We start from the raw sequence: 70,544 nt of genomic DNA, 5'->3' as shown, positions 1-70,544 counted from the left end.
CTACACCTTGTCAGAGTTTCTGTGAAACAAATTGTCAAGAAGTATTCAAGACATTTGATACTCCTTCTGGTGCACTCCAAACTGTGACTGTCTTGGTTTGTAATGGCAGTTACCAATGTAGGAACCTGTGTTTAACCATTATGTAATAATTTGTATTGTTTTATTACATAGTTTTAATTGTTAGAAGTGAAAGTGAGATTAACATTCATAAAATATTACTGACAATAACTCATGCACCATCTAAGTAATAAATAATAAATAAATAAATAATTAATTATTAATTAAGTAATATCTAAGTAGTAAGACATGAAAGGTAGCATGACTCCTGTTTTGTAAAACTGAATTTCAGCCTCACTACCTTCTCTAAATATTTGCAGTGCTGTCATTGGTGTAATAGATCATGTAATAATATTACACAAGTTGACAACGTTGAAAGAAGTTGAGTTTGGAACCCAGTGTTAGGGACAGAGTGATGATCCCAAGAAAGATCAGGATTGACTCCTTCACTTCTGGAATCAATTTTCTGCACCTTCTGACATTCATTTCCTATACTTTAAGGCTTTGGGAATTTGCATGGTGTCAACTTGGAAAAAAATCGCCCAGTATTTAATATTTTTCTTTCTACACATTGCTGCCCTGTTTTACAATGTGAAGAAAGAGTAAGGAGGAATTATTTTATGGTCACTCTTGGGAGTGAAAGTGCTAAACATTGTTGAATTGTTTTGTTGCAGGTGGGTGTGACAATGGCACAGACAGTCACAGATCCATTGCTCCTTGAGTCATGCGTTCGGGATGAACTGAATGTTACTGCTCCCAGGTAGTCATAGCAACTGTTGCAATGCTCCTTTAATTTAGTCAGTGCTCATGTATGTTAAATTTATGACAACCATGGAAATTCACAGGTAGTGGTGACACATTTTGCTGTGAATGGAGATTATTGAGTTAAAATCTTCACAGCCAACCATCATAATAAAATTGTGTGTAGCTTCTCCACTAGACTTTGTCACTCCACTTTCATTTGTTTTTTTGTTGTTGTTGTTTTTTTTTTTCAGGTTTTGAACCATGGAAGATAACCCATGCTACAGACAATTTGGAGAACTGTATGATTTTGCTGTAGAGCTCATCAAAAGGTAAACATTCATCACATTGATGTGCATCTATAGCAACAAATCTGCTAGTCACAGTAATGACAAATTCCTTTTTTTTTTTTTTTTTTTTTCATCAACTTTGTGATGATTTAGGGGACAAGCATATGTCTGTCACCAGCAGTATGAAGAAATCAAGGGCCACAATCTCCCACCCAGCCCCTGGCAGGACAGACCAATAGAGGAATCACTGAGGCTGTTTGAGGTTTGTTGAATGTTGTTTTTCTTAAATAGTTTATGTAGGGGTGGCAATGGTAAAATCCTAGACTCCCAAGATGCGAAGACTCCTGTTTAGAAACCTAAGACCCATACCAAACAGTCTCATACAAGTCCCTGTTACATGCGGTTGCTTTACCCAGATTGTTGCGAGTACTGGCAATGGGGAGAAAGTTATAATACCCTCATCTGTGTTGGTTTTTGTCATATATTGACGAGCACCAGGTTAACCATTTAACTCCCAGAAGTGATCAACATGAAAGTCCTCCTGGTTATATCCTTACATTATCCCGCAAACAGGTAATGAGAATATTTAAACTTATCAGGTAAAAGTTGTTGTCTTGATCTAACAGCAAATTCTCATAACTAATTTACAAGGAAATGTGTTGCAGCTAGAGGGGAGAATTACCAATCAGATCTTGGGAGTTAAAGGGTTTGACCAACAAGCAACCCTTTAGTTACTTTTACAGCAGAAATGGCCTTCGGTTCTTTTTTTTAAATCTTATTACAAACAAAACACATTTGTCTAATTTCAGCCGGACGCGAATGAATTACTTTAATAACTGTCAGTAGTTTTTAAAACCGTCAATTCTAACAATCGTAAAATAAATACTGTCTAGGCTAAAACTGTCACAATTGATAACAGGTATTGCTGTATATTAGTCTGAGCTGAATCTCTTGTTGTGTGATAAGCGCGCCCTGAACAACCGATCTACCCATGACAAACATGTGTAGACATTTATGACTAGTACTAAGCCAGACAGAATGCAGTCCAATTCGGTCCGTAATTCATCAAGTGATTGACAAAATTATAACATCACGTATATAACGCGTGTTGTCACACAGGCATGTTGCTTTAAATGGCCAGTTACAAGCACAACGTGAACTTTACACTGTCCCATTGGTGCACTAATCAATACTGTAGTAAAGTTCTCGAACGTGATTAATTATCACCAGCCCGATTTGAGCACTAATAGGACAGTGTACACTTACTTTTCAAGCCGACCCTCAAAAAAATGTTGCATTCTGGGTGATATAGAACAGTTTTAAGCCTTTCATGAGGAGAAAAAGAAACATCCCTACCTATGTAACCTTTTTTTCGCCTTGAGTCTGAAGTGCTTAGGTATTCCGTTCTTAACGTTAAGATCAGTTTTCAAGTACCGTGTTTTAAGGCATCTATTTGTCGCCGGATCTCCGACAGGTCCTGTATATCGTAGATTTGGCATCGGGGCAGGACGCTCTGAAGCTTTGTAATAATGATTTTAAATGACTTTTCGTTGCCATTCCAAAACAATAGTGAAGGAAAAAAAGACATTTTGTCTCCCTTTTTATTCAAAGCGCGAAAGAAATTTCTTCCTTTTGGTCTATTTTATCTACTGCTATGATTCCTTTGTTGTCATGAACTAACTTTTTGAAGGGTAATTAACTTGAAATACTCGACGAAGTCCTTCCAAATCTCGTCCAAACATCTCAAACGCAGCTTATCATAAGTATTGCTGTTCCTCTCTCTTTGTCTTTCAGGTTTAAGTTGGGAGCCCCGTCAACCGCGCATGTCTCAAAAGGCTGTCAACCGCTGTTTCCTGGCCGTGACTCCCCAACGCAACCCATCTCTTGTCCAGTTCCGCCACCAAGGCCGCCATTTCACGGCGTCTGTTGTGACTCGTGGAAGCGTCAACTTTAATATTAATAATAATTAATAATTTATTACTTATATAGCGCAAAATACATGTGGATATGATCTAATGCGCTATACAGTAAGACTAAGAAAAATAAAATATGAAAACGAACTATAAAAGGCTAAGAATATACAATTTGACTAACTAAAAAAAAAAAGTATGAAAACGAACTATAAAAGCAATCACGAACATGCCTGTCTAAAGAGATGTGTTTTAAGAAGTGTTTCAAAACAATTAAGATCCTTTACTGCTCTTATATTTGATGGCAATCTGTTCCAAAGTTTAGGAGCAGATGCCATAAATGATCTATCACCTAAAGTTTTCTTAGTTATGGTCCTGGGTGGCAATGATTATAGTTCTGACTGAGATCGTAACATCATACGTCCGAATTGTTGCTTAACGTTAATTAGATCCGTAATGTACTGAGGTGCCAGCCCGTTGATAGCCTTGAACGCTAAAATAAGTAATTTAAATTCAATTCTGAAACAGACAGGTAATCAATGCAAGGAAAACAAAGTAGGAGTTATATGACAAAAACGAGAAAGGGAACAAACAAGACGGGCAGCATTGTTCTGAATACGTTGCAACTTGTTGAGATGTGCGGCTGGTAGACCATACAGCAAACCATTGCAATAATCAATACGTGCGGTGATGAATGCATGCACGAGTGTTTTTGTGGAGTCTTTAGATAAATAATTTCTGATGCGTCTGGTGTTATACAGGTGAAATGACAAGGTCTTACACATCTTGTTTATATGACAGCCCATGTTCATGTTTTCATCAAACCACGATCCAAGGTTTTTAACGGCAGTCACAGGACTGATAGTAGCGTCACCAACGACCAACCCCTTGATGTCAACTTTAGCGAGCTGTTGTCTCGATCCGATCAGTATAAATTCTGTCTTACTATCATTTACTTTAAGCTTGTCTTTAATCATCCAACATCTGATGGCGCTGATACAGCGTTCCATAGCGTCCACTGCGTTGCTTTGAGAAGATGTAGTGTCGGGCTTAATTGATAAATACAATTGAGTGTCATCTGCATAGGCGTGTGTCCGAGGAAGATGACCTTACAAATTAAAGAAGCTCTTAATCTGAATTTAATGCTAAATACAGTGAAGGTTATTAAAATTTTCAGCTAGTATCAAAGATAAGCGTTTATGCTCCATGTCGAGAGTGGTAATTAAAAAGGATTCGTATCGATCGTTTAGGGTTCCGCCATCACCCCACTCATGGTGGTCTGCAGCATTCAGTTACTCAAATAACTACGAAATGGAAGAATAGACCAAGTTTATTCCTTTACGACTTGCACATAGCCAAGTGAACAAGTCGTTCATGATTTGCGATTTACGCCAGCCTTGTTTTTCTGTCTGGTTGATATTCTAGGTGCCGAGTTCCCAAGCACGTAGGTATCGACCATGTTGTCCGGCTTCTTGATGCCTGTTACGGGCCAAACATGTTGCCTTGACTTGTCATTAGTGTTGTTGTGATTTATTCATATTAAAGAAGAAAAAGCATCGGCGTTCTAACTCCTTATTTTAACATGATTAGAGAAATGGTTAAGTTTGTCTCTCTTTTATTGGTACATCTAGTCTTGGCGACTATTCATCCAGTTGAAGAGATGCAGGTCGACGTAAAAGACTTGAACATTTCAGGATAAGCACGTGGAGAAACAATGGATGAGACAGGTTTGTACATGATCTCTGAGATAACCAGTTGCTTATTCAGTGATAATCATTTGAACCAAAGTCAAATTTTCGCCGGAACTGAGTTGGTTTGTTATTTCTCTTTTCTTGTATGTCGATATCCAGATAGTTAATCCAGAAGGTCTTCATAATAAGTATTATATGAGCCCGCTGTGTTTCTCCATCACTATTCAATAACAATTAACTGATTGGCAAGGTCAACGTTACTAAACCATATCTGGAAGCTCAGTAATTTATACCACAAAGAATTCATTGCTCATTCTATAGAGGTTCCCTTTTGTTATCTGATCTCAAAACTAATTAAGCGTGATGCATAGCTGGCGAGATGGGCTTTAACGTGACGAAAGTTGTAGAGTTACATCCATAATCGAATCCAACCCAAGCTGTTCTGAAGGACTGTTGGAATGTAATCATAGAGGACTTTATGGTCAAAGTAGACCAAATTGGATCAAAGCCGGATGCACAAGAAGAAATTGAAAAATGGAAGAGTGAAAATTGCTAATGTGTAAGGTGCAACAATTAGTAACTGGATCGATATATTTATTAACACTTTTCAAATCGTACTTAGTTGCTTTCCTCTTGGCTTGCATCGTTTTAGATTAGTATTATAATGAAGAAATGTAAAATGGTTTCCGTGTTTACATAGCCTGACGTAAACACGCGGGAGGTTGGGAGAACACGAGATAAGCGTAAGAAACAAGCGGAAACCTGCTTTCCTCATACGTTCTTGTAATTGTCCTCTATTTCAAATCTGTAAGTTAAAGTTTTGGCTGATGTGATCATATCAAATAGAAGTTTAAATGATAAATAATAATATTTGGAAGTTATTTTTTAATGTGATAAAATGTTATCTCCTAAAAACTCGGAAATTCATGGAAACATTGCGGCTCCTTAGCTTCTGCAGTTTTTATTATGCCGTTTGTATTATTTTCTCTTGACTAATACATGCAGTCGAGAGACTGCAGTTTATATTCTCTTTATGCAGTTCTGCTTCACTTCAGCCTCATTTACCTCAGGTATTTTAAGTAGTTCTATGTAGATGCTTATCTTAGAAATGCATGTCGTTTTATTTTGTGGAAAGAGCTTATCAAGGTTCCTACGCATTTAATCACACACAAGAACTAGGCCGTGAGGACAATGTAGTGTCTAAAGTGTTGACTCTGTTCTAACAGGCGACATCTCTCTGTAGTTAAAAGGCAGAGCTGATTTTTAAGGATTATTCAGTGACCGTGAGAACATCTCGTGGACTTGTGCAACTCGCTCGATGCCGCCTCATTCTAGACACGGAGAAATGTAAAATTAAGTTCAAGTCGGCCGCTCTTGCCCTGGTGATACCTGGTGCCGTGACCGTGAACACCGCCCTTAGTTGTCTTCCTCTTCAGACCAAGTCGTCAATTGTCAAAGCGCTCGATGCCAACTTCAAAGTGCTCACAGCCGGGAGCTCCATAGATGACGTTACAACTCAGGATGACGTCAGCAACGACGAAATGTTCGAAGATGACGTCATCGATCCGGAAAAAGCTCCGAGCGAGGCAGCCTTCACTGCACCTTGTAGGCTGTTTTCTACGATCTTAAAGAAGATGTTAAGAAAATATGCCCGAGAAATGTGGTCGTGGAGTTCAAGAAAAGAGAGATCTTGGCTTCCTTAAGGAGACAGAGAGTGGTTCTGGATGCGAATCAAAGGCTGCAGATCATCAAAGAACCCCGCGTAATTTTTAGAGGGAAACAAGTCCAGACAGCAATGACAGCTCTAGTGTTGTGGGTTTCGTCTTGTTTGCAATTTAACACTTGGCAAAACACTTTTGAAGTTGTGCAATGATTGCAGAAAGCCCGCCCTTAAACGCACTGAACGATCAAATGATAAAAGAGGCTTTTTACAAGCATAATGATAAAAAATTTTGTGATTCCTAGCTGCTTACCCATGTTAAACTACGGAACTAAATTATTGTTTTTTTTCTTTTCCGTTGTTGTGTGTTATTTCGTTCAGTGACCCCTCACCAGAAAACATTTCTAATAAAAGCCGCGAGAATTCTATTTATGCTTTTTGGGCGATGCAGCGATGAAATCCCTGTAAATTTTGTAGTATAGCATATTCTCCAAGCAGGATTGGTTTGGTTTGTCTTACTGGAAAAGGACGAGAGAGAGAATGTGATGTCTGTCAAGTTGTCGTGCGTAGAGAATGTGTCTTCTTACGTAACACTAGTGCACTACTCCGCATATGTCACGCAGACTTAATTTTTTTGGCTGATGCCTCTCATCGAATTTGGACCCAACATATTAACTAGCTCCCAGTTGACTTGTCAGCTCAGTTGTTAGAGCACTGTACCGGTATCGCAGAGGTCATGGGTTCAAATCCCGTACGGGCCTGAATTTTTTCGGGTCCTATTTTCAACTACTAGTTCAGTAGTGTTCTTAGCTGCGAGGATCTCTTAAATTAAAATTTTTGGCATTTCGCCCACTGATAGCTTTCCGACTGCTTCACAACCAAGCTGCGCAGACTTAGTAGGGTCGAAATGGACGGAATAGAGCTCACGTCACGACCCGCTGACTATCCTAAATTTCTGCCCATGCAGTTAGTTACGCGATGTCCGTTCATGGTGAATATACATCTTGGGGAAAGTTCATTGTGCTTTTAATGCCGTCTTTGCTTTAACGTATCGAGAAAAAAGGATTTAGTTGTTTGTTTTCTGTGGAAATAACATATTTCTTTTTTTTTTTGCTGAAAAGCAGAGCTGCTCCAGGGATAGGACGCCTACGTAACATTTACCCACGGATCTTAAACGCCACACGTAAGAACTGCCGATATTTCAAGGCAACTACGCTCCATTACTTCGTTAAGTTCGTAACCCTGTCCAACACTCTCACGTAACCTGTCATAACTAAAATTTGCCACCTAATAATCGACGAGAACCATATCATAAGTCAGGTGCTCTATCACTAAGTTGAAGGAAAATTTTGATAGGACAATTTACTTACTGTTTTCCGCATACTGCTAAGCTCATATGTGATTTGGCTTTTTCCTGGCTCATCAGAACAATAGTGAATGATACAAAGAGCAAGTGAAATATCAAAGTAAAAAATAATGACCAGGGGCTTTCATCGCCCATCTGTTCAATTGAATTTGTATTTCTATTTTATAAATGATTACATTGCTTAAAAATCAAATCGGATGTGAAACTGAGTTTGCTTTTGTTTGTTTATCAGCGCCAGTCATTGTTTTCGGTGATCCACGTATAATTTTGTTGCTCGTCAGAAGACCAAAATGCACTGCAGTTGCGACAGTTTGAGGAATTTCACAGTCTGATGCACTCACACATGATGGTCCATTTGACCTTTTTTATTGTTCTTATCACATCACTGCCTCTGTTCAAAATCACTAATTCGACATTAGTAGTTTTCTCGCTATAACCTCTTTGTTATTTAATGTCCCCTAAATATTTCGAGTACAAAGACAGCTGCAGTTATTTCGATAGGTTAAAAACTTTCCCTTTCCCTCCGTTGTGTTTATGTAATATTTTCATGAAATCTTTTGCAAGGTTATTGGCTACAACTTGCATGAAGTTATATTTTCAGTCCTTGTCAAATCCGATGGACACAGTGCTGAAGGACTGCAGGAACGTACCTTTATGGAGCTCAGGGATAAACTCCAAATTGAAATTGGCCAAATGGAAGCGTCGTTGAAATTACAGTTTGCACCAATATAAACACAGATCAAGTTCTAACTTCAGTATCAGAAATATAACTTACCCGAGTTTTTAATCATAAGAAAATGCAGCTTCAAAATAAGTTTCATCTTATCAATGATGTCTTAAGATTCCTGTAAATCTGTGCTCAAGTTTAATTTCTTTTTATTTTCACTCAGTTTTGAGTGTTTTCTGATTGTGGAGACATCTTTGATTTCATGCCTTTAGTCCTTTAGTTTGTTTGGCACACTGTCTTGTGTGCCTAATCTGTCTCGGATAGAGCACAAGTGTGGTGTTAACTTTCAAGCTTAGAATATAGAAACAAGCGAGCATTTAAGCATGTAACTTTTTGGTTATTGAATAAGAAACTTTTGTAAAAATTGTAGCAGGATAGTAGTGGTATATTAAAGAAAGAGCTCTGTGAGATTCAAGACCCTTGGTGTCTTTGGCTTAGTCTGACAGGTTACTCCGGTTTTTCCCCCTGACATTCAAAAATAATTTTAATTCTTTTTTTTTTTGGGGTAAGATCTTCCCCCTAGTTTCCCCGTTTTACATCAGTGATCATGGTTTAAACCATCCTCGGAGACCCAGGAGCTGTGAGTCGATTTCAAGACTGGACTGTACTTGGGATTACTCTCGCCCTGACTTGAAATCGACTCAGCCCCTGGGTCTCCGAGGATAGGTTTAAACGTTTCCGTTTTCGAATACTCCCAAGTCCAGTCTAGCCAGTATTTCCATATCCTACTTGCAGGAAAAACGTCCACGGTCCCTTTTCTCTGATCCATTAACCTACACATACTGCGGGCTACGAATAAGAATTGGAGAAGATGAATTACGAGGATGGTCCGATGGATTCCCATCGGGTTCGATGGACATGAATAGAATTCAGTGTTTTCCATTAGTGAAACCGATTATCTGATGGTAGGCAGACATAGAAAAAAAATTTAGTTTGAAAGAGAGGTTTCGAAAGTGTTTAACATCGGAGTTACAAAGCGGACGATGGGCTTTCAATTGCTCGTAATAGGAGGTTCGACCACCCCAGTCCTGGAAACACGCCAACGTTGCCCTTATTTCTAAGCAGACTCCTTTTTGCGACGTAAACAAGCACTTGACACAAATTTCACTTATACCTATCCTTTCCAAGTTGGCTGAGGACTTTGTGGTCGATCGTTATGTCAAACCTGGCGGTTATGGGGCTACTGTGAGGGTGATTCTTTTCGACTTCAAAAAAGCTTTTGACCTCATCAACCATCAGATATGGATCAGCACATATGACATTCCTAAGGATGTCATCTTTTGGATCACCGACTTCCTCACCTCGCGCAAACAACGAGCTAAGCGCAGCCACAACTACTTTTCGGAATGAGGCGCAGTCCTGGGGGGATGTTCCCCATGGCATTATTATCATTGTGATCAAAGAGATGTTCCTGGCACCGATATCTGGAAGTATGTTGACGATACTTCTTTTTCGGAGACGATAAACAAGAATCAAGACAGTCATATCCAAGCCATTTTTGACACCTTAGCAAACTGTGCGTCGTGGATAAGATTTGATTTAACGAGACGAAATACAAGGAACTGCGTATAAACTTTAACACTAACAACACTTTATTTGATCCAGTTGTGGTCAATGGTATTCCTATCGATCTAGTTGCCCGTGCCAAAATACTAGGCTTTAGGACTTGAAAATTGCTGGACAAGTAAGTGGAGAAACAACGGACGAGACAGGATTGTTCGTGATCTCTGAGGTAACCAGTTGTTTATTCATTGATGATCATTTGAACCTAAGTCAAATTTTCGCCAGAGCAATCGCCAGAAGGTCTTCTAACCAGTATTTTATGAGCCCGCTATGTTTCTCCCTCACTTTTCAATAACAATTAAATTGACAAGGTCAACGTTACTCCACCATGACTGACAAATCAGTAATTTACATCAAAAGGAAATCATTGCTCATTCTGTAAAGGTGTCCTTTCGTTATCTGATCTCAAAACTATGTTCACTGTTTTGCAAAGCCAACAAGGTCATGGGCAGTTTAACATTCAGAGTGCGGAGACAGCTGATAGTTAAGCTTGATCCATTGCGCCATTTGTGATCTCGCTGCCGAGATGGGCTTCAAAGTGACGAAAGTTTTAAAGTTACATTGTTATTAAATCCAACCCAATCTGTTCTGAAGGGCTGTTGGAATGTAATCTTAGATGACCCTATGGTTAAAGTAGACGAAATTGGACCAAAGCCGGATGCGAAAGAAGAAATTGAAAGGTGGATGAGAGAAAATTATCAATGTACAAGGTGCAAAAATTAGTTACTGAATTAATTTATTTACTAACTCCTTTTCAAATCGTTCTTAGTTGCTTTTCTCTTAGCTTGCATCGTGTTAGATATTTGAGTATTATAACACCTACTCGTTGCCCTCTTTATTTAATATTGTACCACTTCTTTCGTCTTCAGTTTGTTCATATCCGGAACGAGAAAATCAAAGCCCCCTGCAGTCGAGGATATAACGTTTCTGTTCAGTTGGACCATATCTCTGATATCTGTGGATATGTTCTTAATCAATGTTCAAAGAAGGCCTTCTAGTGAACGCTGGATACACTTTATGTCTCAACAAGGGCCAATATTCAATCAAAGATAAACCTGCTTTCCACATACGTTCTTTTAATTGTTTTCTATTTCAAATCTGTAAGTTAAAGTTTTGCACAGGACGAAATTGCAAGAATCCGTAAACGGAAACGTGGCGGAAACATGCAACTCCATGTTTCCGTTATGTTTACGTAAAAGTGGTCCGGTTCCGTTGTATACGCAGCAACGGAAACGCGAGAAAACGTCACGAAACCGGTAACGGAAACACAGGTTATCCGTCGTGTTTCCGGAACGGTTTAACATGTTTCTGCCACGTTTTCGTTTACGGATTCTTGCAATTTCGTCCTGTGTTGGCCAATGTGATCCTACCAAATAGAAATTTAAATGATAAATATAATATTTAGAAATTGTTTTGACATGATAATATGCTGTCATTGGGTTGGGATGTTATTTTAGTGCATTCAGAACTCTGATACTAATTTCTAACACCACTGGCTTTATCGTCCCTTTAAAGTTGCGCGGGCGAAAAGGGCCCCGCCGCAAATATCATTGTATAGGGGCCATTCCCTCTTCTTAGACCCCGCCGGATACGAAAAAAAAATAAGTGGCATTAGGAACAAGTATGTACTCGGCTTCCTATCTCTCCCAGCTATTCTTTCATTTCCTCTTCAGAACCCTGAGCATTCTTTTCCACTTCGCAGTTTATCGGCGAGAAGTTGAAAAAACCAATATCGACAGAGAACTATTTTGAGAAAAAAAAATTTTTTTCATGGCCAATCAAGTGCAAACATATTCACAATACATGGGATTTTTACCGGAAACTCTCGATGTGTTAACAATATATAAAGGTCTTCCTTTTCCTTATCTTTTAGACCTTGCGGTCACGCTTTCGTTGTTAAAAAGTGTGTAGCAATGAATATTTGAAGGTTAAAGTTGCGATGTTATTCTAGGTTTTGTTAACGGCTGGAGCGGCAGTAATTTCATGTTATTGTCCGCAGTGATACGATTTACGTGGGTAGTAACTCCACAATCGCATTGTGCTGAAATTGTCCAGCTGAAGTTTCCAGTTTCGCTCTGACGAAGGGCTAACGCTCGAAACGGCAGCTTTATTACGTCTCTGAGGTGGCCAATTCACATCATCAATTCGGTTGAGAAAACCCAGTTTTTTGAGTTTAGAGCTGGGCTAGTTGTAGCTCTGTTAACATTGTACGCTAAGTTTTCCGAACCACATATCGGTCGAGAGTTTTATTTGAAGTACTACAAAGAAACGTAAATATATAATTAGCTACAGCGCAAAAGCAGCAGTCGGCGTGTCTGAAAAGTTAGGAGTTGCAAACCAACTAACCTTTCCAAAGTCATTTATTAGAGGCTTACTGTACAAATGCACAAATAAACTAATGGTATTTTTAACACGACTTTTGATTAGGTGTCAGGCAAAAGGTCCATCACTGAAACCAAGGAAACTTCACCCCTTTCCTGTGCCCCACAAGATAACTCAAGTGACAACTGATGAGGTTTCTCTCTTTCCTTTATTTCTTTCCTTTTTGAATCTTTCTGGCAGCTTTGGATACCAGATTAAGATATTTTGGGAGTTGCAAACCAACTAACCTTTCCAAAGTCTTTTATGAGAGGCTTACTGTAGCACTGAGATGTGTTTTTCTCAATGTACCACTGTCACCTTAAATATCTGACTGCTTGGAATGTTATCAATCAAAACCGCAAAGATTAAAATCTGTAATCTAATTCATTAGTCTGGTCAGAGTTTCTGTACATGTAATAAAGAAACATGGTTATGAATAAACCAGATATCTTTGCTTTGTGTTATTTTCCTCCATTTTTTCTTTAACTTGACTGTGCAACAATACCATGTCAGTAAAGTTTAACTGACCAACTGGTAAAAAGTTTCCTTTGATTTAGCCAGTCACATTGTGTGCTAACTTTTACACATGTTCAGGGGCTCCCAAAACAAATTGCAGCACCATTGGTTTGTTGTTTGATCTTTCCAGGCTTTTAATACTAATAAACTTTATGCTGCAAGAATATTCATTTCAGCATTATCAACATTAATTTCATTAACAGGATGACGTATGAGCTGCCGCAAGCTCACCATGCACAAAGAGCAATCGAAAGGCAAGTTACAGGCAAATTATGATTAGTTTGATTAAAGCAGCTCAGTTTTTAAACCTCTATTTTAGGCTACTGGAAAGGAGAGTAAGAACAAAATTGCAGTAAAGTTTGATAAAAGCAGCCAAGTTCTTTTCACAGCTTTAATTTAGTATAAATATTTACCGCATTGCTCCTTGCCCTAATACTGCAGCGTGCTACCTCAAGCTCACTATCAATGGCCTCATAGGGGGCAAAAGCCAAGCAAAGAGGACAAGGCAACAAGAACCTGAGACAGTAAGTTTCTGTGGGAACTTCATCACTCATGACTAAAATACTCCAAGTATTTTTAAAGAAGTTAACAAGAGGCCAAATTGTTAGTTTAAACAATTTGGAAGATTGGACAACGGAAAATCTTCTAATTTGATGAGGGGATACATAAGGCAAAACAATTATACAGTGTAATGTAGTTACAATGTGTCCTTGCATTCAGCGCTTTTTTAGTATGTTCAGCTGAATTGTTCACTTATACACCCAAATCCAACAGCTCTAGCTCTTCTAATATACTTCATTTATTGCAGGGATATGCAACACCATCCCTACGGTCAAAATCTGTTGTCATAGCAGATAGTGCTACTGGAGATATTCTCTCCATAGCACAAATGAGACTTGTTGTCCTAGTAAGTGTAAAGGACTGTAGAAGGAAGAATGAGCAAATAACTAGCCGTGCTCGCAATGAGATGATCAAGTCATCTTTAGTAATAGTAAAAGCAACTATTGGGAGGAATGCACCCTCCCAAAGTTTGAACTGTGAAAATCGTGTCATTGGCGCCTGAGATGAAGGATCCTATTCCTTCAATTCTTCAAGACACTTTCAAGCAATGGGTAAGCATATTTTTAGAAGGTACAATGTGCGCATGTCATGTTATCTATACTACCGCATTAAATTCAAGGTGTAGAAAAATCTACAACAAAAATATTTATTATCCTAAAGGGTTGTTTCTTCATATACTACCTGTGATACATTTTAGTAAGGAAATCATTTTCATTTAAATATCATCCAGAGTACGACCCTAATGCAGCTAAAGAGGGCTTACTACTGTAGAAGATGACAGTCTGCAATTATTCATTATCATAGATAATGAAGTCTTCCTCGAGACAATTAGTTTCTTAAATGGGGTTTTTTGTATAGTTGGAGCTCAACTTGTTTTTAATTTGGAGTATGGACACAAACTAAAGCTGTGTTTTAAAGTCTTGGAGGAGTTTATCTTTGGCTTACCTTAGAAAAATAGGATAAAGCAGTACCAAAATGGTATAGCCAAGCGTCTTTCTTAGACAGTTAGCTGACTTTATTGAAGACTTGGGGCAAATGTTAGATTTTCAGTTGCATGTATTAGCATCATAGCATACCTTGAAATAATTAAGGAAAAATATCTCCAATCCATCTTGAGATTTCTAGCTATATATGTTCATTGATAATTTGATTTTTACATTATGAATATATAAATTAATTTAATTCTATATATAGTGATCATATGTTAAAAAATAAAACCAAACAAAATGGAATATGATTTGGGAATCACATGTTACTAAGATACAAAGAATGAGATAATTAAACATAAGTGAAAATTGTTGGTGCAGTGAATCGTGATGTAATTGTTACATTCATGATAATTTGATGAATATACATCATATATGCATGAATATGTAAATTAATCATAAATTATATTGATCAGTTGTTGAAAAATATAATGAAACCAAATAAAAATGAGGTTCTTTTCATGTTATTTCTGTGTTAAATGAAGAACAATCCTTTTGATGATTCAACAAAGCTTATTTAAAGAATGAAATTCTGCTTATTAGCATATTAATCAGTCTTCAGAAGAGCAAGAATCCTTTAAAATATGAGTCTTCACAAAAGCAAAGTCAGTCTCTGGAGAAGAACAAGAGTCTTAATGATCAATTTATAAAAGAAATATTCATTCTTGGATGAAAGACAAAAATTCCACCGAGAAGACTCAGAAAACTGAGGTTCTTCTTCTCCAACAATAGGCTCTTCAGGGAAGAACAATAATTCTTCTGATAAGCATGCTTAAAATATGGGATATCTTAGGAGGAGAGTAGTGTTTCTTCTCAGAAGAATACATTATTGACTGGTTCTTTTCAAAAGAATTACACTTCTTTTGGTTATTCTTCTAACAAGAATCAGACAAATCAGTTTCTTGTCAAAATAATTTAATTTTCTTTTAATATTCTTCTAACAAGAATCAGGCAAAATCAGATTCTTCACATAAGAATTTTTAACCTTAGGAGAAGACCCATAGTTCTTTCCACAAGAACCAGATGTCTTCTCCTTAAAACCATAATTCTCCTCTGGGGACGAGGAATCTGAACTTATCAATTCTTATCTGAATAGACATGAATCTTGCAAAAAGAATTAAATTTCTGTTCAAAAGAATTGAACTTTAGATTGACTTAGAGTGATAATTTTGTGACGACTAACCACTATTTTAAAGGTGTCCTCTTATAATAAAATAAGGTGGGATTTCGTGATGAAGCTTCCTGTCGAAGGTATGTAGAGGGGATTGTTGACTGTCTTCGTTAAATGATTTGTATGTAAAATGTAAAATGGTTTCCGTGTTTACATAGCCTGATGTAAACACGCTTCCGCTTCGCGTCGTGGTTTCCTACGCTTATCTCGTGTTCTCCCAACCTCCCGCGTGTTTACATCAGGCTATGTAAACACGGAAACCATTTTACATTTCTTTCATAAAATAACTAATGAAAGAGGAACGAAAACCGTGTTTACATACGCTTATGTAAAATGGTTTTATGGCCAATCAGAGCGCGCGTACTATTTGAATTATTTTATTAAATATGTTGGGATCACTCATGTGGCATCTCACTACTGTGCATTGCTGGAAAGCTGTTTGCCCGAGTAGCATTATACCGCCTTCAAAAGATTGCTGAAAGGGTGTACCCTGAATTGGTTGGATTATCACAAATCAAGATATGCTCGCCACTGGCCTGCCAACAGATAACTGGGAGCTACATGCTGCAGATCGGAGAGATTGGAGGTCTGTGTGCAGTCTGGCTCTCCAGGCGGGAGAGGAAAGGCTGAAAGCTGAAGCCGTTGAAAGAAGAGCTAAGAGAAGAGCAGAAATGAACAAAGCAACGTGTGTTCCAGTGGCATGTGTCTTTGTGTGCAGTGGATGCGGCCGTGTCTGCCGTTCTAGAATTTGGCTTTTTAGTCACGAGAGAAAGTGTTTGTCGCAATTGCGCTAGTCATGGCCATGGTCCGACGACTACCTAGAACATCTTCTATATGAGATGTCTTCGTCGCATCCTACTCAAGGTTTCTGGTAAACCAGATCAAAAGCTCTCGATATTAAACGACCACGATACCTCGTTTTGCCGCTCTACAACATACGAGGCTTGATTTTTCAATATCGACAGACAGCTATTTTGACAGGACACTTGACATGGCCAGACAAGTGTTGACATAAATAACAGCAGTGAACGATACATGGGATTTTTCCGGAAACTCTTAATTTGTTAACAATACAAGGGGTTTTTCCCTTTTCCTTATCTTTTAGATCTAGCCTCAGGTGCGGTCACGCTTTTGTTGTTAAAAATTGTGTAGCAATGAGTATTCGATGGTTAAAGTTGCGATTTTATTCTAGGTTTTGTTTACGGCTGGAGCATCAATAATTTCATGTCATTGTCCGCAGTGATACGATTTACGCGGGTTTCTTTCTCCGTTTGGTGACTCCACAATTGCATTCTGCCAAAAATGTACACCTGAAGTTTCTAGCTTCGCTCTGACAAAGGGCTAACGCTAGAAACGGCAGCTTTATAATCTCACTAAAGTGGCCAATTCACATCAATTCAGTTGAAAAACCCAATTTGTTGAGTTAAGAGTTGAGCTAATTGTAGTTGTGTCAAAATTGTAAGCTAAGTTTTCCAAACTTCATATCGGTCGAGAGTTTTATTTGTAGTACCACAAAGACACGTATATAAACTGTTACAGCACATAAGCAGTAAACAGCGTAAACCATTCGCTCGAAGTCTGAAAAGTTGCTTGGTAATTTTGTGACGTAGAACAACATTTTAAGAGGTGTTCTCTAAGCAAAATAAGGTGGGGTTTCCTGCCTTCCCATTTCCGAAGATTAACCACCCAACGGGCTTCGAACATGATTTACGATACAGCGAAGCCAAACAAATTTGTTCGCATGGGTATTAATTTGATGTCAGGGCACATACCGACTGAATTTATCCACTTTTTTCTGGAGGGTGTAATTTGTGATAAGCTTTAGCTGTTGCTTCTGATTAGAAATCGAAAGTCACGCGGGAAAATAACGACAACACCAAAAAAAATTTAAATTTTCTCTGCGAGATTTTCATGATGTTTGGCTTCGAATTTTTACTACATAAGTTAAATCGCGCTCAATACCTCGGTGATCTAATTTAGGAGACTGATCTAAAGAGTAGGAGACTACCAAATGTTTCATATCAAGCGGAAGCATCTGGTACATCTTCTGGAGGAGTCTAAATTTCTGTGGTGCCTTCGTACAGCGAGCGGCAGTTCGGTAGTATGTTTTACGGCAAATACAAAATTTTAACGCGCAACCAACAGCACATGAATGATACACGGTTAACTCTCGGTAGAAATCCTGTTTGTTCGTCATGAGTGGAAACCCTTCAGGCGACCCAAACTACAATGATTGCATCGCGAGATAGATACCTGACTACAAAGGCATTGAGCTCACAAAATAATAAAAAGACAAAACTATTTGGTACAGCCTTAATTAAGTATGCGGAGGTAAGAAAGAGAGTTTTGATGAGCTGATGTACTCACAGAAAAAAGTCTAAAATTTTCTAGCACAAAGCGAAAGAGACATAAAAATATAAATTCCAGCATTTTATTGTATGAAAAAATGAAGGAAATGCTTGCTACTACAAAGGTGGCCCAAGCTCACGTCTGGAGAAAAAGCCAAGATCAATTCATAAAACGTCACGCGTTTGTGTGATTCTGTGTAAAAAGTTACGTGAGGAACCGTTTAGGAACGAAATATGGTCAATTTACAACGATAAATATTTCGAAATATTAACATTTTACTCGTGAAATCAGTAAAACTTACTTACGTCCTGTGTGTCCGTCGTAGTTTCTGGCGATTTCTGTCGTTTAAGCTTGCTAAATAACAAACTGATTTTGGGGACACGTGTTTTTCTTTCTAAAGTGACATCCCACATGACGCCCTCGTGGTTCTTGTACTTCTCGGAAAATCACATCACGTGCTCTAAAGTGGGCTCGACCTTGAATGGTATTGACATTTGCTATGATTGGCCATTGCAGTGGTGTGGTTTACTTTCTTTCTCTTTCACTAAGGCACGTGTTCTAGCATTGGCAAATCACTGTTTGCCACGTCAAAGAGAGCTGATGACCTTTGGGTTTTATTAAGGTAATATTCACGATCCTTAAATCACTTTTGTGAAGATGGTGGAAGGTGAGGTTGTCTTATGCTAGTGAATTTCTCATGAAAAAGACAGACTGTGGACTTTTATTACCATAGCGTAACGTTCTTTAACCGTTTTCCCACAATGGCGGCCCAAGTACGAAACGAGTGTGGAAGGAAAGGTACGAAGATAGCCTATTGAAGTACTCTGCTTTAGTTTTTGTTTCATGATTGCGTTCCTCAATGATTGACATAGATTCCGCCGCTATGTCACGGAAAGTTTCGTTACATAATATGACAATTAATTATATGCAAAGCACATCATTAACTGGAGAGTTTTGGCGGGAAATCGTAGCGGTGACTCTAGTTCTCGGAAAATTACATCAAGCGTTCTAAATTTGGTTTGACCTCGAGTGGTGGCGTAGTTTTCTTTGATGTAAGGAGCATACTCAACGTCGGCAAATCACTTTTCGCCAAGTCAAAAATTATGTGACGACCTCTGGGCTATATAAAGCAATGCTCACAATGCACAAATCATTTTTGCGGAGATGGTGGTTAGTTTCTCTTTTGCAAAGTGCTCTTTTAGTGAGATGCCGACTGTAGACTTCCGTTTTCAAGGCTTAACGTTCTTTAACGGGCTTATATCGTTTCTTCAAAATGGAGGCGTACGAAATAATAGGTATGTATTTTAGTGAGATGGACATGTCACCTTCTGAACTCGAATAGCGACGCGAAACGAAAATGTTATTGAGAGGAATGCGTGACAAACCAAATATCACCAAAATAGCTTTGCAAAGTTAGAATATCGCAAGGATCCTTAGGAGGTCACGCGTCTCAAATAGCGCTCAAGATTTGGCCTTGCAGTGTGGAGCACTCAAGTCGATCGGTTGGCAAAATATGGCTTTCAATGCGCCTCACGCGCTGGCAACGGAAGAAGCTCGAGGACCCCAAGTTGTGGATCGTGCCCCTTTTTTTACTATGAGCGGAAGGGCGGCGAGTATTTCATGCAGGTTTAAGTTTTGATCGAATTTTTTGGGGGGTTTGCTATTATTTTTTGTACGGTTTTGCGGTTTCTAATAGACCCCAATGCGCCCCCACCCCCTCCCCTCAAGTATGCATTGACAGAATGACTGGCTTCTTCGCCCTGCTTCTCCATTTTAACTGTTTCCAAATCTCACCCACTCATTCATATCCTTCTTGTTCAGCCACAGGCGTCCCAGGCTCACGTCTCGAGAAAAAGTAAAAGATTAATTCGTGAACGCGTCACGCGCTGCGTGACGAGGTGTAAAGTTACGCGAGGAGCCTTTGGGAATTTGAACGCGATATAAGAAATAGTAGACCATACTGTAGGGAAAGAAATATGGTCGATTTACGACGCTAAATGTTCAAAAACATGAATGTTTTATACTAAAGATTGATGAAACTTTCTCATTCTTTGAGTGTCCGTTGTGATTTCTGGTGTTCTCTGCCCGCGTTTTAGACTTGCTTTGCTATCACTGTTATTCCTGTTATAAGACAGAATTAAGGCTACACACTACGATTTTCGACCGTAGTCCAAGCGGAGGCGGTTACCACCCACGTCGCTTACCTTGCATCATTACATCACTACATATACGATCGAGAGAAAATTTACCTAGGACCCAAGCTTCTTCCGCGGCCGTGTCCGATCTTGACATCAAAACAGAGGTAGAAGGAAGCGAACTTGGAAACGCTGGTGGAAAACGCTCGTTTTCAGTGTAATGCGCAAGGAGTTTTGGAATAGAGGCATTTTCCAGGTTGGGATGATCTTAAATCGTGAACTTTGGATGAAAAATTGCCAATCGGAATGACAACGGTCGAAATTCTCAACGGTTCCTCGCGTAACTTAGCACCGCGTCATACAAAATGTGATGCTGTTACGAATTAATCTTTTCCTTTTCCTCGAGACGTGAACTTGGTACGCTTGCGATTTGGCGTAAGAGGCTGACTACGCTTCTTTTATTCCTCCTGATACCACTGAGACAATCAATTGACAAGGTCATAGTCATTCAGGGCTTAGGGGCCGACTATGTTCCTCCCTCACTGCTTGCTAACCCCAAGTAGTCAATTGACAAAACGAGTGGTCTATACGTCAGAGTGCTCCGTGAGTGCAGCTACCTATAAACTTCGCGAGTAGAAGTGGCAATGACATGACTTTGGAACAGTTGAGAAATTCATTGTCTCTTCAGCCGACTTTTATCAGACTTGTCCCTAAATGAGGTCTGACTATCGACGTTCTTCACTCGTTCTATGCTCCTTTGTCATTGCTCACCTATGTCCATCTCATTGAAATTTACGGTGAGGCCCTTCTTCTGAAAGAAAAGTGAATGCCCTCCTTATGGCGGTGTTCCGAGTTTCAATTACATATCTCTCTTACTGCCTGTTACTGGCCAAATTTAATTTCCTTGACCTGCTATAACTACCTTAATTTAATTTCAGTCACTCAAGCCTTAGGGAACCACCTACATTCTCTCTCTCAATATTTTAAAATTATCTAAAGAAATGACTGAGTGTATCGCTGTACACCCTCTACTCTAAGGCGTCCCTTTTTTATTTATACTTCCAGTCACACAGATTGTGCATCTTGCTGAAGAGGTTGTCCACCTTCTTGAAGATGGTTTGTTGTCAGAGGTTCAATACGAACTCGCACTCCCTGGACAAGCGAATGGAGAGGCCTTGGAAGAAAAAGGTTTGCTCATGATCTGTGAGATTATCATAACTTATAATGTAGAGGGCAAAATAACGAAATTCTGATTGACTGGGACAGTGGGCATTTATCGTTAACTTTGATGATTACCCCGGGTATAATTACTCGAAGTTGATTGATTCTTAGGTCTTTTGGCAACAGCGAAAAAATTATATTGTTTCTGGTTGTTTTAGAAACGAAAGTGTCTCCTTTAGAAGCAGTGAATGATGCATTTATTGAAGAAACGAGACAAACCACCGAAAATGAACAGAATACTGAAAACCGTTTTCGTGAAGTAGGCAAATCAAGGAGAGCAGGAAAAAAATCTAGAGGTGTGCAACCGCGAAACTCTTGACAAAACACTGTTGAAATTTTATGCCGAGTTCAGAAAATGAAAAAGAGGTCATCGCCTGAGATCGTTTTCAGAAAAGATGATCAATATAGCGCTAGGAAAACTGTGGTGACGAAGCTGAAAAGTTCCGAAGTGCAAAATGAATAATATTACAGGCACACATCAACCTAAGATTTTGACTCAGGAGACGAGCGAGAACAACAAATAATGTTAGGAGTCGTTCACAAGCCAAGAGCTGCAATGAGTCAGCTATTACCACAAAATTGTCCAACATTTGCTGCCTCATGTACCTCAAGCCAACCTGTGTACGATTTCAGTCGCTGTAACGACACATAAATTATTTTTCATGAAGATACTTCAGCCTCCTGTTGACTCTGAGTAGCGTTTGAACCTTTCAATGCAACTTTTAAACGTTTAAAAAAACCATAACAACGGCTTAACTTGTTGTACAACGATAAAATTTCAATCAGCTGATTCGTGCGTTTTACAGTTCATCGACGCTAACTGAACATGGCTTCCTACGAAATTGCACAACAGTGTGCCATGTTGACCATCTGAATAAGAAGTGATTTTGCCCTTTATTTCATAAACAAGTAATCGCATGTTTCCCGGTATAGTTAAGGATTAATATCACTTGCATTTACAGAAGTTGCAGAAATAGACCTTATTCGCCGCCGCGTACGTCACGATGTCTGTTCAGATCGTTTTCACGTGATGCCACAGAATTAATCTCCGCCATGTTGGTGCAGATTTGAGTCACATGTTTCGGCTATTATTTATATGCAAACATGGTCCAAATTTACAACTCTATTCATTTTACGATTTTAAAAAAAATCTATGGCGTGCACCGAAAAAATTGCTATTCCTTCGTCTCAATCAATCAATCAATCCTTTATTTAAACACGTGACACCTAGGAGTACAGAAGTTCTCGTTAAAACGTGTACGTGTATGTACAATTAGAAATAAAGCATAATTTCTGTAAGAATACAAATAATAAGTAAATCTATTAAAAGACTAAAAACAGGATCGAAAATCATGGACAAGAGCTATCAATTAGAAGTTACAATATTAACAATATTAACAATAACGATATTTACAATCACTACCATTAAGCCATGTGGGCTTTAAGAGAATGCTTAAATGAAGCAATATCTTGAGATTCTCTGAGTCTAGGGGGTAGCGCATTCCAAAGTTTACTAGCTAAAAATGAAAAAGACCGATGTAAAAACTCAAGATTAAAAGGAGGTAAATCTAGCCTTGTACTGAGCCCGCGTAAACTATACGGTACATTTCTAAAATGAAAAAAATCACTTATATAAGGAGCCCCCTTATCATACAAGCACTTATATAACATAACCAACGATTGGAATTGTCTACGATTCTCCAAAGACTTAATGTCGGCCAACTTGAGGAGGAAGTCGTATGACACAGACTTCGAGAAGCCTAATATAGTTCTTAATATAAAGTAATTAGTTGTCTCTATTTTTGTAGTCTCCGCGTTACCTACTCCCAGTAAAAGGGGACTGCAGTACTCAAGATGAGGGAGGACATAGGCCTTATATAAACGAACTAACACGTCCTTTGAAATAAACTTACGCATTCTCCGCAAAGCCGAAGCCTTTGCGCATCCCTTATTCAGCTGTTGCTTTATGTGCGCTTTAAATGTTAATTTGCTATCTAGGACCACCCCAAGGATTTTGAGTGTGTCCTTTGTATGGACATTAGAATCATTAAGATGGAAATCATACTGGTATGAAGACGGGCCAATAGCGATAGCTTGCGTTTTGGCGGCATTAATCTGTGAAAAATTCATTGAGAACCATCTCGATAGAACGCTCAGATCAGAGTTAATTATATACTGCAATACTGTTGGTGAGACATCAGAGGCGTAATGAGTAGTGTCGTCAGCATATAGCCTCAAGGACGTACTAGTAATAAAGTAATTAAGATCATTAACATACAAATTAAATAGGAGAGGGCCCAACAGGGACCCCTGTGGTACACCAGTTTTAACGGTTCTCCACGAAGAATGTACACCGTCAAGTTTGACTCTCTGTCTTCGTCCAGTAAGGTAAGCGGTCATAGTTTCCAGCGCATCATGCGTAAAACCATATGCCTTTAATTTAGCTAGGAGAAGCGGGTGACAAACAGAGTCAAAAGCTTTACTTAGGTCGATAGCCACCGCTGCAACAGCTTCTCTTCTGTCAAGACAGGCTCTCCAATCTTCAGTCAATTTCAATAAGGCCGTGCAACACGAGTGACCCTTGAGAAAGCCAGACAGGTTCGGTGAGAGTCGCCAATGAAAGGCTTCATAGATTTGATCGAACAATACCTTCTCATATAATTTCGATAAGGAAGTCAGAACAGAGACTGGACGATAGCAGGTCTTATCCGTCATACTTTCCTTCTTGAAAACAGGAACAACGTCGCTGCTTTTCCAAACTATTGGCCATTGACGGTTGGTGATAAAATAATTGATTAAACGGGTAACCGGCTCGGCAATAACAGGTGAGGATAAACGAAGTAGCCTCTGAGATATCTTATCGCACCCAACAGCCTTGCGAGGGTCAAGAGAATCCAAAATTTTCCTTATGTAGCCAACATCAACTGGGACGAGGTCAAAAACATCATCACAAGTTTTCTCAGCAATGACTTTAACGCTAGGATGATCAACAAACTCAACCATTTCCTTACTGTCACCATCACTCCTGGACACCTCGCAAAAGTAGTTGTTAAACATTTCAGCCACCATTAATGAATCGGTAATTACACGCTCATTCTCAATCAGAATTATCTTTGATTGCTTCTTTTCTTTGCTTGGCAACAAAGGTCTTAACTTATTCCAAAACTCACCATGATGTTTAGTGTTTGACGATGCCTCCATGCAGAACGCCTTCAACCCTTTTCGTTTCAGGGATGTGACCTTGTTTCTCTGTTTCTTGAATTCCTCCCAAGAGGTTGTTGTTGGGCTCTTTGCATGTTTCTTAAACAGTCGATTACGACGCGAGATTTCGCGTTGAATTAATGGAGTTATCCATGGCAACTGATCACCTCTGACCCGTTTTTTCTTTATTGGTGCGTGTTTGTCCAACACTTCAGTGTACAATTGATCCCAATGGTGCCATAGATCATCAACGTCGTCATAAATGTAAGCGGAACTCCAGGGAATAGTTTTTAGGTCATTTAAAAATTTTTCTAAGTCAAATTGTCGCATACTTCTGTATTCAATTTCACGTGCCTTAGCCCTAGGTAATTTATTCTTTCGCACCGCATAGATAAGATCGTGATCACTGAGACCCATATGCAAATTACCACAAGTTGCATATCGTTCCGGATGGCTAGCGAGAATGACATCGAGTAAAGACTTTGTTTTTTCAGTCACCCTTGTCGGTTCACTAATTTGGTTTCGCAAACAGAACCTATCACAAAGGTCCATGAGTGAGTTATCCTCAGCAACAACACCGTGCTCCCCAACAAGCAAGTCGATATTAAAATCACCAATCAATAATATTTCCTGACGGCTTGTATACATAAGTTCAATAGCTGATGTAAGCGACGACAAGAAATCAGTAATTTTACAGAATTTAGGTGATCTGTAGCACGCACACACAATAAAGCGAGCCTTTTTAGAATCCATGACATCAAGACATAATGATTCGACTGATTCGGGCTCCAGATTACGTCGTCGACAGACAGGAATATCTTCCCGTACAAAAGCTATCAAGCCACCAGCTCCTTTCTTGCGATCACGTCGAATAGTGTGATATCCCGGTTGTTGGAGAAAACTATCTGAGGTTGTACCATCGAGTTTTGTCTCCGAAATAAAGAAAATGTCAAATAGGCACTTGTTAAGAATATTCTTGACCTCGTCAAGCTTATTTTGTAAAGAGTTGATGTTCAAATGACCTATTTTCAGATTGGATTTGTAGTAACCATTGACGTTCCTAAAAAACCAGTCAACAGTGTCTCCTGAATGTTCCTCCGCAATCTCAAAGACCTCGCCAGTGGAGCTTGAATCACATACCGCCGAAGGTGAGAGATCATCAAAGAAGCTGTCAGAAAACTGAGGCATCGTACAAGAAAAGCAATACCAGATCCCTTCTCTCCGATAGCAGGACAGCTCGTTCTTGCTCATTTTCGTACATTTGATGTGGAATACTGCCGGGCAAGACGAGCAGCGGACGCCATTTTGGTTCCTTCTCATGGTTTTAGCACAATTACTACAAAGTGTTTTAGAAGAATTATTAAAACTTCTTTGAGGCCCTTGAGGGCCGGGATTAGACTCCACGTTTCCAGATAGCTTCAAAAGTAATAGCTGAGTCGTAGCAGTACTGTTACTATAGTACAAAGCACGCCGTCCGAGGTATGCCTTCTTGCTTCTTCGCATGTAATTTTGACGATGCAGACATGAGCTCAAAGAACCAAAGAACTGAAGCTGGGTAGAAACATTACCCATGTCCTTAGGTCCAGCACATATATATTTGGTGGGAGATAAGTATGCGAGACCAGAACCGAATACTCCAAGAGTGAAGAGAGCGAAAAGTAGCAGCGCATACCAACGCGTGTAAGTCGCCATCTTTGATTGCTTGACTGATCCAATTTATTGATCCAATGTCTGATCCAAACCATGTCGTCCAAATTCCATTGTCTCTAAAAGTCACAGAGGGCTATCTAAAGAAGACCTCCACTATTGGAATCGATGCTGTTTTGATAGATAGGAAACCATTGGAGCCTGGTTGCTTACCTCAGGTGGAATCCATAGATTTGCTTTGCTATTTGGTTATTGAGACAAGCTTTTACACGCAGAAACAATTTAAAGCCTTCCGCAGTCTCGAGGCCAACAATCAAATGGTGTCGGGCTTTATTTACAACGCTGAAGGACATATCATCGCAAACAAGTTCGTGGTGTTGGCAAAAGTGCGGCACTCGCAGCGCACGAGCGATATCTTGGTTCACATTTGGATTATTATTGCTAAGGAAGGGATAATAAACTGCCCTCATTGTTTGGATGGGATGCAAGGCAGGCCTTGCCGAATCAGGCCCACACTTAGCCAGTGTGCTATTTTACCTTAAGGCTTTAACAAAGGTAAGTGGAAGGTGCAAAAACCTCTTTGGATAATCTCCTCTCTCTCCTAGTAGACATGTAGTCGTGAATGTTTCTCTACAATGATGAATTTAAGGGCTTCTTAGCTTTTTCATTCATGATTATGCCAAAAAGACCAAAGCCTACATGATCAAAATAATCTTTTATTAAATTTGGAAAATGTTATCCTTCCAATGTGTCTGATTAAAGGGCTGATCACCTCAACATTTTAATTATGAGAACCTGAGAGATAGACAACAGTCACACCATTGATGCTCAGTGACAGCCCTCAATAAATATTCAGAGGAAGGGTTTTTTTCTTTTTGTAACTTTCTCAAAATTGGATGCAGTGAGTCTCAAATAAAAGTTTTATTGAAACACAACATAGTGGGAAAATTTTGACAAAACATCTTCAGTCAACCAACGTCTGCTACTCGCAGCCATGCGACCTTATATCTAGCTTTGACTGCAGCTATATAGAAAGCGGTTGTCGTCTATTTGGACTTTGAGCATATCATTATTGACTCTTAATAAGGCGAAATCTTTTTGCTCCATACTAAATCCTTTTAATTTAATAAATCTTTTTTTTTTCGCTTTTATGGACCTCGACTTTGTCTCGGTAAAAACGTGGAAAAAGAGATCAGCCAATATCCAGCCATGTTGACTTCAAACTTTATCAATAACACATATATACTTGTTGAGATTGTTCACCTAATACAGACCACGTGACCTGAGCGCAAATAAGGTCTATTGAGCCCTCGCGATCGTCCTTTCATGACTTGGGCAATTTAAGCACTTATGATATTAATTCCTAATTCTACTTGGCCCGATGCGATTGCATTTATTAATTGTCTCTTCATCCAAATGTCTGTATTGGTTGATAAACTCTCTTTCTCTACATGTAGATATCAGCGGAATTAATCCAGAGGGTCTTGATCACAGATATAGTAGGGGTGAACTATCTTCGACCTTCGCTCATAAATAGCTTTAAAAAATTCCTTAGGTCAGGATATCAGGGCGTAAATTTTTTTTTTTCTGACAGCCACTTGGCTTCTAAATTTTTCAAAGTGGTAGCCAATTCAAAAAACGTTGGTCGCCATTTTTAGAGACAAAAAAACCCTTTTTTACGCTATGAGAGTTCTAGATAAACCCTCCAAAATTAAGTTCAACAAAGTTCTACAAAGTGGACACTATGTTGGATGATATACAACAATAAACTCACCTAAATCCAAGATGGCGTCTAGTTTTCGATCTAGACGCATGTGCTGCGTTTTGGAAACGAACTTAACGAGAAAGTTTGCCGCGGATTTGTCTTTGCAAATCTTTTTCATTCACTATATCTCTAGGTATGGTTATGATGAAGCATTCTGGTCGCCAATTTGGTTACTACATTTCAGGATTTGGTCGCCAAAGTGAAAAATTTAGTCGCATTGGCGCCTGTGTTAGGCGCAATTTTACGCCCTGGATATCCTCCGCAATTCTCTCCCACTTGTCATTTCCGAATAGGCAGCTGTCCACTTAAATGTCATTTTATCGTCACTAGCAGCTTCGCTGTAGAGTAAAAGAGTTTATGATTTATATCTCAAAGAAATCATTGCTCATTCTGTAAAGATGTGTTTTCTTTATCTGATCTACAAACTAGCTTCACAGCTTTGCAAAGCCAAAAACGTCATCGCCATGTTACCATTCAGCGTGTGGAGAGAACTGATGATTAAGCTAGATCCATTGCGTCCGTTGACAGGTGATTTTCGTGACCTCGCCGACAAGATGGGCTTTGATGTGAAGAGAATTTTCAAGTTTCAGGCGATGCCTAGTCCAACGCAAGCAGTTCTGAAAGGCTGCATGAATTCAACCATAGATGACCTAATGGTTAAACTAGAAGAAATTGGTAGAGACGATGCGAAACGAGACGTTGAAAGGTGGATAAGGGCAAATTGCCAATGTGCAAGGTGCCACAATTAACTGGGTCGATTTGTTTACTAAACTCTTTCTAGTATATTGTACTCAGTTTCATTACTCTTGCCTCATATTATGGAACATATTTCTGTATGACCAAACCTCATCTTTGCCCCTTTTTTCAAAATACAGTTTCACTTCTTTCGTCTTCAGTTTCCTCATGGAACAGGGATATCAAAAACAAAAATCTCTGCAATCGAGGAAGTAACGATCTTCATTAGTTCGACTGTAACTCTGACTGTCATTCATTGACGCCGTGGATATGTTCTTAATGTTCGAAGAAGGCCTTCTAGTGAAGCTGGTTACACTAATGTCTACAAAAGGCCAAATGAGAATAAAAAGGTTTTCACTTGATGGGATGATTTTCATCAAGATGAATCTTTTGGCGTAAAGACGAGGAGGATATTGACTTCCTACATAAAATGTCTTGTGTTTTCCTTTCCCCGAACATAACCCACCCTCCCCTCTCACCCACCCCCTCATCATAGTTGACTTCGACTTTTCGACAAACGATAGATAGTGTTAGATACGATGGTGATCTGTTTTAAGAAGCTGATTCAAAGAGTATGAGATTACGAAATATAGGGTAACCTATGAAGGTATTGAAGTATTGCCTATTAGAATTTGAATTTCTATTTCCCTTTCGCCCTGTGATCGGCAGGATCGCAAGTATGTTTTGAAAGTATTAGAAAATCACTTGCAACCCGCTCGGTTAAATTACATATGACTCAAAGGCCGACTACGTTCTTCTCTCACTGTGACAGAATGACTGGTTATCCACCCTGCGTCTCCACGTTTACGGCTTCCAAAACCCACCCACTCAATAATGTCCTTTCTTTTTGGCTAATAGGCCGACCATGCTTCTTTTGTGGCTTCCTGTTACCACCGAGGTAGTCAATTGACATGGTCATAGTCATCCATGGCTTAGGGGCCGACTATGTTCCTCCCTCACTGCTTGCCAACCCCAAGTAGTCAATTGACTAAACGACTGGTCTGTGCGTCAGGCTGCTCCGTTTGTGTACAACTTCAAAAACAAGTCCTGACACTTCGCGGGGAGAAGTTGCGACGACAATTCGCCGCGTGCGACATGATAAAATTTGTGTCATTCCCTGTCTTTGAGACACAAGTTTACCATTCTGATCAGTCGCGTGAATTACAACTAGTTTGATTTGGGTTCATGCAACTGATTTCAGCGACGAGATTGTGTCGTAAAAGAAGGTAATCATACAAAATGTGACCAAAGTCTAAAGATGCAAATTGTCGTGATGGCTTTGATCCTGTTTTGGAGGTGATGCGGACTGAGCAACTTTTCGCAGAGACCAGTTCCTTCAACTTGTCTCCCTCAATGAGCCCTGGCTCTAGCTGACCAAGTTCTTCATTCGTACTCTATTCATATGCTGTAGATGTTCTTTACCCACCCATGTCCTTCTCATCATAATCAGCAAATTAAAGAAGCTCTTAATCTGAATTTAATACTAAATAGAGTGAGAGTTATAAAAACTTTCAGCTAGTTATGCTCCTTATCGAGAGTGGTAATTAAAAAGGATTCCTACCGATCGTTTAGGGTTCCACCATCACCCCACTCATGTCAGTCTGCAGCATTCAGTTACTCAAATAACTCCAAGATGGAAGAATAAACCAAGTTTATTCCTTTACGACTGGCACATAGCCAAGTGAACAAGTCGTCCATAATTTGCGATTTACGCCAACCTTGTTTTTCGGCCCGGTTCATATTTTAGGTGCCGAGTTCCCATGCACATAGGTATCGACCATGTATTCTTCTTTATGCCTGGTACGGACCAAACGTGTTGCCTTGACTTATTATTAGAGTTCTTGTGATTTAGTCACGTAAAACTAAAGGAAGCATCGGTAGCCTGACTCCTTATTTTATCATAATTAGAGAAATGGTTAAGTTTGTCTCTCTTTTATTGGTGCATCTAGTTTTGGAAACTATTCATCCAGTTGAAGAGAGTCAGGTCAACGTAAAAGATTTGAACATTTCTGGACAAGCATGTGGAGAAACAACAGACGAGACAGGTTTGCTCATGATCTCTGAGATAACCAGTTGCTTATCTAGTGATAATCATTTGAACCAAAGTCAAATTTTCGCTGGAAATGAATTAGTTTGTTATTTTCATTTTCCTGCATGTCGGTATCTTGATAGTTAATCCAGAAGGTCTTCGTAACCAGTATTATATGAGCCCGCTGTGTTTCTCCCTCACTATTCAATAACAATTAACTGAATGGCAAGGTCAACGTTACTATACCATATCTGGAAGCTCAGTAATTTATATCACAAAGAATTCATTGCTCATTCTATAAAGGTTTATCTTTAGGTTCTTTATCTGATCTCAAAACTAGGTTCACAGTTTTTCAAAGCCAACAACGTCATTGGCAGTTTATCATTCAGAGTGTGGAGACAGCTGATAGTTAAGCGTGATCCATTACGCCATTCGTGATCTCGCTGGCGAGATCGGCTTCAACGTAACGAAAGTTGGAAAGCTACATTCATAATCGAATCCAACCCAAGCTGTTCTGAACGACTGTTGGAATGTAATACATAGAGGACTTTATGGTCGAAGTGGACCAAATTGGATCAACGCCAGATGCAAAAGAGGAAATTGAAAAATGGAAGAGTGAAAATTGCCAATGTGCAAGGTGCAACAATCAGCAACGATATATTTACTAACTCTTTTCAAATCGTACTTAGTTGCTTTCCTCTTGTCTTGCATCGTTTAGATATTTTAGTATTATAAAACCTTTTAGTAGCCCTCTTGTTTTAATGTTGTATCACTTCTTTCGTCTTCAGTTTGCATATATCCGGAACGAGGAAAACAAAGCCCTCTGCAGTTGAGGAAATAACGATATTGATCAGTTGGACCATATCTCTGACTGTCATTCATTGACGCCGTAGATGTGTTCTTAATGTTCAAAGAAAGTCTTCCAGTGAGCGCCGGATACACTAATCTCTTAACATGGGCCAATATTCAAGCAAAGTTAAACTTGCTTTCCTCATACGTTCTTGAAATTGTCTTCTATTTCAAAGCTGTAAGTTAAAGTTTTGGCTGATGTGATTGTGTCAAATAGAAGTTTAAATGATAACTAATAATATTTGGAAGTTATTTTTCAGCGTGATAAAATGTTGTCATAAAGTTGTGGAGAACTCTGATTTTTAATTACTAACGCTACTGGCTTTATTGTTCCTTAAAAGTTGCGCGGGTGAAAAGGGTCGCGCCGCAAATATAAATGTACACGATTCATTCCCTCTTCTTAGACCCGCCGTATACGAAAAGACGAGCGGCACTGGGAACAACTATGCACTCGGCTTCTTATCTCTCTCAGCTATTCTTTCATTTCCTCTAAAGAAACCTTAGCATCCGTCTTAGCTTCGCAGTTTATCGGCGAGAAGTTGTGAAAGCAATATCGACAGAAAGCTATTTTGAGAACACACTTTTTTTCATGGCCAATCAAGTGTAGACATGTTCACAATCCATGGGATTTTTTCCAGGAAACTCTCGATGTGTTAAAGTTTTCCCCTTTTCCTTTTCGTTTCGATTTTGTTATAGGTGCGGTCACGCTTTGGATGTTAAAAAGTGTGTAGCAATGAATATTTGATGGTTAAATTTGCGATTTTATTCTAGGTTTTATTTACGGCTGGAGCATCAATAATTTCTTTTGGTCTATTTTATCTATTGCTATGATTCCTTTGCTGTCATGAACTAACTTTTTGAAGGGTAATTAACTTGAAATACTCGACGAAGTCCCTCCAGGTCTCGTCCAAACATCTCAAACGCAGCTTACATCGCCGTTCTTCTCTCTTTGTCTTTCAGCTTTAAGTTGGGAGCCCTGTTAGGCGCGCATGTCTCAGAAGGCTGTCAACCGCTGGTTCCTGGCCGTGACTCTCCTTCGCAACCCATCTCTTGTCAAGTTCCGCCGCCAAGGCCGCCATTTCACGGCGTCTGTTGTGACTCTTGGAAGCGTCAACTTTAATTTGACGTTCCAATGTAAAACTTTGAGACTAACTCAGCAGGAAGAATACTGTTAGCTCGATGTGGTTCTCTTTGCCGGAGATCTGCTATGGTTTGGGATGAAGATCACAAAATGTAGGGGGGGTTCCCTCATTAGTTACTACAGTATGATGCAGTCTGTATCTGGGTGTTGTTGTTGTTGTTGCTTTTTTTGTTGTTTTGTTTTTGTTGTTTCAGTTTGTTTGTTTGTTCGTTTTAGTCAAAATGTTACTCCTCTAATGGAAACTGCTCTAAATTCTGGGCTACGTTTTATTAAGCACGTAGATTGTGGTAGAGGAGTGAGCAAGGAAGCGCACTAAGTACTTATCGAAAAAACAAAAAAAAATGTGGATTTCTATTGCTGGCTTCGGAATGGGAATTATGTTATCTGGAGAGGCAAATGATAGCATTAATGCAACTGAAGATTATTTTTTTGTAAATCTATTTCTCTGTAAACGACAATGGATTCTATATATTAATTAATTTTCTTTGGTACATTTGACTTTGATGGTTTTTTTTAAAGATAATATATCAAGTATTAGAAAGTAATCTATACAAAAAAAATAGGAAGCAGTTTACGTTTGGCCAAAAGCCAAGTATATACCTAGAAAGAAAAAAAGAAAAGAGAAAAAATAATAAATATTGCGGTTTGCCCAGGTGTTTTAAGCGAGTTTTAATCATTATTATTATTATCATGATTATTATAATTATTATCGTCATTATCATGATTATGATTATTATTATCATGATTATTATTATTATTATCATTATTATTACCATTATTATTTTTGTTATTATCATTATTATTATTGTTATTATCATTATTATTATTGTCATTATTATCATCATCATTATTATCTTTACTATTATAATTATAATCATTATTATTATTATTGTTATCATTATAATTATTGTTATTATTATTATTCCCTGCTATTACAGAGCATTTAAAAAAGTTATGAAGTAAAAAAAAGTAAAACGTTGTTGCACGAGACAAAAAATGTTGTCAATCAATGAGGTCCGTGACCAGGCGAAAGATTTGGGAAGGGAGGTGTGAGTTAGGAATTGAGGAACACAGAACCAGCGGCAAGAGAGAATACGTAGTTGGCAGACAGTTGCGAGCATTTACCACACAGGTGTTTCGGCGAAGGCAAATATCAGAACGATTTCTTTCACACGTGCTAATTATTCATATTTCGATACAAGTCTTGATTAAGACATGGACTAAAAAAATATACTAGGAACAAAGAAAATGAATTCTTGTCTTGCAGGCTACTTCGAAAGACTTTGCGCGAAGGCTTGACATACCGTAATTAACCAGACAAGAAGAGCTCAGAGCGGGCTTGCACGCTTTGATGTGCTTTTAAGGAAATATCGACAGCATTGTAATTACTCCTGCAAAGTCTTGTTTGCTGAACTATATATGCCATTTTCGAATCAATCAAAGAAAACTGAGTGTGTTTCAATTTCAGTCTCCCTTGTCTGACGGCTTGGTACAGTTAGCGAACTCCAACATCGTGAAGATGGACTATCGAATCACGACTTCGCCGCTTTCAGATTTATCTTTCGTAGTATGAGAGCAGTTCAAATCTTGCGCGCACTACGCAAGTCAGACAATGATTTCTGTGTTTGATAAGTAATGGTAATAGGATTGAGTCAAGTCCAGTTCGGTCTGTAATCATACGAGTGATAACAAAATCGGACGACCGCGAAGCTGGAGTCCCATATGTTTATCACGAGTATGATAACAGACTGTCCGATAAAAGAATTTGCAATTTGACTAAAAAAAGTGCGCAGAGAGAGGTTAAAAATATATCAAAAACGTTGAAAGTACGCGAATTTTTTGAAAATCGCAAAAATTTTAATTTTTGAAAGTCCCGCGAAAATAAGAAACCATTAGGTACGAGCAGTCATTCGTGCGACAAGAACACTGGAGAGCGGGACTGTGCCGACCACCATCAGTTTTTTACTTTTTCGCTCGACGGACTATTGAATTAAGAATCCGCAGCTCTCAGGTTATTTATCTACCAAAGAAAGGAAGCATTCAAATGACGCACGTACTAAAATTCTTCGTGTGCGTAAAAAGGTAAATGGTGTTATTTCTGCGGTATCCGGAACTAATGTGGAGCGCATTTTAATTCAGTAGAGCCGTCTATCCAATTTACCCTTGAGCGTGAAAAGGATATACATTTGCCCTTTCTTGATTTAAATGTGTCGAGAGGGGTTCGTGAGAATTTAGAGACAAAAGTCTATCGTAAACTCACCCACACCGACAAATACCTCGCTTTCGATTCTCACCACCCTATTTGCCATAAAAAGTCTGTAGCCAAAACTTTACTCAGGAGGGCTGACTGTCTACCATCTTCACTCAATTCGAAGGCTGAGGAGAGGAAATATGTCTCTAGTTTAAAGGCCAATGGCTTTACAAAAACTTTTCTCCGTAACTGCCAAAAACCAGTTACAACTAGTAGCACTCCTGATGAAAGGGAACCAGCGACTGGTTTTGCTGTTATTCCCTACATTCAGGGTGTTACGGAACCCATCAAGAGAATTTTGAATAGTCACAACGTTGAAGTTGCCTCAAAAAACCAGACTTTGGGGCATATTTTTGCTATTTATTCTAATCCTTGCAACGACTGTGACAACGAATACGTCGGACAGACCAAACGTCAGTTTGGTACACGTTTGAAATATCATCAAAAAAGCTGTTTTCTTTTCCAAAAAAGAAAATTTAGCTTTATTGGAGCGCACGTGTAACAATGCAATTGGGCGGGATAAGTCTAAAATTATCACCACTAATCGGCATTACCACCAACGCCTTTGCTTGGAAGCTTGGCATGTTAACTCCGCCCACGCTTCCTTAAATCGTGATGATGACGGCTAACTTCCTGACGCCTATTTACACCTCGTCAGAAAAAAGGCAGCTTTAGTGATCGTGATAAAAATTAGTGATCGTATAAAAAAACCTCTTGTTGCAGCGTTTAGATCACCCCTGATGAAGGCACTAGACAGGAGTGTCGAAACGTTGGGTCTATGAATTGTAACTTCTTCGGTTCCTTCATTAAATCTGTAAACCAGATTAGCATGAAACCATGGCAGGTGAATAATTCCCTCCCACAATTTGTTTTGTTTCTTTCGCATGCCGCTTTGTAATAGCCACTGATTAGTCCTATTGTGTAATCACTCTGTATGATCCTTCCAGAGATTTTAAGTGTTACTCGCGCGTTACTCGCGCATTGCGCGCGCTCTCCGTACGTAAACTTAAGAAAAAATATGAACATTGTATCTCGAATTCGGTTTCAAATTGCTTAGTGAGAGAGTTTTATTCACGAAGAAGACTTTTTATTCTATTAATGCAACAAAAAAAATCACACCTAGTTGCATGCCGCGTCCTTGAAGGGGAACAAACGGAAAAGTGATGCTGCCCGCGCTCCGGCTGCGTAAACTTGTTTAGCCTAGACAGTATTTATTTTATGATTGCTAGAATTCGGTTCTAAAAACTACTGACAGTTCTTAAAGTAATTCATTCGCATCCGGCTAAAACTAGACAAATGTGTTTTGTTTGTAACAAGATTAAAAAAAAAACCGAAGGCCATTTCTGCTGTAAAGAGTAGTATCCAAACTTGTTTCTTGCGATCGAAAGCAGTCTAAACGCATTTAAGTAAAATAAAGTGCTGAGACAGTTAAATTAAGTTCATTCCTTTGTTCAACAAAAGAAGCGTTTTGTTTAACAATAGTTAATATGAGTTGTTTACCCCTAATTATTTATGGATTGGTTAGGAGAACTGAATACTTTTGCTAAGATTGTTTCCGAAGAGAGATTTAGACGCGCAAGTACTGTACTGGAGAGAAGTGGTCTGAATGAGATACAACGTATTTTGAACTCTCGATGTGTGTATTGCCACATTTAATGTGAGAAGTTGAGCCGGAACAATAGACCATTTTTTGATACGTGAAATATTGGAATCGTGGGACTACCGGCGAAACCGGATTTCATTCAATTTGGTTTGCTCGTTTTAATTCGCGCGGGGATCCCAGCCGAGACCCGGCTGGCACCGTAGTAGAAATCACTGGCATCCCAAATCTTTGGCACCTGGAAGAAGCAGTACAAAGAATGTGATTATTACTACATTATTTAGAGAACAGTACCCCGAGGGAAAAAAAATCTATCATTTGGGGCAAAACAAGTATAACGATTGTGAAAATAATAGGTCAATAGCCTAACGGAAACAGTGATGACCGATTTGTTTTTCTTTTAGGGTGTTCGGCAGGAACTTGCGAAAATACCGGTGTACACTCCAGAGGGTAATGACATCAGGGAACTCTTCTTTTTGTCTTATAACTATCCATTTCAATCTTTCATAAATTTACCAGGACAGTTAAATTGAGCAACCGCGTTTAACGCGTGATTGAGTGTTATCACTGAGTGTTATCACCGTTAAATACAGGTTAACAAAAAAAAGACAAGAAAACAACATTTTATACCATAATTTCTCATTTATCTTAATGTGTAGCTTATTTTCAGTTCAAAAATGTATCGAATAAATCAACAACATGATGATGCAGCGTAAAAACATAACAATAAATTAGAATTCTAACAGTTAGAACTCTTGGTAATTAATAATGGTAATTGAACTGAGTGGAGTGCAATTTGGGTTGAAATCATTTGCGTGATTTCAAAATCGAACGAGCGTGCAGCGCGAGTTCGATTTGAAATCACAAGTATGATTTCAGACCAAAATTGCACGACACGAGGTTCAATTACCACTTTATTACATCCATTTTGAAATTCTCAAATGAAGGACTTGGTCAGTTCAAATATTTTGTTGATGCAGTACCTGACTGAGCCGGTCTGAAAATTCATCCATCTTTTGGGGGAAAAAGTAAGAGTTTTGGAAACAAAAGTTGCAATGGTGCGATTCGTGAATAAATCGCATCAATCACTAGAGAGCTAATCAGATTACAGGGACCACCAGTGATTTCAAAATGGGTGTAATAATCCACCAAATCACTTGCGTAGTTTTCTTGTGTAATATTTGTCAGAAACAAACAATCCTGAGAAGAAAGATAATCTACGATGAGTTGAGAACATTTGAAATCTATATGCTAACATTGATTTTGGGAGACAAACATGGACTAAATTTTACTTCAGAGAGAATTCGTCGTTTTAGTCGAGTGGTTCAGCCCTAAGTGACCGTTCCATACAACCCGAACGGGCCGATGGGACTCAGTCAAGAATGACCACAACCGCTAAATAGAGACCACCGCTGAAAAGCGTTGAAAGTGAGAATGTTTAAGAGGAAAAATATCGGGAATTTTACAACCGACCGCTTAATGCATGTTCGACTGTTAATTCCAAATTAGTCAATCAGCCCACGTGAAGAGCTCTATTCACCTGTATGGCATTTACTAAAAACCGCCGTAAGGAGGGTAGATGGAGTAGAGTTATGGAGCACGAAGAGAAAGTCCAAGCAGACGAAAGGAGCCTAAGTCCAGCAATTACGCAAGGATATTCATATCTTTACCTTCTGAAATCGTAGCTCTAAGATTCTTGAGAATCCGTCCTGTGATGCTACCCATGAAACCACGCAGCCATTTACACTCCCGACCGGGTGGATAAACGAAACCTCGACCCACCCCTCCCCCTTTCCTATGGCTCTTTCTTGAAAATGACTGTAATATATATGCTATCGTCAATAGAGACGCCCCCCTAAAACATTTACGTTGTCGCAGTTTTTTAGATCTGGGGTGAAGTCAAAATATCAGGGCTTACTGACTTTTCGGATCCGGTTCACGTTCTTAAAAGAGGGAAGGAGATTTATCGTTGCTCGTCTTGACGTCGGCGAATATCTCGCATGATACATTTTTTTTTCGTTAACTTAATTAAGCATTTTAGATTGAACATAACAGGAATGCCCAGTGGATCTGTGACAAAGCTCTTCCCATGCCCGTCTCTCCTAGTTTGATCCTTACTCCTCAAAAAACCAGCACTCTAAATTCAAATTGCGAATGCCACCTTATAAAACTGTTTTTATTTCGCATCTTGCATGTCACCCAGTCGAGGGTCTCAATGAGGTTAACCGTTAGCAGTAGATCGGTCAAACAACTAGCTGTTAGACGTAAAAAATTGACAAATTTTAACCGTTTAATTACAGAAAAAGAAAAAGAACTTTAAAAATCTTTCCTTCCCTCAGTGTGTTACTTTGTGTTATTCTGGGTTAACCGCAGCAGAAAAATGGCCACAATTTAGCCGTTAAAAAATCCCCTCGGTCGGCCCTCCTCAGTTTCAAGAAAGTTCCGGTTTTTTGAAACAGGCTGTTTTAGTTAAGTTTGCAATCGTGGAAAAAAATTCATCAATATTATCTCAAGATGAGGACGCTTTCGATAAAGAGAATAAAGCACCATCTCCCAAAGTGGAAGGTAATTTCTTTTTCCTGGCCTCCAACGATATATGACAAAACATCATAACTGTCGCATTACATGCAAGAGGAGCGCGTTGCGTGACGGCTACCAACGAAACTAGAGGATATAAAATCTGAAAATATCGAGGTTTATATCTCATGTAATAACTCTATCCAAGGAAATGGGAAAAGTTGAGCGAATTAGACATAGGTGCGGACACTACTTCAAACGACAAGATGTGACAAAACATTCTCTGTCGCGCAACGAATGAAAGAAGTGCGTAGCGTGACATCCTAAGAAACGGCTCCCAATGATCGTCATTAGCAGTTATAGAGTCAGAAAATATCTCTCATTCAAATATCTCTCATTCAATTAACCTATTCAAAGAAATGGACAAAAGTTATTAAGCGAATTCTACTTCAAACGACAAGAAATGGCTTATGCAGGTTGATGCAGAAATGTCCTTCCCTTTGTTATTGATTTCCTCTTCCATTTTGACAAAATGCCAAGCGACTTGTTTCATTGTTTGACATTCAAATGTTAGTTTATTGTACTTAGATAACATGTAAACAATCTAAATGGAGTGACTAAATAAAATCATCTAACTCCAACTTCCAGCTCGTTCTGAGCTTCTTCTAATGCTTTGTAGGCCAGTAACTAAAATTAAAATAAAACTTCTCGTTTTGCCTTTAGACGATTAGTTTAAACAATATACTTAAAATGAAACGTTCTGCTGGTAAAAAATAACATAACTTACTGCATTCAAAATTTAAGGAGAAATCTCAGAAAATTAGTTAATACCAAGACCAAATCCTTGCCATTACGGCCAAACTCTGTCATTTTAAGTCCAGATAAACCTAATTATGATCGGCTGAAACAAATTTTAAGTACCAATGACCGGGTACAAATCCTCTAAAAGTTGATCACAATTTCCATCTGACATAAGATAATCTAGCAATCGGCAAACTAAGATAATCTAGCAATCGGAAAACTGCTCACTCTCCAATTTCCATGGAAATTCTCCACACAAGCACATGGCTGTAACAGCTTTACATCACTCATGAGAAAAAAACCGATTGAGAAAAATCTGCAAAAAAAACCTGTGATAACGATTTTAAGACATTTCAGCTTCGACGTAAACGTAAGGCCTTAATCCTCTTAGTAGGTAATACTTAGATTAAAAATAACTTTTTACATAGCAAATCATGATAATTTCAAGGCATCATACGAAAACAAAACAGTAGTTTCAGCAGGATATCAAAGATGAAGGTCGTAAGAGCAGTTCAGACAAGCAAAAAGTCAACTTTTGAATCAAAGGAAATCCGTCCTCTCGTTAAACTTGACTTTGGCCTTCTTTTGGTTCTTCCTGCTTTGAAAAGAAGACTCTTGAAAAAGATTTCATCGGTAGCTTACTGGTTTCTGGTCCAAACATCAACGTTTACAGGTACCTTAAAACTCCCTGGGATTCCAATGCTCACTGCCTTAACTAAAAAATAAAAGAATCTAAGTTTAGGGAGGATAATTGAGTTTCCATGAAAGATTTCACAGCACTTGAAACGATACATTACACAACGGGATCAGTGTTTTAAAACAAATTTGCTGTTTTACTCCTGTCATGTTTCCAAAAAAGAATGTTATTATCGTAAACGTGTCCACTTGGTTGTACTGCATCTCAATTTGCCGGAGCAAAAAATAAATTCGTAACCCAACTGAAAGGAAAATAATACGTAAGTATCAGGGCGCACACGTAAGTAGTAACTTTTTACTGAATAGAATGTATAAACAGAGTATTTACTTACTGCAGCCTCTAAATATCCTTGAAATCCAGGTTGACGTCGTCACCAATGAGTACAAATGGTGCCCAGTAAATCTCCTTCTTGAACTTTTCAATTTCTCTCATACACTTCATGGCCTGATTGAGAGCTTCACTTGCCCTCTTGCCTCTGGCAAGTGCATCGTAGAAGAAACTCATGAACTCCAGGGTTCCCTCGTCGTCAATCGCCCACAAGGTTGCCACAACAGATCTAGCACCGGCACCCAAAAGTGCACGTGCCATGCCGACCACACCCTCGGCCATGACCTCCCCACGAGCAGTGTGACAGCAGCTGAGTACAACCAGACGTGCTCTTAGCCCAGCTTCTATGACGTCTTTCATCGTCAGTAGATAGTCTTTCTCTTGCGGCTGAGGGTTTTCTCTTGTGGCGTTTGGTGCCAGGATAACTTCTCCAGTTTCCAGTTTACCGTGCGCTGCAATGTGAATTAACGCCACTGATGATATTCGTTTTAACACTTCATCTTTTGTTGCCATTTCTCCAGTGAAGGGGGATACATGGAAGATACGTCCGATCATCTCCACTTCTTTCTTTGCTCCTGGAAGTTGCGCCAAAAGTCTTCCGTCATAGATGACATGTTTAAAACATGGATCGCCGACAAGCAATGCGTCAGTCTTCATGTGAAAGTCAGCTGGACAATCATGAATTAGTTTCAACGTCGTCAGAGAGGGTAGGACACGAATTCTGAAAGAATCACTCAGATATGATGAGTCAGAGTCCTGCAGCGCTGCATAAGGCACAAGGCAAAATGGCCCCTCAGGAACAAATGTGATCTCGTCGTTGCCTTCGATCAGGTCAGCGATAGGAGCAACGATGATGTCATGCAGCTTCTTTAAAGCACTTGATTGGGAGTGCCTCACATCAACTGGGATCACTTGATTGGCCACTTTCTCTTCTGTCGGCGAACCAAGCGGAGGATTTTCGATTGGAACAGTATCTCTTGCACCGATCTCCTTCAGAGCAGTTTTGTTCAGTAGCTTGGTGAAACATTCCAACTCTTTCTCATACTTATAATTGTTGACGTGTACCTGTCTCATCTGGATGTTATCTTCGCTGAGGCAAACCCAGAGATAAACGCATGGTCCATTAATAGCTATGAAAACTGTGCTCAATGGAACCCAGCTCAGAGATGCGCCGTGCGTTGAAAAATCTCCAGGCTGATATTTTGTGGCCATGAGATCTCTCAGAGCTTGAGCACGTCCTTTCTCTGCAGCAAGAAGAGCCTTTACAACTTGACCTTGATTGAGATTTATACGCCACAAACCTTTGTATGCACTTTGGTGCTGATTGCGATAAGAAATCTTCCACTGATCGTGGAGTTGAAGACTGGCCCTGATGTCATTATACAACTGTACACTCGAGTGATAACAATCAAAGGCCATCATAAGATTTCCTTGGCACTCAAAACTTCTTCCAAGAGAACAGAGTGAGCACGCCATTCCAGTCTTATCTCCAGCCTCTTTGGATATTTCTAGGTGACGTTGATAACACTCGATTGCCGTTGTCAACTCTCTTTGATGGAGATGAATACTGCCAAGAAGGCAATAACTTCTTCCCTCTCCGGCCTTGTTTCCCGTTTCTTTAGCAATTTCTAGATAACGTTGATGGTACTCGATTGCTGTTTTGAACTGTCTTAGACTGCAATAAACAGTGCCGAGATTGCCATAACTTTTTCCCTCTCCGGCCTTGTCTCCCACTTCTTTAGCAATTTCTAGACTATGTTGATGGTACTGGATGGCTGTTTTAAACTGTCCTAGACAGCAATAAGCGTTGCCGAGATTGCCATAGCTAATTCCCTCTCCGGCCTTGTCTCCCACTTCTTTAGCAATTTCTAGATCATGTTGATGGTACTGGATGGCTGTTTTAAACTGTCCTAGACTGCGATAAGTGTTGCCGAGATTGCAATAACTTCTTCCCTCTCCGGCCTTGTCTCCCACTTCTTTAGCAATTTCTAGATGACGTTGATGGTACTGGATGGCTGTTTTAAACTGTCCTAGACCTTGATAAGCGTTGCCGAGACCGTTATAACTTCCTTCCTCTCTGGCGTTGTCTCCCACTTCTTTAGCAATTTCTAGATGACGTTGATGGTACTGGATGGCTGTTTTAAACTGTCCTAGACTGCAATAAGCGTGGCCGAGATTGCAATAACTTCCTCCCTCTCCGGCCTTGTCTCCCACTTCTTTAGCAATTTCTAGATGACGTTGATGGTACTGGATGGCTGTTTTAAACTGTCCTAGACCTTGATAAGCGCTGCCGAGATTACTATAACTAATTCCCTCTCCAGCCTTGTCTCCCACTTCCTTAGCAATTTCTAGATCACGTTGATGGTACTGGATGGCTGTTTTAAACTGTCCTAGACCTTGATAAGCGTTGCCGAGATTGCCATTACTTCTTCCCTCTCCGGCCTTGTCTCCCACTTCTTCAGCAATTTCTAGATCCTGTTGATGATACTTGATTGCTGTGTGAAACTGCCCAACACGACGATAAGCACATCCGAGACTGGCATAAGTGTGTGCTTTGACTTTCAGTTTGGCATTCGATTTCCTTAGTAATTGAAGGAGACGTTCGTTATTGTTTTCAATCTTAAAACGTGTCAAGGGTAGATAAATCACGAGCTGTTTTGCGAAAATGCAATGGAAATCTCTGTTTAAAAATAGTGAGATTATTGTATAAAACCATTAAAATTAGAATGATAATTCGAACGTGGGTTTCTTAAAGAGATTTGATTTCAAGTTATTCGAGAGTGTTAACCAGCTCTGAAGCGCATTTATTAGTTTAGGTTCAGTCGTCATGGTGATGCTCGTTTGAAGTTAAAAATGAGGGGCATTTAGCAGAAACTCTAGGAATTAGTTAATATGGCCTCTTCTTTTAAGTTAAGTTTCGTGGAATAAAAGAAAGAACTCCTTAATAATATTTTAGCTTCTTTAAACTGCTCAGTGCAGTATAAGAGAACATCGTTTGCATTATGTGTAGAAGAATCTGCCTGGTATGTATTGATTTTCGTTGAAATATTATTCGCATTGCATCTCGTATCACGTTTCAAGCATTCGTTAAAGGATACTGTCAATCCCATATGCAACCAGCTCCTTGCTTCTTTATCCCAGGAAAGTTCGACACAAGCTCTGGCTCCTGAAAAGGAGAGAATAATTGGTGGTGCGGGGTAATTTATCACTGTTAAGTATGAACGTAATGATAAATTGGACTTAATTTGTCATTTAGCTGGGAACAAAAATTGTCATAATGAAGGAAATTTGAACTTGTAGAAGACATGAAAATGAACAGTAAGGAGCTAATGCAAAGCGGCTACCAATTGATAATGATAACGATGAATTTATCTCGCGCATTCTTCATTTTAATGTGCTCTTATGCGCTTTTCAGCACTTTTCGAGGACGTTTTCGGGCAGACTACATTGAGAAGTTTACCGTTTGAAAAGGAATTTTACAGGTACCTCCTTGCCGGGTTTTTTAACGTCCCCTGCTAAGAGTTACGGAGAAGATGCAGGAAACGGGGGTTACGGTTTTCCGACCATATCTGGGAGAAGATTATCAAACAATTTGCAGATGTCACAGCCAGGTGGCAGCACATTCTCCTGAGATGTTTTTAGACTGAGTTTTGTTCTGGTCTAGGGCTTTAGCCCTCGACCTCCGGCGCTCTACAACGTGAACTAACCAGGCGGTGGTATTTGAGAGGTTATTGACATTTGCTTATGCTTTTTACCCACATAACAGACACTGACACACCAGATACAATTGACATTTGGGGTGCAATCCTCTTTTGACGAAATCAGAGAAAAGAACGTTGATGACTTATATCTGAAAAACTCACCTTTCTCAATAGCTTGGATTAAAGTGGGTTCCAATTGAACAGCAACTGTTGCATCATCGACACATTCCACGTAGTTTGCTTTGGAATTTAAGAAATGAGGTTTAAAAAAGTGGTCATCACATGCAATTGCGGCAAAGACGCATGAAAAAATTACAATTGTATAAATTGCTGTTCATTTACAAAGATCATTTCTTTGCTTAATCTTGATCTGCTAAAGGGTGATATCTCTTTCTATGCTTCTTTTTTGCAGTTGCTCAATTTTTTCCTTTTCTTGGGGCAGATTGTGTATTCGTTATCTTGTAACGCTGCATGAGAGATTTATATATTTAGAAATGAAATCGTTACCTAAACGGAAATGAGCTGTTGCCCTGTTGCTGTAAAGCTTGGCGTTCAGACTTTTATCTCTGCAGTTCACTTGAAGTCCTTCCGTGTAGGAGATTATCGCGTTATTAGCTTCTCCTTGTCTGTATTCTTTGTTACCTTTCTCCAGACATTCTTTTGCTATCCCTGAAAGCACGCCATTTTAGTGTTAATGATTTAGTAATGAGTAATACGACCCTTGACTAATGATGCCAGCTTTATACTTCCAAACGAAGTGTTAGGTTAAAGGAGCTTAGAGCTATGAAAAACGAAAATCAGAAAAGTCTGGGCTGTAGCTTGGCTTCAAGTTTCTAGGTTTACATTTGGGTCTAGAGACTTTCACAAACCTCCTTTTATACCTGGCTTACGTTTTCCGAAAAAACACAAGTTTCACCGGGAGATCCTATTTGAACTTAACTATGTTTGCAATCGCCCTTCAAGAGAGTTTATCTGTGCATTTTGTTTGCTTTAAAATATGCAAGCTATCAAGAGTTTTAGCTGTAGTTTGGCTATAACTAGATCAAATCTGTTCGGTTTACATTTAGGTCGAGAGGCTCTCCAAAAACCCTTTTACACCTGCGTTACGCATGTTTTCTCTTTTTTTATGTGTGACTTGGTTTTTCTCATACATGTAATTGTTTATTGAGAACATACTCGAAGAGGCTAAATGGAGAAAATCTGATTGGGAAAGTACCATTTTCCCGCGAAGTGCCATTTCGTCCGTTGTAAAAGTCAGCGGTTCTATTATATTATTGGCTGGTGGTTTACAGCGTGGGTCTGGTGTTATCATAACTGTCCGAAAAGGCGTGAATTATCTAGAGGACCAAAACAGGCCATACGACGAAGACAAAATGCCTCCTCTTCTCTGTAGAATTCTAATATTGCGTAAAATTTCCTCCGAATATGTATTGAACAATGAGGGACAAAAACTTTCCTCGTGGTGGCCCCCAAAAGTTACCCGTTTGCAATTTTTTAATACTGGACTTTAACAGGTCTACTGGTATCAACAGCTCTCGCTCGACAAAAATGACTTTCACACTAAAAATGACCACATTTTGGGTATTTCCAAATGCAAAAGGATGATACTTCTTCTTCGCAATTATCATTTATTTTAGGTGCAAATTGTAGATACATCTTTATTCTTAAAAAGACCGTGCGTCGAAATAGAAGTTAGCATTTCTAAAACTCAGAAAACTGAGTTTTACTAAGCCCAGGGGGCCAATTTTGTCACATTCTTTTCTAATTTAGGGCTCTTCAAAGCGAAGTCGCGTTCAGATTTATCGGTTATGAATAATTAATGATGTCTACGCATTCTGCTCGATCGGATCCAGCAATAAATTGTTTTTCCTTTGTTTTATATTTTACTGGTAACAAAGTTTGAAATTTGAAGAAACAATCTTTTGCTGTTTCAAAAACTTATCCACAGAACATAATTAAATTTTGACGTAAATGTGACAAAAATTTCACAGGGAAGTCTTTCAAAAAATCTTGATTCACCAGGTGTTCTTACCTCTTAAAGGGTCATCGTATACATCCAATTCAGCGTCACTTGACGTAGCTTGACTTTTCTCTGTTGCTGAAACTACAGAGAACTTTGTTAGTGATCACATCTATGTGCAATTACAACTAGCGTTCTAATACTAGCGTATTTACTGGATAACTTAAAGCCTTCGAGTCGAAATGATCCAAAAAAAATTGTGCATCAGAATTAAGATATACCCAATTAACAAACAATACAAAATCACCATGACGAAATCTTTCCCTGTTGCTTTTCCTCACCTGTGGCTGGAAACTCATTTTTCACCTCCAGTTCTTCTCCCGTTGTTGGGAGGTTGCTCTCTGCCATAGCTAGAAGTAAAATTGGATCGATTTTTCTGCGTTACATTGCTAAAAATCAAAAAGAGGGAGACTCAGATGAAAGTAACTTAAAGAAAACATTGTATACTTAGTCATTGAGCTGGTTTATAAAGTTACCCAAGTGAAAAATGTCCCTCAAAGTATCCAAAATTGCTGGATATAGTCTTTTTTTGGACAGAATTATAAGTTCCAGTAAATAAACTCCTTCATTAATTGTTTTTGAAGGAGCCAAGAAATTTTGAATAACCGAAGTAGCTGGTCCCTTTTGTTGGGGAAGGACCCAATTTGTTCATTTCGAATTAAAAAAAGGCACTGAATACGAGGTTATTTTCAGGGACTGGAAAAGATGGCACTGGAAAGTGTCTTATTCATCAAAATTCTTGTTATCAAGAAACATCATCTACAACAAATTGAAAGCCAAGCGCAACACATAGACTCCTGCATAGCTTAATCTTATAGGCCATTGAATGAATTCACTGCCGGGCCATATGAGCATTTGGGGGAGGAAGTAGACTGAAAGCGAAATAAAACTGAAAAAAAAAAGCTTTTGATATCGGAAAGCAAAAGAGAACTTTAAAATTATTTGTGAACGAATTGCTGATCAAAAGAAGAATCTTTTGCAATATAGTAGTAAATAGGAAATTTCCGTGAAGCTGCTGAGGTGGTCTTGCCCTACAGCACAGGATTCTGCTCCAATATCAGCATTTACTGAGCCCACAGTTTTATCTTCCAGCGCACGATGTAAACGCGCAAACATTGTGCCACTTAGTCAGTCATCGTGCGAAAAGGTAGATCTACTAAAACCGAACTCTGACAGATAACCAGTTAGAAATGATACTATTAACCACTTTGTAAATACGTAGTTCGACCATTTGAATACAAAAATTTATTCACCGTCGACGATTACCGTGTCAAGTTTCGCGAGGAGGTGGATTGATGTTCCAGGGCGTTTAAGAAAAAATTAGAATAATTAATCGTGTCGTTGACGAGGTTTCGTTTTCATACGTGATCACGAAGTCGTAGTCGTCGTGATTCTGGTGTTGACACGTTTTTCCAATTTCTCTGCTATTTATTGTGTGGCTTACACAACCTGTGCAGCCACATTATGGCACGATCGGATTTATTTATTTATTTGTCCACGAGAGTCGAGCGCCTTTCACGTGGTCTAGTATCGTGGTATCGTACAGCGCACTAATCTGAGTCAGCCATCTTGATTGTAAGCGTGGTCTCGAGTAACTTTTTCAGGTGATCATATCACGCGTTACTTCTCCTCACACAAGCCAACACACCCAGACCCGCCTTGTGTTATAAGTGCAGCTTGTACAAGAGCTTTAAAGTTCCTAAAAGACAATATTTAACCGCTTGAATCTTCGGTACGGGTTGTACCACACTGAAAGGAGTCATTGCACTCTCACAAGCCAACAACTATCGGCTTGATCTATCGGTGCGGGTTGCACCACTGAGTGTCTGAAATTTTTTGAAAGTGTTTTAAAGTGTCTTAAGCCACCTGAAAGTGCCAGGAAGTGAAATAAGTTGTATTGCAGTTGCTTTCTCCTTGCACTGTTGAGAATTCACGGAGGCATATCTCGAAACGAAAAAAGTAAGTATGGGAATCTCGGTTGAACAATACCGGTCAAGTAATGGCTTTCATGACAATTTCGTGGAAAGAAAGGATATCTTATCACGTTTTAATGATCATTTTTGGAGTTTAATGTTTGTGATGTTCTATTTAAATGTATTTTACTTGCCCGTATTGAAACAAGTTGTTGGACAACACAAAATGTGGAATGATATGATGTTTTGGTTTTCACAAATGATTTTCTACAATGCCTATATTCCATTGCTTGTAAGGCAGGCAAGTGATGTAGAGGAAAATCCAGGACCTACAATATTTGATGTCATCGATCCAACAAGAACAATATGTGCTGATTACAGTCAAGGAAATGAAGCTCTCTTTGGTGAAAATACTGGTAAGCAATGTGTAGCAATGTCACTTACTGCTATTATTTATCATCATATAGAAGATATCAGTTTGTGGACTTCTTCCACTTTGAATAATATTCTTACCATTGGAAATAATTTGTATACTTCTATAAGATGTTCTATCCAGACAAATGATTATTTGCTTTTAACTGATGTTCCATGTATTGTTTCAATTTACATTAAAATGTACACATTTGAATATAGTGAGTCATTAACAGGAAGTTTGTTCATGACATCAAATAATGGGCCATAAATGTCTCTTCAAAATTCTCTGACAGAAGTGTTTTCAAATTGTCAACTTAACTACAATTGTTGTTTGTTTATGATTGGAATTAATACTGTTGCAGCGATTAAGAATTCAGAACAAAGCTTTAAAATTTTTGATGCTCATTCCAGGGATTTGCATGGGATTCCCCACTCATTTGGGAAATGTACTTTGCTTACCACTGAAGGAATTGAAAACCTTGTATCATATTTGAAAATTTTCCTGCCTACAAAGAGGGGTTGTTTCTTTTGAAATTAAAGGTGTCTTTGTCAGAGATATAATGAACTTGATTTGTAAAATGTTCACGAGAGTCCAAAAATTGAACAATTGCCTTTCAGAAATAAAAGAACCAAACACAACACATGAAAAGGAAGCAAAAGTCTTTAACTGAAACACCAGAAGAAAAAGAAAAACGATTGATTGCTAGACATGACTATGAGAAACAAAGAAGGGTAAATGAAAGTGAGGAATCAAGGGAAAAGAGGCTGGCCCAGCAGCATCTGAACAGGGAAAAGAAACATGCAAATGAATCTTCTGAATCAAGAAAAAAAAGGCTGGCAACCTAATCTCAGTATCAAAGACAAAAAATTGCAAATGAATCAGCAGAATGTAGAGAGAAGAGACTGTTAAATCAACGTCAATATCAGAATGAAACTAGATGCATAATTGTGTTCACCCATGCTTTCTGTTGGAAATAAACTTTGTTTTTTGTGCTTGCATTTGCCTAAGTTTTTATGCAATTATTGGTTTATCCTGTAACTGTTTTTGTGTGGTTTACACTCTTGTGTGGTTTATGCTCGGCCAAGTGAAAAAGCTTCAGAGAGTGACCATTTTGCAAAGGTAGCTGTAACACGCTGTTAAAGATGGTTTTTTTATCTCGTTTTTCATTTATCTTTGTTGCTTAGATTTCACACACTGGCTTTCCTACAGTGGGCATGTCTTCTAAATGCAGATTATCGCATAAAGTTGTGCTCTCACAGGCCAACATTTCATGGTCTGGACCTTTAGTGCAGGTCGCGCCACATTGAAACTTAGGAGTCATTATTGACTCTCTGTGCAGTCACATTTCATGTAAGTCATTTACCGGAACATTTTTTATCCTGAATTTCTGTTAATATCACATGCTCAGTAAGAAAATTACTTAACCAGTCTTTTTAGTACATGCTAAGATAAAATTTTGGTTAAACTGCAGAATACCCTGCCACCCATGACATTACATGTCATCAAATGCGAATAGAATAAACCATTTTTAGCCAGTAATGAAAATAGGACTTTTTTGTTGCCATTAGAAAATCAAACACTGCTGTTATCTGAAAATTCAATTTGACGGCCTCTTTAAATGAAATTATACTTTCATGTTTACATAGCTAAACTAGTAAAAGTCATAAACATCTAATGCCTAACCTGAAACTGCAGTTTGTCGTCAACATGGTGCTAAATTTCTATTGTGATTGATTCCAAACTTTGGGGAGTAATCCATTGAAACTCAGTTACAAAGTGGTTTTGCTTTTATTAAAATATAAATAGGAGCCCAGTGCTTTCATGTTAACTGAAATGTGATTAGTGTTATGTTTTCCAAGTTATGGCCAGAATTATTCACTACCACAGTACTTGGTAGCAATACAAGTGTATTAGGCCTTTATTTGGTAGACTAAAACTCCTTTTCAGTTACTTGTTTGGTTTGGTGAATTCAGCACAATACTGATATACATGAAAAATTTTTTGATTGGCTGAAAATAGCTAGGTGCCTTTTTCATTTATCATTAGTGAAAAAATAATAACTCATGTACAAAATAATATAAACTAGGCTCAGCAACAATAGATCACATTAGAAACCAATCAGATTTACACAAAGTAGGCTGTTCTGATTGATACATGCAGTAGCTGACAAAAATAAACAAAAGCTTGGATACTTTTATGTATATTGATAAACTAACAAAATTGCATTCCTGACTAATAATTCAGCTGAAGGACAAATTTTGATGGCACACACTTCATTTAGTCAATACTGTCAAATTTATCTGCCATCAGTTTGTTGATTTCCTGTGAATGTGTATCTTTCATGTATACATTATGAATAATAAATAACATGATTTCTCATATGATAAGCACTTGTAAATTTTTCAAATACTTTAAACTGCACACACCCTATGAGCTCAAGATTCGTTGTTTGTGAAAAATTTACTTCTGCTTATTTAGAATACCAAAGTACACTTTAATTAACTTAGCTTAGACTTTGTTGAGTTTTTATAAAGACAGTTCAATGGAACTGACATTTGTTACATTTATTGTTAAAAGTTAGAGCTACTTGATGTGGATTAGATAACCATCAGGTATCCTCAGAGACCCAGGGTTCTGATCACATCTGTAGACCCCTTAGAAGCACAGTCTTAACAGATCAGTTCCAAACTGTCACAGTCTTTCTGAATTTTGATTGGTACCAGAAGTTCAATCTTGTTCTGGCAAATGAGAGTGAAGCAGGTCTCACAAGTCCTCTTGTGTGCTCTAACACAAAGTGATACATGAAGTTCAGTTGTTTACCATGTTTGTTTTGGACCTTTTTGTATGGTAGATTAGCACTTTGCATGATGATGTGAAGTTGACCATTTGCATGATGATGTCAAGTTCACCTATTCATTTCTCCACATAACTTGAATTTGGTAGACTCACTGGCATGAAATTACAATTTCAATAATAAGAAAACTTCATACCATCATGCGCTTGCCTGTACATTGAACTCTGCTGTGTTTAAGTTATGTCTCTGATTACTGTTCCTGAAATCTATTATGGTGACACTCTATCTCTAATGAACTTTCTGTTAAATAAAACCTCCAGGACAAATTGTAAATCTTATTGGGTTAAAAATTATTAGCAACGTTAATGTAATGTTACTGCAGAGTACTTAACTCAACATATGATTTATTAAAATATTGCTTGTGTTCTGATCTTGTAATGCACTTATCTTTTTTCCCTAGACTCTTCCATTCCCAAACTCATATCTACCTACCTGAACTAAATTTTTTTGTGTTCTTTATTGAAAATACAGTCCCACAAAACCTAAATACAATAATTATAGAAGACGTTTTGCTCTCAACCAACTGAAAGTTTAACTTTATGCCCTAATGGACTAAAGAAACCTACACTCAGCATTGTGTTACTTTACATGTAGGTATTGTCCAACATTAGTCATACATTCAAACCAAATCAAGCTCCCAATGACTTCTAGTGTAGATTACATCATTTCCCGAATGTCCTTGCCCTTCTCCAAAGTTTTTTCCTTCTGTACTGGTACACAAAATGTCAAAAATATTTATATGAAATTCTTCCCTAGAGTACATTTCACATCACTTGTCTTGGAAAAGACAATCAACCTACAAACTTCAGAAGTAAATTCCACTTCGTTACGTAAACATAATCATGACTGAATCTATCAGACCACCATGGGAGATTATGCTGATGTTTTTTCAGTTCCTTAAATCCTCAGGTTACATGTGCAACTTTTGTTGTCAAAATGAGACCTCCATAACAAAGTTTGGCCGATAACTCTCATCTTCAGAATAAACATTTCAGGATTTTTGTATGCTAGTTATCTTGTGTTATTGATGAACAGGATCAGTATTGAAAACTATCTAATGGTAATCAGATATTAACTCTTCTAATAGAAACCCAATGAGACACCGGACACTAAAAAGCAGCTCAATTTCGTAAGCCACACATGTACGCATTGCGGACCTATTTTATGATTAGGTAGGACCCGCGAGCGAGCAGCAAACCTGTGCTCTGATCAGCTACCCGAGAGAGCAAAATGTGTTTTGTTTTGATTACCACTTTGATACCCCACAAAAGGAAAAAAAGAAATGCTTGTAGCTTGTTGAATACCTCGTATAATGTTGTAACCAAAAAGTATATTCTTGTCACAAGAATAAAAGCTTTTCCAGTATTTCTGTCTAAAATAGAGGTCACATATTCGTCCTAAATGATAACAAAACAAAAATCACAACGAAACTAGCAGATTCATTTGGTAATTCCATGGTGCACAAAAAGATTTTGTTCTCATGTAATATATCCTTTGATCCTTTGCTGACGAAGCCTTCGTCTCGGTCCTTAAAATGCAATGGGGGAAATTGGCCGATGTACAGCCTTCTTAAGCTCACACTTGTTCAGTAACACACACGTATAAAGGAAGTATTAGATAACCGCGCGTTGATACGAATTTTACTATCGAGTGTTCATGACATCTTTTGCACCTTCAAAGAGATAATTCAATTCAAGAAGATAAATTTGCATCCACAAGCAGACATGTATCATCCTTTTTATTCAAAGCTATCGATTGTAAATTTGAATGAAATACAATTTTTATATAAGAGCATGGAAAACAGAGATCCGCTACATCGAAACTCAGCTCACCGGAAAACAATTCAATTTCGGACATTGAAATACAACAATTCCTTATTACAAGAAAAATTGAATTCAGCTTCAGATAAAAAATTGAAAAATGTTTTAAAAAAAGCCTTCATGGGAAGTAAAACTGTCATGTTAATAAATTCGGTTCTAATAACGACCTTGATACCTTTAAATGTGAAGATATAAATGGTACATTTACAGCGTGCGGTGGAGATGTCACGTTTTGAAAACTGAAAAAATTGTAATATTTCAGACAACCATATTACCGTTGTTATATTACCATATATCGCGAATGTTACGAAAAGAAACGAAGGGATTGTGTATTTTTTTTTCAACCTCGAGCTTCGTTTGTTTTCGATAGATAATTGCTGGTTTTGACTTTGACGAGAACTATAATTATGTACATCACGTTATCTAGCTTTGTCACATACTCATCACGCGCCTCTACCGCATAATGATCACGCACATTTAAATCTTTAACTCCCGTGATCTAATTGTTAATTCTCCCTTCTAGCGGCTACATGTTTCCTTTCATAGGAGATACGGAAGTTTGGTGTTAGTTCAAAGAGAACAAATTCTACCAGATAAAACTTTGAGTATTTTCATTACCTGTTTGCTGGGTAACGTATTGATATTACAGGGATACGTTCCAAGTTATTTCATCTCTAGGAGTTAGAGGGTTTAGGAAATTGCATCGCGTGCAGTCTATTTAACCACGAGTCAAATGAGCGAAACCAATGAAATTTATAAGTGTATGTTAATGAGATATTTTCACGTCTGACAACAATAACCTGAGAAAATTCGACTGAAATTAAACTTAATTGTTGTCAGCTGCACGAAAATTAAGACTACGATCTTTCATTATAAATGACATGAGCTCTAAACAGCTCTAATCAGTTGCAGAATGAAAATTGGTTTGTACCTGTTAAACTGTCATCCTCTGAATCTCTCTATTCTCCAAATGATGTCATTTGTTAATTCTACATGCCTGAAAATATCAAAATAATATTTTGCTTTACAACAATTTCGATGAATAAATGAACAAGGTTACATATCCACGAGTTTAAAAGATCTAACCTCGTCTAAAACCCAGTTTCGTGATCACAATTGCTATTCTTCTCTAAGAAAGTTATTTTGCTTGTTTTTTTGTTTGTTTGTTTTATTCTCTCTATGATTATTATTTGTTTACATGTTTCTGCATGACGATTAATTTATCTTGTCATTTAAATTTAGTTATTTCCGTTTTGGTGCAAAACACTCTCAATCCGCAAAATTTCTTTTCTCCTCAGAGCAGGCCATGTTACACTCTGTCATAACTGAATCGACAAGGATAAATTCATACCGTGAATTATATTGTACCGATGCAATTTCTCTTCAAGTGATCAACTCAATATATCCCTTGATCAATATGATACACATTTGTTTTTGGTCATCTTCCCATTAGCGTTACAGTTCTCTCAAATTTTCATTTCCGCTTTCACCGTGACAACTTCATAAAGTTTCTAAAAATAATAGCGGTAAACTTTTTTCTTGTAAATAATTCCCGCCAATTCTGCACGAAATATTTTTGCAGTCAAAAGCGTAAGTGTCCACTGAAATTCTGTGGCGCTCTAGATCTCATCCTGATACAATCAGTTTTGGAATCATAAAATCTGTTCCTTTCTAATATGAAAACGATGCTGATTCACAAAGTCCAGATGGGTTTGTCAGTATGTAGTCGATTTCCGAACAAGATTAAATGGGCATCCATGTGTCAGTTGTTTTCATTCACTGTCTTTCTTTTACACGTAAAAAAATTTAGTGTTACATCGAGATACTTTGCTTTTAGTGATAACTTTTTCTGTTCTCAAAGATCACTCCCTTTTTGCTGCATTGATATCTACTTGTACTTCGTAATAACAAGTTGCACATATTCATCATCGGAGGAGATACAAAGCTAAAGAAATCACATCGATAATATGTATTCTTTATGTTTATTTTTTTTTCAAATTTTCCCGTCTTTCGATTATAATATCCTAAATATTTCTTCATTATCTTTCCTCACCTGAAGACTACTTGCAATAAATTCAACTCCAATAAAGTTCTTTCCCAAGAAAATAATTGACTTCTCGCTTTATCTAGAGAAAAGCATATTCAAATCGTTACGCGTCTTGTAAAGAATTAAAGCGAATACCATAAGTACTCTTCTTAAAGAAACATCCGAGGAAGTTATTCCAGAATTTTTTAAATCTATGCACTCCGTGCATCTTTGCGTACAGAAACCTTCAGTGTATCGTACAGGAATTTTATAAATAAATTGTTACTGAACCAGTTGTCGTTAATTTGGAAGAGAAATTTGAGGCCTAACTCTCTTTGTCTTTGAGCTCCAGAATTGTCTGCTGAGTTTGGATGCAGTAAGCGAGGCCATAAATAATTGTATAATAGTTCATACAGACAAGTGACACACATGATACTGAAATCAGAAATACCGTAGCTTCAAAGATCCCTCATGGGAAGATAAATAAGCTACCTTAAGGTCTGTTATGTTTATCAACATGTCAGCATTGATATTTACTCTGTCGTTTAACTTGATATGACGGATAGGGTCTTTTTTTCGGTCGTCGGTTAGAAATGATTTTTTTCCTTTGTCACGAAGGAGCTTGAAATTTTCTTTCTTTCACTATGTGTTATTTAGACATGACACTTTTGACATCGATGATTTCAGCAGTACGCAGGATGATCCTTTATGTATCCACTGTATGTCATGGCTCATTAAAGAGAAATCTAAAGCTATGTGGGTGAACTTCAGATCGTAAAATCCGATGGCCTTGAGAGGAAAGTTAATGATTTCTTTCCATCCCCCCGCGTTCGTGACGAGTGAATAAGATCGATATTTCTTTCATTTGTATCTTTAGGTATCTTTAGTCAATACCCGTTTATCTCATTCACTGCATTAGGTCGCTATTAACTTATTCTGTCCTCACCTTAACTCCTGTGAAAATGTGATTTGCCCCACAAGTGTGTAACGAAACGGTGCATTTGGTAACACCGGCGCTATCGAAGAAGCTGAATATGAGCTCATCGAACTCGAAACAGAAAATCGTGTATCATTGTTTATTTCGTGATACATGATTCTATTTTGTAGCTACGCTGTTTCACTATTTATACGCCACTATTTATATCTCTGTACTGTTTCACAGGGAACATTAAAGAATCCTCGCAGTTTTCGCAAAAAGTAGGGAACGCTGCTCCCGGTGTTGTGGTGTGGCCTTGTTTCCAAAAATTAGAAAAACTGGAGGCATCTGCTAAATTTCTTTTGAAGAAGTTGTGAACTGCTCAATGCAGTCTTGATAAAGTTCTCTCTAAAGGGTTGTAAGTCGCATCAGAGAATATCAATATCATTGTTATTATCCTTATTGTTGTTGAAAATCCAGTCCTTTCAGTGATACTCAGAACGATGACTCCATAAGTCAGATCTAGATTTATCAAAGGAATGTATTGAGGCCAAAATCACTCGTACTTGTCCAACACACAATCTTTAATATTCTTCAACAAACAAAATAAACTTAAAAATTGAAGCGAAGTTAACAATTGGAGCGAAATGAAGATTTCAAGCGGTTGCTAAAATACGAGACTCACTTTAGACGATTCCTCTTTCCCAAGGAGAAATCTGATTATGTTTTTTTTTAAAACTCTTTTGTTACTATTATACTTGGGCAAATTAAAAAAAAAATATTTAATTAATCAAATGAAAGTGAGAAACGATTCGATAGACACCTGTAAAAAGCACTTTGGGTTGATGGCATGGGTTGATGGCTTATTGGCGCAGTGATAATCTAGTAAATAGCTCAAACATACTGAAAAAATTTTTATCAGTTTTTGTATATCTTTATCTGAGAGTCACATGTGACTAAACAAAAACGGAGAAGTATGTATTGATGGCTTGTTTTCATGAATCTAGGATTTCGGGAATCGCTGTAAACTACACGATCACGCATTTAGTAATATTTCTTCTTCTAATGATTGATACTGGAAGAAAATAGTAACGGTGTCATGCTGTTTTGTATGCCCATTATAAAAATATATTTGTATTTGCATTTAGCTCACGGGTAAAAATCCCGTGAAAATAGTTCAAAAGAAATATATCACAGTAGTTATTTTATGACAACCACGAAATACTCAAAAGAAAATCAAGAAACTGAGGCTCCTATTCAGGACGATCTTGTACATCTCTTGAACTTTTCGTGGGAACAAGTGCTGAAGCTTACATAACCTATTTTAAATTTAATCGCTGTACTATAAACTTGTGTGTTCGACCCTCGACGAATGCCTTCGATATAGCGTCACCCGAGCTCGTCGGTAGTAGCCGATGATTTCCAGCGTCCATGGTTCGGCCAGATATGTTTTCTTGCCTGTTTGACCGTAAGAACTCTGGGTACAGAATAGTTTCAACGCAGCGTGTCAAACATCGTGAGCAGCCATGGAGGACTTTCCTGGCAAGTAGCTGTGTTTTCTTCCTTATTCTTTTTTAACAAGGATAGGGCACTGATGTTAAAGGATCGAGAAGAAAACATAGTTACTCACCAGGAAAGTCCTCCATAGCTGCCCACGATGTTTTTGACAGTTTCAGGTCAAATAAGCAAGAAAACATGTCCTGCCGAATCATGGAAGCTGAAAACCATCGGCTACTACTAACAAGCTCTCCAGCATAAAATAGCTTTCTCGAGACCACCGAAAATTATACTCTACAAATTCAGCGCAAATGGCAGGTGTTTTTTGTTTATCACGTCCCCGTGTCCCCGCGCGTCCCCGAGTCCTCGCGTCCCACGTCCCTGAGTCCCACTTCCCCGAGTCTCACGTCCCCGAGTCCCACGTCCCCGAGTCCCACGTCCCCGAGTCCCACGTCCCCGAATCCCACGTCCCCGAGTCCCACGTGTCCGAGTCCCACGTCCCAGTCTCACTTTTAGTCACAGCCCAGACACGAGGCTGAATGGGCTACTCTGGAGCAAAGTTCATCATTCTATTGATGTATTTATCTATGTACCTGATTTTTCCTTAAAATATCACCCCTAAATCACGCATGAAGGTCACAACATTAAAGAAAATGATCACAAAACTAAAGAAGCTCTTGACTGGTACACAAATTCTTCTTGTCAACACCTTGGCAAGTCCACCTTAGGAAACGTACTGTGACACCGCCAAAATAAACGCAGATCCAATAAACCAAGCCAGTCTCGACCTAGTCTTCTTGAACGAGCTTGCGCGGCTACAAAGGTATAGTCTATTCCATGCATGTGGCTGTTTCCTCGTAGAATAAGGTTTTGTTCTTTTGCTTCCGCGCTTTGTGAGAATTTTTCTCCTGTTATTGTTAATGGATCGGTGATGGACAAGGCTGGAATTTTCCAAAGTATTGGTTTAAGCGAGCAGAAAGCTCAGGAAACACTGAAGAATGATGCGCTTTCGAAGCGACTGGAATCCATCATAACGTTGGTGAGTTAAAGCTTGGGGTTTTCATTCGATAGATTTTGATAGCCTGTGATTTTTGTGGAGTATTAACTGATCATGGATGCACTTGCTTGAAAAAATGTTTGTATGTTTTTAGTGATCTCGTTAGATTGGCTGAGAATGTTTGTTAAAGGTGCTACTGCAATCTCTTTATCTTATATCAGCTCGATCAGTTCTTCGTAGGCTGATGCAATAACTGGTACTTACATGTAATAGTAACATAAATGGGTGACATAAAGTCTTAAGTTTTCCTCTTTCTTACGATTCTTGCAATAATTGGAAATCTTGCTTTTTTGTGATGAAATTAAAATGCACTACTGGAATGAAGATTTGTTATGTAAATGAGCATATATTGGTTTTGAACAGTACACTGGTAATATATTGGGTACAAATTGAGTGAGTGAGAGGACTGGACGAGAATGTATAAGGTTTGTATGTCATGACTCAAAGCTAAATATTTGCTGTCCAAATGGACCTAACTCAGTCACTGAGTGCTGATTATTTAAACAAAGAACAAAACCACTTTGTAAACAATCCTCAGTTTAACTGAACCCTTTATCTGAACATTTATTTTTGGGAACAGGGTCAAGATAGCTGAAAGCTTGCAGTGAAAGGGCATTTTTAAGTCAATCAACCCTCTTATAGAGTGTGCCTCAGGCCCATTGATTGTGTAAAACCTTGGTTTATCCTTGACCTTGTGTAAATATCTGGCTTTATGTTCATGCAATTACACTCTTTTTTATCTTTCTCTACTTGCATCCTGCATGTTCATTTGTAAAGCAGGGCTGGGTTGTTCAAAGCTGGGTTAAGATAACCCAGGGTTAGTGTGAAACCTGATTTCAGATCTGAAAGTTTAAAAAGAAATTATAATTTTGGTATAATTTTTTTTCCTTTTCTATCTTGGATGCTAAAAAAAAAATCATGAAAATTATCCCAAGAAGGCTATTGAATCAAAGGAATAAAGAAACCCTGATTAAAATTTAACTTTGGATTAGTGCTAATTGGCCTTTGAACAACTTGCCTCAGAGTGCTAATGGAGATGAAATAATCAAGACACAAAATGAAGCACACAAAATAAGGACAAGCAGGAGCAATTTTGAGTTGTACTTTTTTAAGCCCATGGTCACTCTGTAATCTTTTGGCCTTGTAGTTGATCTCCTTTTTCCTTTTTGCCCTTTTCTTTGTATCTAATGAATTGTGAAGACATGCTTGTACCTTTGTGAAACAGTCAGTATGACACTAGGCTGGGGCAAATAGATTCTAGTGTCCATAGTACAACTGTCCTACACTGTAGAATTGATGATGGCTATTTCTTGTGTTCACTGCTTCTCTATGCTTAGATTGAGCATCACAATTTTTTTGTTTTTAACAGGTGAAAGAAAAATCCACAGATGCGATTGAAAAACCCACTGGCGTTTTGATGTACTCCTTGGCAAGCAGCAATATCAAAGATGAATCACAGATCAAGTTTGTTAGTAACTACATTGCAAACAAGAAGTTGGCATCTGCGATACAACTGACAGGTATGATGTTGCTATCTAGCAAAAGAGAGGGAGGAGAAGCTGTGACTGATCAGGTTTTTTGCTATATCTCTGAATTACTATGTGCATCATGATTGGTCAGTTCATATTTAGCCTTTTTTTACTATATGGTGTGCTAAATCAAAAAGTGTGTTTTGGTCAAAATCTACCCTCTCTAATTTAACCCAGAGATGGAAAAAAAAATATTTTTAAGTTACTAACCTTGTGTTTTTGGTTCATACTGTAAATTAAGTTTAAGTAGTGTAAATATTTTAAGAAACAACTGAAAACGTATCTTTTTAAACAAGCATACTGTTAACGGTGTGAACATTTTTAGACTATCTACAATAGAGATTTTTTATCGCTTTTTAATTTATTGTTAAATATAACTTTGTTTTCATTTTGTAATCTAACTATCATATTCCCTGCAGTTTCTTTTGATATTTTAAAAATTTATCGTAAAGCGCATTAGATCATATACCTTTAATGAATTTTGCGCTATATAACTATTAAATTTATTATCATTATTATTATTATTATTATTATTATTATTATTATTATTATTATCATTATCATTATTACAGAACATGGTTTTTTTTTATGCTGGGATTTTCCCCAATGGAATTTTTTTGACCTGTGCAAAAAAATTGTTCATAAGTTACAGTATGGACCTTGAACCTGGTGATTTAGAATACTTATTGTATAGTTGGTGATTAATTATTTCGAAGGTGTTTCAGGAGATTGATAAATTTGATGGTACTGTCTGATTGTCTGGGTAAATTGAGAAGGACTGCAGTTGGTGGAAGTGAGTGACATTTTAAAAATCATTGTGGAGGTCATCATCAGAATGGAGACAAGATGAAGACTTCCCCTGGGGTTGTCAAAATGTCACAGACTCATATGAACATTAGTACTTCTCCAGACTGCCTTCATCTGATCAGATGACATAAATAAATTCTACCCCTGGGTTCAATCAGGTAATTAATATTCATATTATGTGTTACTTTTATTTTATCTTAGCTGCGGTGGATTTTATGAAGGCCAATCCAGTTTTGCCTGTTGATGTGGCTGCCTTTGAATAAAATTGTGGTATTGGAGTAAACATCACACCTGATCAGATTGAAGACTGTGTAAGTAAAAAATTGAAAGATTTGATTTACTCTTTTAAAGTAGCTCACATCAGTTTCACTTAACTTACTTGAATTGCAAGGTACTGTATATCAGTTGAAAGGGAGAATCACTTACATGTACAACAACTTAACCCTTTAACCTCTAAGAGTGACTAGCATTTAATTTCTCCTTACAATATCATCCCTGAATCACACAATAATGTCATGAGAATAAGGGAAATGATCATCAACAGAAGAAACTCTTGATTACTAAACAAATTCTCCTTGTCAGCAACTTGAGAAATGTATGATGAGCAGTATGGAGAATATGTCTACTGATGCTAGGCTGTAGAGGGTTAATAATACCATTAATAATACTAAGGATTAAGATAACACTCATTTCAGGGACTTTTTGTTTGATATTATTTGTCTTTTTTTTTCACAAGGTTGAAGAACTTATCAAGAAACACAAGGAAGAATTGTTGAAGAAACGCTACAAATTCAATGTTGGAATAATAATGGGTGAGTTTAGAATGAGACTTTATTCTTTCACAGTGTCTAATGAGCCCCTTTCTCCGATGAACCTTCTCAGATGAGTCCCCTCTCTCATAATGCCTCCCCCCTGTAAATAGTCCCTCCCTAATAAGCCCCTCTCTGACAAGCCCCTCTGTAAAAAGGCCCCCTCTAATGTGCCCCTGGTCTGGAAGCCCTGAAAATTATAAATCCTCTTGTGAGCTTATTTAATAGGTATTGTTTGTATTAGTAAAGATATATGACCTGTTTTTACTTTGTTTGAAATTTTAGGAAAGGCGAGAGAGAAGTTAAAGTGGGCAGATGGAAAAGCTGTGAAAGCAGAAATTGATATGCAGGTTTGTGGTACAATAGCTTGCTATAAATTAGTCTTACTGTCTGCTTGTCTTTCTGTATGTCCATCAGTTGTCACTCCATCCATCAGTTTTGCCAGGAACATCAAACTCACACCAGGTCAAAGGAAGCCTTCACTGCTGACAGGAATAAGTTGCCCTTAGACTGAAGAAAATGTCCTATATTAGATAGAAGATCCATGATTGCTGTCACAAGTAGAGACTAAGTTATGTTATGAACATTTGTTAGAAGAAATTGAGAACAATGCTCCAAAATGTTCAGAAGCAGGAAAATATTGATGTTTGAATATTAGTGACTTATGTTTTAGAAGGTTTGACTTCACACTGGTGTAACTATTAATGTTTAACAATGGCTCTTTTGTTGGCTGGTATTTATCATTTGTATTTTGACTTTTTTTACAGATCTTAGATTTGCTTGGACCTAAAACTGAAGCAGACATGCAGGCTTTCAAAACAAAGGTGATGTAACCAGAGACTTGTCTTTATGGCACCATATTTTAAATTTTCCTCCTTGATATAACCAAGTGTGTAGAACCAGACAATGAGCAGCATAAGTGATTGATGGAGATGGCTTGTAAGTCACTCTGAGGGGTCAAAGGGTTACCCCTTTAACTCCCATGAGTGACCAAGACAGAATCTCTCCTTACAATATCAATACAATATCAAGCAGACGAGCGATGAGAATGAAGAAAAATATCAGTTAAGCGATTATGAGTTGATCCAATACCAAATTCTCCAAACACAAATCACAAGAACTGTATAGGAGATAGTAAGGAGGATTACTAATGAGATCTTGGGAGTTAAAGGGTTAAGGATAATTTATATATATGAACTATTTTTCAAACAATATTGTATGATTTGAAGTTTGGTCCTTTTACCCTCTCAGAGTGATCAGCATGTAATTTCTCCTTATAGTATCATCCTTTTACCCTCTCAGAGTGATTAGCATGTAATTTCTCCTCATAGTATCATCCTTTTACCCTCTCATAGTGATTAGCATGTAATTTCTCCTCATAGTATCATCCTTTTACCCTCTCAGAGTGATTAGCATGTAATTTCTCCTCATAGTATCATCCTTTTACCCTCTCAGAGTGATTAGCATGTAATTTCTCCTCATAGTATCATCCTTTTACCCTCTCAGAGTGATTAGCATGTAATTTCTCCTCATAGTATCATCCTTTTACCCTCTCAGAGTGATTAGCATGTAATTTCTCCTCATAGTATCATCCTTTTACCCTCTCAGAGTGATTAGCATGTAATTTCTCCTCATAGTATCATCCTTTTACCCTCTCAGAGTGATTAGCATGTAATTTCTCCTCACAGTATCATCCTTTTACCCTCTCAGAGTGATTAGCATGTAATTTCTCCTCATAGTATCATCCTTTTACCCTCTCAGAGTGATTAACATGTAATTTCTCCTCATAGTATCATCCTTTTACCCTCTCAGAGTGATTAGCATATAATTTCTCCTCATAGTATCATCCTTTTACCCTCTCAGAGTGATTAGCATATAATTTCTCCTCACAGTATCATCCTTTTACCCTCTCAGAGTGATTAGCATATAATTTCTCCTCATAGTATCATCCTTTTACCCTCTCAGAGTGATTAGCATATAATTTCTCCTCAAAGTTTCATCCCAGAATCAAACACTAAGGTTATGAGAAAAGAGGAAATGATCATCAACTAAAGATCTGTGCTGAGTTGTTCAAAGCTGGGTTAAGGTAACCCAGGGTTAGTGTGAAATTTGCTTTCAGATCTGAAAGCTGTAAAAGAAAATTCAGTACTATTCTTTTTGTCTACAATTTGATGATTGGATGCCCAAATAAGAATAAAGGTAATTATCTGAAAAAGGCTTTTAAAAAAAGTGAATGAAAAAACTCAGATTAAAATTTTACCCTGGGTTAACACTAATTGGACTTTGAGCAACCGAACTTGGAAGCTTCTGATTGTTAAACAAATTCTTGTTTAGGAAATGTGTTGGAAACAGTATGGAGAATATGCTTACTGATGTTAGGGTGTTAAGGGTTAATGTTATGGACTGTACATGTATTGATCATAGGAGGCCAAGCCCAGCAAAGAGGGAAAACCAGCAAAAGAGTCTCGTTCCGCAGCTGTAGAGGTTTCATTGAATGGTGATACTGGAGATGATGAAACAAGTTCTTTGTTTGGAGAGGCAAGCAAGTTCCACAAACCAGGTGAATATACAGTAGATCAGGATACAGGCCACATTATATGGTTTGTGATCAGTTTTAATCTAATCTGTTTTCAGCCAGGATACTCTGGCATGTATCTAATAATTCATCTTCATATTTGCCTCTCCTGTCTTATTATATCCCACCAACTTTTTGAACTTTTAAAATGACTGGCGTTTCTTCTTACAGACAATATCACATCCAAGTCACAATAAAGGAAATGATCAGCTCTTGATTGTTAAACAAATTCTCCCCATCAGCACCTTAGGAAAATAATAAGAATAGCTTGGAGAATATGCATACTGATCATGTTCAGGAGTAAAGGGTTGACTCATTTTGGTGTACTGTGGCTCCTTTAGGAATAGTTATTTTAAGGCCATGATGCAATAATGTTTATTATAATGGACATGTAAAATACCCTTAATCTCTTGGTAACTTTTTTTTTTAGTTATGTCTATGTGCTAATGGACTTTCTCTCAACCTTTTTTAAACTTAGGTGAGAACTACCTTACACCTGCCTATGTTGTAACCCCTAAGACAATGACACTGCTAAAGGAACATTTAGAAAGAACTGGAGGAAGAGTAAGTGTCAGATAGTTTTACTGTTCAAGTAATGAAATGATTTGTACAGGATCTCGCAGTTTCAATGTTGTGCAATGCACCATACTTTGGGGATGTGTACATGTTATGAACTGTTAACTGAGAACTTGGGTTAGAAAACTGGCTGAGATCATTCTATTTTGTCCTGGGCTAGATTCTTACAATAACTTGTTCCCAGCTCACACTTTATTTTTTTTATTGTAATTTACTGTTTGAGACCATTTTTGCTGCAACACAATATGCTTAGAAATGTTTTTCTGTCCTACTGTGATTATTGTGCTATTGCAACTACTGAAATTTGTGAAAAGAGGTTGAGTATCCAAAGAAACTGTGGTGCTGAGTCAGTTAGGGACATTACGAGATAAAACTTGTTGTAACAATTGAGTTGTTAATTAATGTTAACTGGTCACTGTAAAGAGTTATTGAAGCTGACATTTCAAGCAGTAGCTCTTTGTCAAAGTGAAATTTGTAGACTTCCATATTTATTTTCTTTAATTAATTATTATTTTCTGTCATTTTTTTTCTGTGTTTCCTGAGTTTACATGCAGTACCTATGCAGTCATTGCAGAGAATCTTCTGACAAGCTAAATATTATATGGAGTTTATTGAGGATTGTACTTTTCTAGGTGCAAAGAAGATTTCCTCCTGAACCCAATGGCATTCTTCACATTAGTCATGCCAAAGCTATCAACTTCAACTTTGGTTATGCAAGAGTAAGGTTTGTGATACTGTATCACTTCAGAATGCTCTGGTAGCTTTTTCTGATTGTTTAGTCTAATCGTCCAGATAAGGGTAGTCTGGAGAAGGAATGTTTTGGTAGTGCTTACTGATGTTTCAACAACCTTAGTGGAAGTCTTCATGGGAGTCAAATGAAGAGTTTTTGTTAGTTGAGTGGTAAAAGTAGTGTGGTTTATGGGGTGAAGTGATGGTCAGTTTTTGCAGTTATGATATTTGATGTTAGATTCAAGTAGTATAAGTCTGTGGTGATTGGTAAGTTTTGAGCTATTGTGATGTGAGGTTGTTCTTTTTGGTTTGTTGGTTAAATATGTAAAGTCATGAATAAGATGGTGCCATGTGCATTATATAACGTGGGGAGTGATGCAAGATTAGCTCAAGACATGGTGATTTGGAGGGACATTGTTAAGGCATTAGCTGTGCCACTGGGCACAGTGAGGTTGAGTGTATGCTGCCAGTTATTGTTGAAATCTGTTGTATTTAACAGACTCCTGGCACTGAATCTCATGTTTATGTTATCATCATTATCATTTCTATCTTAACATTTTAAGATGTAATTGCCATTATAGTCATGATCGTCATTAAAGTCCCCATCCTCATTACCATCATGAATCTCATCACCATTATCATTGTTATTGATATGTATTTATTATTTGCTATTAATTCTTCTCAGGCCCACAACAGTGTGTGCTACTTGAGATATGATGACACAAACCCAGAGAAGAAAGAGGAAAAGTTTTTCACAGGAATTTTGGGTTTGGTCAAATGGCTTGGTTAGTAAAATAGTTTTGTTAAGGAAGATTTCCAGGAAAAGCCCAATATTTTCTGTGGACATATCTCTCTTAGTTTTCCTCTTGTCAAGTTTAAGAAGTTTTAACTGTCATCAAAGAATTTATGAATGTGAATATATGAAAGTCATATATTTGAACTGCGGATAAAGAATTTATGCCCATCGTCAAAAATTAATCCTTTGATCCCTAAGAGGGAGGACATGTAGCAATATATCACACTTTAAGGTGACAAGAATAAAGGAAATGAACATGAACTAAAGAAGTTATTGATTGTTAAATATTAAATTCTCCCAGTCAGCATCTTATGAAATGTATAGAGAAAAGTATAGAGAACATGCATACTGATGGCGGCATCTAAAGGGTTAATTCACAAATTTCCAAGTGGATTCATTTGCAGTCCCTGTTTGATCATCTCTATCATTAGCCACATTTGATTCTTCATGGGTTGTTGATGCCTTTTACTAACCAAGTTCAAGGTCTGTGCTGTAAGTTACAGATCAAGTTTTTTCTGTTGGGTTTTATGGGCCAATGGGAAAGTATGTAAGATATGTACCCTCTTGGAAAAAAAACAAGGGTCCATAACTTACTGTACAAATTAAGAAAACGATATTTATTTTATTTCTGGATTCAAATAGAGGAAAGATTTCAATTCAAACAAACTTTTGAATTTAGCAGGCTGCACCATGAGATACAGCCTACTAAATTGACCAATCATAGTGCACATGCTAACAAATTATTATCTCTTTATTGTTCTCCTTCCTAACTAAACCAAAATTGAATTGTGTGTAGCTTCTCCACCAGACTTTGTCATCACACTTTCATTTGTTTTTTGGTTTTTTTTTCAGGTTTTGAACCATGGAAGATAACCCATGCTTCAGACAATTTGGAAAATTGTATGATTTTGCTGTAGAGCTCATCAAAAGGTAAACATTCATCACATTGATGTGCATCTATAGCAACAAATCTGCTATTGAGAGTAATGACAAATTTCCTTTTTTTTTTTTTTTTTCCCCATCAACTTTGTGATGATTTAGGGGACAAGCGTATGTCTGTCACCGGCAGTATGAAGAAATCAAAGGCCACAATCCCCCACCCAGCCCCTGGCGGGACAGACCAATAGAGGAATCACTGAGGCTGTTTGAGGTTTGCTTGAATGTTGTTTTTCTTAAATAGTTTATGTAGGGGTGGCAATGGTAAAATCCTAGACTCCCAAGATACGAAGACTCCTGTTTCGAAACCTAAGACCCACACCAAACAGTCTCATACAAGTCCCTGTTACATGCGGTTGCTTTACCCAGATTGTTGCGAGGTACTGGTAATGAGGAGAAAGTTATGATACCCTCTTCTGTTGTGGTTTTTGCCATATATTGACAAGCACCAGGTTAACCATTTAACTCCCAGAAGTGATCAACATGAAAGTCCTCCTGATAATATCCTTACATTTTCCCGCAAACAGCTAATGAGAATATTTAAACTTATCAGGTAAAAGTTGTTGTCTTGATCTAACAGCAAATTCTCATTACTAATTTACAAGGAAATATGTAGCAGCTAGAGGGGAGAATTACCAATCAGATCTTGGGAGTTAAAGGGTTTGACCAACAAGCAACCCTTCAGTTACTTTTTACAGCAGAAATGGCCTTCGGTTTTTTTTTTAAAATCTTATTACAAACATTAGAATGAATTACATTAGAATGAATTACTTTAATAACTGTCAGTAGTTTTTAAAACCGTCAATTCTATCAATCGTAAAATAAATACTGTCTAGGCTAAAACTGTCACAATTGATAACGGGTATTGCTGTATATCAGTCTGAGCTGAATCTCTTGTTGTGTGATAAGCGCGCCCTGAACAACTAATCTACCCATGACAAACATGTGTAGACATTTATGACCAGTACTAAGCTGGACATAATGCAGTCCAATTCGGTCCGTAATTCATCAAATGATTGACAAAATTATAACAGCACGCATATAACGCGTGTAGTCACACAGGCATGTTGCGTTAAATGGCCAGTTACAAGCATAACGTGAACTTTACACTGTCCCATTGGTGCACAAATCAATACTGTAGCAAAGTTCTCGAACGTGATTGGTTATCACCAGCTCGATTTGAGCACTTATAGAATAGTGTACACTTACTTTTCAAGCCGAGCTTCAAAAAAATAATTGCATTCTGGGTGATATAGAACAGTTTTAAGCCTTTCACAGGAGAAAAAGAAACATCCCTACCTATGTAACCTTTTTTTCACCTTGAGTCTGAAGTGCTTAAGTATTCCTTTCAGTTTTCAAGTACCGTGTTTTAAGGCATCTATTTGTCGCCAGATCTCCGACAGGGCCTGTATATCGTAGATTTGGCATCGGGACAGGACGCTCTGAAGCTTTGTAATAATGGTTTTAAATGACTTTTCGTTGCCATTCCAAAACAATAGTGAAGGAAAAAAAGACATTTTGTCTCCCTTTTTATTCAAAGCGCGAAAAAAATTTCTTTCTTTTGGTCTATTTTATCTATTGCTATGATTCCTTTGTTGACATGAACTAACTTTTTGAAGGGTAATTAACTTGAAATACTCGACGAAGTCCTTCCAAATCTCGTCCAAACATCTCAAACGCAGCTTATCATAAGTATTGCTGTTCCTCTCTCTTTGTCTTTCAGGTTTAAGTTGGGAGCCTCGTCAACTGCGCATGCTTCAAAAGGCTGTCAACCGCTGGTTCCTGGCCGTGACTCTCCAACGCAACCCATCTCTTGTCCAGTTCCGCCACCAAGGCCGCCATTTCACGGCGTCTGTTGTGACTCGTGGAAGCGTCAACTTTAATATTAATAATAATTAATAATGTATTACCTATATAGCGCAAAATACATGTGGATATGATCTAATGCGCTATACAGTAAGACTAAGCAAAATAAAATATGAAAACGAACTATAAAAGGCTAAGAATATACAATTTGACTAGCTAAAAATAAAATTATGAAAACGAACTATAAAAGCAACCACGAACATGCCTGTCTAAAGAGATGTGTTTTAATAAGTGTTTCAAATCAATTAAGATCCTTTACTGCTTTTATATTTGATGGCAATCTGTTCCAAAGTTTAGGAGCAGATGCTATAAATGATCTATCACCTAAAGTTTTCTTAGTTATGGTCCTGGTTGGCAATGATTATAGTTCTGACTGAGACCGTAACATCATACGTCCGAATTGTTGCTTAACGTTAATTAGATCCGTAATGTACTGAGGTGCCAGTCCGTGAGTCCGTGGATAGCCTTGAACGCTAAAATAAGTAATTTAAATTCAATTCTGAAACAGACAGGTAATCAATGCAAGGAAAACAAAGTAGGAGTTATATGACAAAAACGAGAAAGGGAACAAACAAGACGGGCAGCATTGTTCTGAATACGTTGCAACTTGTTGAGATGTGCGGCTGGTAGACCATACAGCAAACCATTGCAATAATCAATACATGCGGTGATGAATGCATGCACGAGTGTTTTTGTGGAGTCTTTAGATAAATACTCTCTGATGCGTCTGGTGTTATACAGGTGAAATGACAGCCCATGTTCATGTTTTCATCAAACCACGATCCAAGGTTTTTAACGGCAGACTCGAACGGCAGACCCAAAATTAAAAATAAACAT

The 70,544-nt window shown here is 38.1% G+C and overlaps 7 protein-coding genes and 2 pseudogenes across 10 annotated transcripts in view; 6 read left to right on the top strand and 3 right to left on the bottom strand.

Moving 5' to 3' along the window:
• The window catches only part of LOC149045954 (glutamine--tRNA ligase-like), a 33,981-nt gene extending 32,858 nt beyond the window's left edge, over positions 1-1,123 (top strand). Inside the window, exon 4 of the mRNA XM_089206712.1 lies at positions 1,053-1,123. The gene's annotated coding sequence lies outside the window, so the exon portion shown is untranslated. The remainder of the gene's footprint in view (positions 1-1,052) is intronic.
• The window catches only part of LOC149045953 (glutamine--tRNA ligase-like), a 19,464-nt gene extending 15,767 nt beyond the window's left edge, over positions 1-3,697 (top strand). The window contains exons 20-22 of the mRNA XM_089205987.1: positions 732-817; positions 1,242-1,350; positions 2,883-3,697. Of these exons, the coding sequence (XP_089062113.1) occupies positions 732-817; positions 1,242-1,350; positions 2,883-2,888 (201 nt within the window). The 3' untranslated portion in view covers positions 2,889-3,697. The remainder of the gene's footprint in view (positions 1-731; positions 818-1,241; positions 1,351-2,882) is intronic.
• Positions 3,698-4,712: 1,015 nt separating this feature from the next.
• On the top strand, positions 4,713-6,583 carry LOC149045952 (uncharacterized; annotated as a pseudogene).
• Positions 6,584-18,591: 12,008 nt separating this feature from the next.
• On the top strand, positions 18,592-32,959 carry LOC149045950 (myeloid differentiation primary response protein MyD88-A-like). 3 transcript variants are annotated; one of them, XM_089206706.1, is made up of 6 exons: positions 18,592-18,747; positions 21,150-21,272; positions 30,603-30,698; positions 31,023-31,319; positions 31,471-31,709; positions 32,492-32,959. In XM_089206706.1, the coding sequence occupies exons 1-4, from the start codon at positions 18,711-18,713 to the stop codon at positions 31,118-31,120; spliced, it is 354 nt and encodes a 117-aa protein (XP_089062832.1). In that variant the 5' UTR covers positions 18,592-18,710; the 3' UTR covers positions 31,121-31,319; positions 31,471-31,709; positions 32,492-32,959. The 3 variants fall into 3 exon arrangements, with proteins under 3 accessions (XP_089062832.1, XP_089062831.1, XP_089062833.1); XM_089206705.1 differs by lacking the exons at positions 30,603-30,698; positions 31,023-31,319; positions 31,471-31,709; positions 32,492-32,959 and adding an exon at positions 28,348-30,519 and having other exon boundaries at positions 18,595-18,747; XM_089206707.1 differs by lacking the exons at positions 30,603-30,698; positions 31,023-31,319; positions 31,471-31,709; positions 32,492-32,959 and adding an exon at positions 28,052-28,314 and having other exon boundaries at positions 18,597-18,747.
• LOC149045951 (uncharacterized) lies at positions 22,498-26,189 on the bottom strand. The gene has a single exon (XM_089207197.1). It carries the CDS (start codon positions 26,076-26,078, stop codon positions 22,731-22,733), a length of 3,348 nt encoding a protein of 1,115 aa, XP_089063323.1. The 5' UTR covers positions 26,079-26,189; the 3' UTR covers positions 22,498-22,730.
• Positions 32,960-40,230: 7,271 nt separating the features above from the next.
• LOC149045949 (tetratricopeptide repeat protein 28-like) lies at positions 40,231-42,621 on the bottom strand. Its single transcript, XM_089206570.1, has 2 exons — positions 40,870-42,621; positions 40,231-40,556 (listed from the first exon to the last, which is right to left on the bottom strand). Exon 1 carries the CDS (start codon positions 42,339-42,341, stop codon positions 40,878-40,880), a length of 1,464 nt encoding a protein of 487 aa, XP_089062696.1. The 5' UTR covers positions 42,342-42,621; the 3' UTR covers positions 40,231-40,556; positions 40,870-40,877.
• On the bottom strand, positions 42,536-46,885 carry LOC149045948 (uncharacterized). Its single transcript, XM_089205986.1, has 7 exons — positions 46,868-46,885; positions 46,599-46,680; positions 45,074-45,235; positions 44,729-44,806; positions 43,964-44,031; positions 43,142-43,484; positions 42,536-42,540 (listed from the first exon to the last, which is right to left on the bottom strand). Exons 1-7 carry the CDS (start codon positions 46,883-46,885, stop codon positions 42,536-42,538), a joined length of 756 nt encoding a protein of 251 aa, XP_089062112.1.
• A 1,666-nt stretch (positions 46,886-48,551) lies between these two features.
• LOC149045947 (uncharacterized) lies at positions 48,552-52,138 on the top strand. Its single transcript, XM_089206709.1, has 2 exons — positions 48,552-48,915; positions 50,099-52,138. Exons 1-2 carry the CDS (start codon positions 48,552-48,554, stop codon positions 50,137-50,139), a joined length of 405 nt encoding a protein of 134 aa, XP_089062835.1. The 3' UTR covers positions 50,140-52,138.
• Positions 52,139-58,792: 6,654 nt separating this feature from the next.
• LOC149045946 (glutamine--tRNA ligase-like) lies at positions 58,793-69,838 on the top strand (annotated as a pseudogene). The gene is made up of 13 exons (XR_016186689.1): positions 58,793-59,066; positions 60,454-60,604; positions 61,622-61,731; positions 62,157-62,232; positions 62,515-62,579; positions 62,997-63,053; positions 64,654-64,789; positions 65,283-65,368; positions 66,013-66,099; positions 66,795-66,894; positions 67,758-67,835; positions 67,947-68,055; positions 69,565-69,838. The product of XR_016186689.1 is annotated as a glutamine--tRNA ligase-like (transcript).
• The last annotated feature ends 706 nt before the right edge of the window (positions 69,839-70,544 follow it).

Source organism: Pocillopora damicornis, chromosome 5 (genome assembly GCF_964200805.1).
Source record: "Pocillopora damicornis chromosome 5, jaPocDami1.2, whole genome shotgun sequence".
Classification (NCBI taxonomy): domain Eukaryota; kingdom Metazoa; phylum Cnidaria; class Anthozoa; order Scleractinia; family Pocilloporidae; genus Pocillopora; species Pocillopora damicornis.
The sequence above is the reverse complement of the archived record's forward strand: the minus strand, read 5'-3'. Positions and strand labels throughout refer to the sequence as shown.

What these genes read in the sequence shown, in the direction of transcription:
- LOC149045951 (XM_089207197.1), bottom strand. Translation starts at nt 26,078, where the DNA reads ATGGGTAATGTTTCTACCCAGCTTCAGTTCTTTGGTTCTTTGAGCTCA.
- LOC149045947 (XM_089206709.1), top strand. Translation starts at nt 48,552, where the DNA reads ATGGGAATCTCGGTTGAACAATACCGGTCAAGTAATGGCTTTCATGAC. An exon ending in TCTCTTTGGTGAAAATACTG is followed by an intron (nt 48,916 to 50,098) that starts GTAAGCAATGTG and finishes TTTGTTGCTTAG; the next exon opens with ATTTCACACACTGGCTTTCC.
- LOC149045949 (XM_089206570.1), bottom strand. Translation starts at nt 42,341, where the DNA reads ATGGCGTGCTCACTCTGTTCTCTTGGAAGAAGTTTTGAGTGCCAAGGA.
- LOC149045950 (XM_089206705.1), top strand. Translation starts at nt 18,711, where the DNA reads ATGGCGGCCCAAGTACGAAACGAGTGTGGAAGGAAAG. An exon ending in AAACGAGTGTGGAAGGAAAG is followed by an intron (nt 18,748 to 21,149) that starts GTACGAAGATAG and finishes TTATACTTCCAG; the next exon opens with TCACACAGATTGTGCATCTT. An exon ending in AGAGGCCTTGGAAGAAAAAG is followed by an intron (nt 21,273 to 28,347) that starts GTTTGCTCATGA and finishes TCTACAAACTAG; the next exon opens with CTTCACAGCTTTGCAAAGCC.
- LOC149045948 (XM_089205986.1), bottom strand. An exon ending in ATACGATGACCCTTTAAGAG is followed by an intron (nt 45,236 to 46,598) that starts GTAAGAACACCT and finishes GCGTGCTTTCAG; the next exon opens with GGATAGCAAAAGAATGTCTG. An exon ending in GGTTGCATATGGGATTGACA is followed by an intron (nt 43,485 to 43,963) that starts GTATCCTTTAAC and finishes ACACGTTTTAAG; the next exon opens with ATTGAAAACAATAACGAACG.